This window comes from Rhincodon typus, chromosome 24 (genome assembly GCF_021869965.1).
Source record: "Rhincodon typus isolate 14 chromosome 24, sRhiTyp1.1, whole genome shotgun sequence".
Classification (NCBI taxonomy): Eukaryota; Metazoa; Chordata; class Chondrichthyes; order Orectolobiformes; family Rhincodontidae; genus Rhincodon; species Rhincodon typus.
The window spans coordinates 16106942-16179030 of NC_063355.1; positions in this window are offsets into that span (position 1 = coordinate 16106942).

A 72089-nucleotide genomic window follows, 5' to 3' on the forward strand; every position below is an offset into this window, starting at 1 on the left:
ACTCATGAAAAAACAAAATCATTGAACGGCATTGTATCAAGTACCATAGTCAATTTAGAAGGGACCTCAAAGAGACAATAAGCAGGCTTCCCATGAGAGTTTGCTGCCTTGTAATGGAAATCAAAAAAATCTATGGAGCCAACATTCCCTAGATATTTTAGATGCTAAAGAGACCTTGAGGAGCCCAAGTGGGGGACTTAAATTGAGACACTGATTAAGCTCTCATTTGGTACATCTTGGTAAAGGACTCTAAGCTTATGCTTGGAATGACTGCCACTCAAGTTGTCCGAAGCTGCTCATTAAGGGGGCTGACCAGCACTTTAGGAGATTGTCTTTGATCCATTATCAGAAGCAAACAAGTAGCAGCTCTACAACATCACTTTTTACTGTTCACCTGCTGCTGGAGGCTCAAAGATGTCAAAACTTCATCATACTCTGTCAGCATTTATTCAGAAAATGGAAATCATCTGAGTACCTCACTGTAGTGATTGGGATGAGGTTGGCCAGGTGGATCTCATTGACTATGAGTTCCCTGATTGGGGCTCTTAACCGGGGCCAATCAGGGAGCCCGGGCTGGCAGATATAGACAGAAGTCTCAGGGATTCTCCTCACTTTAGGGACTGGCTCTGAACTAGCTGGTCAGTACTGTGCCCGAGTAAGTAAAGGGTGACTTGGCGATGGAATACTGGCCTTTGTGGACATATTTCACTCCCCTTCTTTTGCTCAAACTTAATCAACCCTGCATAGGGATCAGTCCTAAGGAACGAGAAAGCACTTGATGATCATCATTGCCAGTGGTGCTGCCTGTTCTGCGGGAGGGATGGGAGGTGGACATGAGGCTAGTTGGAGCAGCATGAGGTTCTCCAGGAGCAAGGGACAGGAGGGCCAAAGAAATGAGAGCCTCTCTATCTCCTGGAAGTGCAGGCCATGCCTCTTCCTCTGGACTTCGTCCATCATGATGTCCACATCCAGGGACCTGTATCCTCTCGCTCAGCCCATGAGCCATGTCGAAACAAACTACTGTGTGCCAATCAGCATCCTCCACAACTTGTGTATAAGTGGCTGCATGTAAAGTAATTTAAAATGTGAACGAAACAAAACAAAAATTGGTACTTATTCCTCAGGGAATAGAGTTTAAAAGTAAAGAATTTCTGCTTTTTTTTATAGGACTGTGCACAGGTATAATTAGAGTAGCGTGAAGTTCTGGGCTGAAATTTCTCCTTGGAGTATCTGGGGAACAGGACTGAAACCTAATTTTGACTCAGAGATTCATCCCTGATTAAAAAGTGTTTGGAGTTCAGATTTTTCATGGAGCTGAGCCTTTCATTGATATGGGGGTGGGTTTTGTGTGCATCTAGAGCCAATGGATTGGCAATGGAGGAGTTTTGGATTAAGTGTGTGCAGCCATGTCTGTTCCAAGAAGGTGTTGGTGGGTATCACCCAGACACTAGCTTCAGAAGCTCAATGGCCTGTCTAACAGTGCCCAGTGGAGCAAGTGACATTGGCTGTTTTGTCTCTACATCTTTCTTTGCGACTCTAGCTTGGTGCATTCTGACAAATAATTATCGAGTTACAGAGTCATACAGCACAGAAACAGACTCCTCAGTCCAATTTGCCCGTGCGAATTAAATTTCCCAATTAAACTAAACCCATTAGGCTGCGGTTGGCCCTTATGCCTCTGAACCTTTCCTGTTCATGTACCTGCCCAAATGCCTTTTAAATGTTGTAACTGTACCTGCATCCACCACTTCCTCTGGCAGTTCATTCTGCATACAGACTGTCCTCTGGGTGAAAAAGTTGCCCCTCAGGTGCCTGTGTGCTAGGTACCCCGGCAGATGCCACTACTCCTACATCCTGCAGCACTCTCCTGTCCCTGCTAGGTTTGAGGATGCAGGGACCTTACAAAGCTGGTTACTGGGTCCACGGTCTACCCACTGTGACCATGGCTCACGACCCCGGGTGGTGTCGAGTATAGATACTATGCTGCCTGTGCTTCCACCAGGGCTATGGTGGAGTAGACGATGAAGATGAGGTTCTACTGCTTGGGCTTGTCTTGGGGGTAACCCTCCATCTAGTCTGGACAGAGTCTGCTCCATCACCCTGGTGTGGTGAGCTCTGCAGAATTGCAGTGTGTGTGAGTGGGTGAGGTGGGGACACTGGTTAAGAGATGACCTAGTGACATTTTCGCTAGACTTAATCCAGAGACCCAGGTAATGTTCTGGGGATATGAGTTCAAATCCGATGGTGGAGTTTGAATTCAACAATCATCTGGAAGTAAAGAATTTAATGATGACCATGAAATCATTGCTCGGAAAAACTTATGTGGCTCACTAATGTCCTTTCGGTAACAATATCTGCCACCCTTACCTGGTCTGGTCTACATGTGACTCCAGACCCACAGCAGAGTGGCTGACTCTTAACTGCCTTCTGGACAATTAAGGATGAGCAATAAATGCTGGTTCGGTCAATGATGCCCATATCCCATGAATGAATTTAAAAAAACAATGAACTGAATGCTGAGGTACTGTGGGAATGGGAGTGACATTCTGTGCAGGAAGAGGGGGAAGAGGAGGACATTGAGGAGAGGAGGTAGCTAATGTTGTTCATGACACTCCTGACTCACACTCAGTGCACTGGTGTGGTTAGGCTTTGAATGATGGATCTGGACTGCGAAGGTCATTTGGCCAATGCTAGTTCACTTATTTCGGGGAAGCGTCCAATTCCTTCCCAGTATAACATTCGGAAATGATTCAAGAATATTTGGCGCCCATTAAGCTAAAGGAAATCCATTCTCTGCGTCTTTTGATAGTTGCATTAACAATAGCTTTGTAGCATTAGGCCTTGGGTGGGCAGAATGGTGCCAGAATTCCAGGGTTGTTTCAGAGGAAAGTTGGAGAAACCCCAGAGGAGATCCAGAAATCTGGGAGAACTGAAGGCTGTGGACAGTGACGCGGTTTTGGAGGTGAGAACAATAAAAATGCAGTCTAAGTACCTTTAGCAAGCAAGCCGGGTTCTGAGATCACCAGGGTTGAGTGCTAAGATTTAGCAAGGCCAGGGAAGAAATTTTACAGCGTTGGAAAGGATGAGTGGGCAGGAGAAGAGAAAAGTCCCATACCGTCAGAATTTGCTGGGCTCTACCAGTATTGAAGGGAAGATAGGCACAATCTGCTAGCTGTTCCTTTCAAACCATCAGTTCCCAGTATCCCAGCCTCCTCTGCTGTGTCTACAACCCGTCATGGCCTCAGGTCGCAACTTCCTTCATCACCATTGCTTCCTTACACAACCACAGCAACCATGTGAGGAGAATTGGCCACTCAGTCAGGTTAGTCCTTTTATTTAATGAGGTGTATCTACATACAACAATACCGGGGGGACTGGTTAACATGCCTGGTCTCTAGGTCAGCTCCTATCTTCTGCCTGTTGATGACTTGGGTATATGTTATATGTATAAATCCCATCCTGTCTATTGCGCAGCAGTTTGCATTGCATGTGTCCCATAAATATGTACTTCAAAAAGCAACCTGTCCCACTAAATTTATAATCCAACCTGGAAGTAGTTCATGAAAATTAAAATTAACTGATGCAAAGCTATGGGTTGAGAATGTCCTGTTTCTTGATATCCACTCTGGAAATGCAGAAGTAGAAGTCCCTGGTCCACACCGAACTGTCCTCAACAAAACTCAGGCCAAGTTTATACAGGCCCCCACTGCTGGGTTTCCATCTTCAGACAGACCCCGTAAAATCCTCTGGGAGACCTTTCCACCACCTACCCCGACGATGCCTGACCAGTGAGAAAGTTAATGGGTTTTGGGCGAAACCTATGGTGGTGGCTTTCCTGCTTTCTCCTCAGTTGTGACCTTTAAATGACCACTGAAGGCCGATTGCCATCCAAATATAACTTTTAATCCAGGGAGGAGAGTCTGGCAACAGTTTGAACACGAAAGGAGATTGCTCCCAAAAATGGCCCCTTTTTTGCAATTGGAGACCTCCCCAAAGTCTACCCTTTCTAACATGACATCCAACACACCTCCCTTCCTACTCCCTCTGCTCATGCCCTGGGCTCCTAGCATTCAGAGCCTGTGGACTACCTGATTTCCCAGCAATGGCCACCACTCCCTGTGGTACTGCAGGGTTGCTGGTCTTGATATGGGACTTCCTCTTAAATAAGAGATTGTGTCCAGCCAATTGAGGCTCTGCAGAGCATAAAATGGCTGCAGGGCTGCTGACATTGGCAGGGATCCTTTCCTCAGCGACTTGGTGGTGGGGCTCAGGAAATCCCGTCATCCTAAAATCTAGCCCTTAGTCGTGGAAGTACGGGAGCAGTTCCAAAGAGATATAGTTTCTGACAAATTTAAATAAAAGCCAGACTCTCCTGAAGTCAAATTCAATCTCTTGGTTTTATCCAGGCTTTTGGAGAAACATAAGCGTCTCTCAAAAACAATAAGGACATACCTAACAGCCATCATTAAAGCACAGGTTGCGAGTTTAGAAATTTTACAACATGCTCAACATGTACAGATATTGTAATAAGCTCATTTGAAATATTTTTGATATGAGCTGAGAGCTTGTAGTTTGCAAGTTTTGTGAAAATAGCAAAAGATAAAAAGTCAATTCAGTAGATCAATGTTAGTATTGTTTCAATATTTAATATTTTACCAGGTCTTGTTCATGAGGAAATACATGACAAATGGAAATTTTTAAAGCAGTTTGAATAACTTACTTAGCTCATTGACAAACTCTGATTGTGAAAGACTAACAAATAATGGGAATGCAGGAAATCTGAAACTGAATAATAAAGTATGTTAAAAGCAAAATCTCAGCAGGTCCAGCAGCATCTATAGAGAGTGAATCAGTTAATATTTGAGTTGAATGTGTTCTCCATTTTGAAGAAGAAGCATATTGGCATTATAAATAATTCAAAATATATTCAAAAAGCTACATGTTAAGGGACTGACAATGAAGATGGCTTTGAGGCTCACCTAGATGTGGGTTGCAGATTAAGCAGTTTACCTCAAGAGGAAACAAAGGAGCACTTTATAGATTGGCATTGACCCTTCGCTCTTCCTGAAATTATTTCAGAAGTAATATTCAGAGATGAAAGACTCTACAAAACTCAATGCTTTTTTGGGGATATGTAAATGAAATTCAGTGGTGTTTCGTTATTCTGGATAGCTTTCCTTCAAACACAAAGACAATAGCTGTTGCAAATTTTAAGGTGTACTAATCCGCAGCAACAGGATATGTAATGACTATCTTATTTGGAAAATGAGTTGGCACTTGTTACAAGGCCATGTGGGTAAAGGAGTCATCTTTGCTCCTTACGAAGGGATAAAGCAGAAATTAAAACTGTCTTTTCAGCTTTAAACTGAATTCTATGAGATAATGAGAGAGATAGATAGACAGAAAGTGCAGTGGACCACTAGTCAGTTTAGCGACCAAATAAGTACTTGCAATAACTTGAAATAGAAAGAAACATTCCCTTCTCCAACCTGTTCAACCTTCAAGTTCACCTGAGAAATGCACAAATAGGCAATTTAACTACAAGGACCATCGCAGATTTTGACAAACTTCTGCATTTCAAGACCCTCATTCCAGCTAAAGTATCAACTCAACTAAGAGACCTCAGTACATCAGATCTGCACTGAAATAGACAAGGAGTTGGATTCAATTTTTTTAAGTGTTGTTTTGTCTCCATCTGTATCTAATTTTGTGTGTGAGTGATAGTATGGTTGAGCCAAGTGAGTGAGACCTCAGATTTTTGTTAACCTCTAGGGCAAGTGAGTAAGAAATAAAATAATTTTCATTTGAAGTCGAGAGCTTGCTGCTGGCTTATTAAAAATGGGTCAGTCACTCAGAGGGTAGATTGGTGAATGGTGGTGAACAATTAAACGACTCACTGAAGAAGGAGATTCCTTAAAGATCCCTATCCTGACCAATTGGGAATCCTAGCACTTCGGGGAAAAAGGTAAGGTCGAAACATTTGCAACGATATTCAGCCAATTGGATGATCCATCTTAACCTCCTCCTGAGGCTGCCAACATTACAGGCATCAGCCTTCAACCAATTTGATTCACTCCATACGACTTCAATGGTGCTCGAAGAAAGCTGGTCCAGATAAACTGAGAGCAGGAGAAACTACAGCTGAACCATTGGCTACATTCAAAAAGGAAATGGTTCAGGCACACCTAAGGTATATTCCCACAAAAGGGAAAGGTGGGGCAAACAAATCCGGCGCTCCCTGGATTATGAAGGAGTTTTAAATTAGATAATAAGTATCATATAAAGTAGAATATAAATTAAAGAAAAGCTATGTTTATGACAGGTATTGGATAGTAAGTACGATTTAGAACCAATCTGAATACAATAGGTTCAGAATAGAGGTGAAAACAGCAAATACAGGAGTAAAAAAAATTGGCAGCTAACATAAAGAGAAATTCAAAAGTCTTCCTCAAGCCCATCAGTAGTGAAAGAGTGACAAAAGGAAGAGCGGTGCTGATTAGGAACTTAAAGGGGGATTTTGCACAGAGGCAAGAAATATGGCTGAGGTTTTAAATGAATACTTTGCATCTTTCTTTTCCTTTGAGGTAGGTGCTGCCCAGACCATGGTGAGAGAAAAGGAAAGTCAGCCACCATTAATAAGGAGGGGGTATTAGATAAGCTTAAGTTACTTGAAGATGACAAGCTGCCATAATTGGCTGAAACGCATCCAAGGATATTAAAGGAAGTGACAGTGGAAATTGCAGAGGCACTGACGACAAATCTTTCAACATTCCCTGTATTCTGGGGTGGTACTGGAGGAGTGGAGAATTGCAAATATTACACCCTTGTTCACAAAATGATGTAATGATTGGAGTAGCAATTATAGAGCAGTCAATTCTGATTTTACACCGGTTGCTTTCGGTACAAACTACCCATTCACTCCTACTGTCAGCTCTCATTACCACTTTTTCAGCTTCTCTTCTTACCTGGCCTGTTATCAATAATCTCCTCATTTGCCTACTCTTTCATATCTCTCTCATTCTCTCTCTTTCTCCCTCTCTTTCTTTCTCTCTCTCCTCTCTGGTCTCTGTCTCCACCCACTTGCTCACCTCCCCACTCCCTGACCCTTGCCTTCAGCATAAATACCACTTTTTCCCAGCTGCTATCAGTTCTGATGAAGAGTCACTAAACTCAAAATATTACCTCTGCCACAGAAGCTGCTTGACCTGCTGTGTTTCACCAGCAATTTTCGCATTTATTCTAAAAACAGTTACTAAACAGATCTAATAGAATTAGTAGCCATATGGAAAAATGTAGGTTGATTTGGAAGACAGCACTGATTCTTTAAGAGAAAACCATGTCGGACCAACTTGCTGGAGTTTTTTTGAAGAGGTAAAGGAGTTTTGATGATACCAGGAAATGGCTGAAAGCACTGGATGCCACCAAGGCTATGAGCACCGAAAACATTCCAGCATTAGTACTGAAGAAACAAAAGCAGAAATTGCTGGAAAAACTCAGCAAGTCTGGCAGTATCTGTGCAGAGAAATCAGAGTTTATGTTTGGGGTCCAGTGGCCCTTCCTCAGAATTAGTACTGAAGACTTGTGCTGAAGAATTGAAATATCGTAACATTCAAGGCTATGGACCAATTATTGGAAAATGTGACCATATTGATGTAAAGTAGCTTTTGTCAGGGCAGACTTTGTTGAAGGGCTGAAGGGCCTCTTCTATACTGTATGAATTCTCTGATTCTATACATAAGCTTTCCTTGAGCCAAGCTGTTCCAATATAGCAGTAACAATGCCATCTATCCAGCAATGTGGAGATTTACCCATACATCCCGTACGCAAAATTCAGGAAAGATCCATCCTGGCAATTTACCAAACTATCAGTCTACTCCTGACGATCAGGACTAAGATGATGGAAGGTGCCATCAATAGCACAGTTAAGTGCCACTTACTCAACAGTAATCTGCTCACAGATGTTCAGTTTGGGTTTGGCCAGGGCCACTCAGCTCGAGTCTTCATTACGGCTTTGATCCAAATACGGACAAAAGAGCTGAATTCCAGAAGAAAGGTCAAAGTGTCTTCCCTTGACTTCAAGACAGTATTTGACCAAGTGTGGCATCAAGGATTCCCAGCAAAACTGGAATCAGTGAGATTCAGATGAAACACTCTGCTGATTGAAGTCCTATGTAGCTCAAAGGAATGGAAGTTATGGTGTTTGGAGGTCAATCATCTTAGCCCCTGGAAATCACTGCATGAGTTCATCAGGGTTATGTCCCCGGCTCAGCTATTTGCAGCTTCATCAATGACCTTCCTTCTATCATTGGATCAGCAGCAGAATGTTCACCAATGATTGCATAATATTCAGCACCAATCACGACTCCTCATATACTGCAGTGCACAGGTCCACTTGCAGCAAGACTTGGAGAACATTCAGGCTTGAGCTGATGAATAGCATACACGTGTGCCATGAAATGATCATCTCAGAGAATCCAATCATCACCCTTTGACTTGGGATAATTACAATCTCCACTATCAACATTGCAAAGGTTACCAATGAACAAAACTAAACTGGACCTGCCATATATATATTACAGTTATAAGGGCAGGTCAGAAGCTGGTTATTCTGCACTGAGTAACTAACCTCATAAATCCCCAGTACCCATGCACTTTCCAGTAACAAGTCAGAAGTGTCATGAAATATTCTCTGCTTGCCTCAAATCCTACAGCTCCAGCAATACTCAAGAAGCTTGACCCATTCAGGATGAAGCAGAAGGGTGCCAGCTGGTTAGAGGCACAGGTTGCAAGGTAAGTAGGGTACAATTTGGGTAGGTACCACCTGGTTAGCGTGCCAGCTGGGTAGGGATTGGGTGCCAGGCTGCAAGGTAGTAAGGGGAACAGGTAAGAGATGCAGTGTTAAGGGTATATCAGTGTCAGTGAAACAAATCAAATTCATTGGGGCTGGAGAAGGTGGATGTTGAGTCAGGGGCTGGGGACTGGGTGTGGGATGAGATCGAATGACAGCAGCACTGGTGGGAGTCGGGGAGGATCAAACAGGTCTGGCAGCAAAGGGAGCAAGAGTCATGTGCATAAAGCAGGAAAGTGAAGTTGAGGATTATGAAGATACGTATCATATTTTTCCCTCACTGCAACCGTGCTTTTCTCCTTGTACCACCTCAAACTTGGCCAGCTGGACAGGAAGGCCAACTAGTGGATCAACAAGGAGGAAGGAACACTGTCACTTGATTTTTCATAGGCAGCCACCAGCTCAGACACTGGCATGGCTCACAATTTACAGAATGGCTTAGAAGCGGCATGTGTAAATGTTGAGACTTTGGGTTCATATCTATCACCCACAGGGCAGGGTGAGATGGTGGGTGGGGGTGGGGGGTGGTTGGCGGGAGGTGGTAGTAGACAAAGTTAAGGTACCAGTATCCTAGAAGGCCAAGGTTGCACATGAGTTCTGCAGGAGTTAGCTGAGCACTTTAACAGGGCAGGCCATCGAAGTAAACTAATGGATCTCCATCATAAAATACTTAGTGCACTGGCAAGCTTCAGAAAGTCTGTGCAATGGGATAGAGCATAGAGCAAACTTTGAACAAGGCTTTGCCTAGAACTTGGTGCAGAAGTTCGAATGAAATATCTATGATTAGTTTTTGAACAGCTCTCTCCTTTCTTCTCCATCTTAATCTCACCTATGTCATTAAAAAGAATTATATTCTACAAAAATGTGTACTATTGAATGAAAAGAAAATGCTGCTCAGATCCTTTCTATTTGTTGAGAAGCTTCCTAAATTAAATTTTCTCATTTTTTCACTTTGGTGAAAGATAAAATACTTTGAATTAGAATAAGGAAGGACGTTATCAGGCTGTTGATTTCTTTCTGTTTTCCTCCCTCTGTAACAGTACCTTTCACACGTTACTCTCTCAGAGGTAAAATATGATGTTTTATTTAAACATTTTATTAAAGCCAATTTAAACCCGTCATTGGTTTGTATTCAAATAATTGTCAAGAACATGCAAACTGAACAAATATTATCAATGGAGGCACAACTTGACATTCACAGAGGTGAGAAAAAACTAAAGAAAGTAATTTTAACTCAACACACTTGCCAAGGACAATGGAATAAAACTCAGATGGGTTCTATCACCTCCACCTTTGGGCTGTAGATGGCTAATTTCCCCTCACTTCCTTCACGTATGTGCTATCACCATAGTTTCAAAATAAAATATTCAATATCAATAGTGTATTACCAAAAAAAAAGTTTTGTTTACATTTACCTTCATGTTTCTCGAGATTATTTGAAGAAAAGTTATCAAATAATAAGTGTTAAAGGCTAAAGAATGATTGCAACTGACTAAATAACACTACATAGCCAGATAAATTAGGTAGAGAACAATATGGATTTATGTAATACTGTTAAAATGGGAACAAACACAAGATAGTTTACATCTATGTAATAAGCCAGAATTGACATTGAGCTAGAGGGGGAGTTGTTAGGCCAAGTGACTAGGTGTTAAAAGAGACAAGCTTTGAGAACAGTTTTAGATGAGGAGTGATGGGCAGGTTTATAGATGGTACAGCAGATCTCAGGTGTCAGACGATTGGAGACCAGCCTCACAGTGTTGGGATGGACAAAGTGAGGGATGATGGACAAGAATCCAACACTGGAGGAACACAGAAGTATAAGGCTGGGAAAGGTAACAGAAATAGAGAGGGGCAAAGCCATAAAGAGATTTAGACAGAAGGATGGGCAATTTGAAATAGAAGAGCCTGTGATCCTGGAGTCAATGTGGGTTAGAAGAGACAGGAGTGATAGATAGCTCAGACTTGCTGTAGGTTAGCACCCAGGCAGCAATGTTTGAATGAGCTCAAGTTTACAGAGGGTGGACATTGAAGACCAGCAGGGAGAGCATTGAAAAAGTGCAGTTTGGATGTAACAATAGCATAGATAAGGTTATCAGAAACAGATGAGCTATCTTCAATATCATCTATTTCAATTAATGTCTACCTAATTAGACATTGTAACAAAGCAGTGCTGAATCAGCCCATGTGACAAAATCGATGTGGTTTGGTGGATTATGAAATATATTGAAACAAATTAATACGTGGAATACGGAGAGAACTAACCATTTGGATACAACATTGGCTTGAAGGTAAGAGACAGAGGGTGGTGGTGGAGAGTTGCTTTTCAGACTGGAGGCCTGCAACCAATGGTGTGCTGCAAGGATCGGTGCTGGGTCCACTATGTTTTGTGACTTAAATAAATGATTTGGATGTGAATATAGGAGAAGTGGTTAGTAAGTTTGCAGATGACATCAAAATTGGTGGTATAGTGGACAGCGAAGAAGGTTACCTCATAGTGAATCAGGACATTGATTTATGGGCCGATGGGCTGAGGAGTGGCAGATGAAGTTTAATCTGGAAAAAGTGAGATGTTACATTTTGGAAAGGCAAATCAGGTTAGGACTTATACACTTAATGGTAAGGTCCTGTGGAGTGTTGCTGAACAACTGAACACTGACCCAGCATACTGTACGTCTACCATCCTTGACCCTTCATCTACACAGCACAGCATCAACTCACCATCAGCCTCCCTGCTGGATTCATTTAGAGTTGACAAAGACACATGCATGATATGGCTTTTACCATGCTTTCTTAGTGGTCAGTCACTTAAGCACTTATTTGGAGACTGCCAGGCCGTGTCTGCTTCACTGCTTTCTTAGAGCACACTGACGTTAATGTGGAGTTACAGGCTGTTAGTCAGTGTGTGAGTCGCAATACTTTCTCAGTGCAGTAGGTCTTAAGCATTCCATTGCAGACTGCCAACTTCTGTGGCTTGCATTCTCTTCTTAGAGCACAAGGTCTTCAGGGTTTTCTCACAGGTTATCAGTCTGTAAGAATACATCACTGACTAGGTATCCCAAAATGAATCAGTGTCCTTGGCACCCGCTCCATCTTTAAACTGTCCAAATGTTGGCACTCTGGAATTGCCCTTCAATGTCAATGTACTGGCACAGCAGACCCAAACACAAAACAAGAGAAAAACAAAGGACTATAGTTGCTGAAAATCTGAAACAAAAACAGAAATGGCTGGAGAAACTCAGCTTGTCTGGTAGCACCTGTGAAGAGAAAGCACAGTTGACGCTTTGAGTCAAAACATCAATGGTGCTTTCTCTCTACAGATGCTACCAGACGAGCTGAGTTTCTGCAGCCATTTCTGTTTTTGTTGCAGCCCCAAAGATAAAGTCGTTTGTGACAAATAGCTGACCCTTCCTCACACATGGACATCCACTTCCATACCCCAGTTGGTATCTAACAACCAGGCCTCACAGTTTGCCATCTTTAGCAACATCCCATCCAAGCCCCTCCTATGTCACTGCTACCCAATGCCCACTGCCCATGTCCTGGAGCCGCACCATTACCTCTGGAACCGTGTCACCACTCTTTGGTGCCATCTTGCCTCCAGCAACCCCATCGCTGCCATCAGTCTGTGCTGGGCCAATCTCAGCAATGCAGCCGGTGCTGAAGTTGTCGGATCCCGAACTGGGCTGAAACCCGCTGCTGGGCCCACTGAGCCAAAGCAGCTGGTGCCTTGTCCTGGCTTACTTTGCTGCCATTGCTGCTTCCTGGGACCGCCATTTTAGCAAAGAAACCCGCCGTTGCTGATTCCCAGGAAAGAACCGCTCTCCCTGCTCCTGACCCCTAGGAAGGAACCTCTCCCACCCCTGCCGACATTCCGGGATGGAACCTCTCCCACCGCTGCCGACATTCTGGGAAGGAACTTCTCCCACTGCTGCCGACATTCCGGGAAGGAACCTCTCCCACCGCTGCCGACATTCCGGGATGGAACCTCTCCCACCACTGCCGACGTTCCGGGATGGAACCTCTCCCACTGCTGCCGACATTCCGGGATGGAACCTCTCCCACCCGTTCTGACACTCCGGAAAGGAATTGCTCCCACTGCTGCTGACATTCCAGGAAGGAACCTCTCCCACCCCTCCCGACATTCTGAGAAGGAACCTCTCCCACCACTGCCGACACTCCGGGAAAGAGCTGCTCCCACTGCAGCCAACATTCCGGGAAGGAATTGCTCTCACCGCTGCCGACACTCCGGGAAGGAACCTTTCCCATTGATCCCAACTGTCCCAGAATGAACTGCTCCCATCACTCTGGGAAGGAAGCTCTCCCACCGCTGCCAATACTCTGGGAAGGAACCACTCCTGTCACTGCTGACACTCTGGCAAGGTGACAGCTCCTGCTCTAAAAGGGGGTGGGGGAAAAGAAGGAGAGGGCGAAAGCAAAAGAAAGGAAGAGAAAATACAAAGGCAGGTGGAAGCAGACAAGCTCCGGGCTTGGCACGGCTCGAGCGCTGCTACTCCACTGCGTGTACTCGAGTAATTCGGGAAGCACATTCATCTCGTGGATGGAGAAACATACTAAGAGGAGGACGAGGCAAACGTGGCTGACAAGGGAAGTCAAGGGCAGCATAAAAGCAAAAGAGAAAGCATACAATGTGATGAAGATTAGGAGGAAACCAGAGTATTGGGAAGCCTTTAAAAACTAGCGGAAGGTAACTAAAAAGGCAATAAATGGGTAAAAGATGAAATATGAGAGTCAGCTAGCTAGTAATTTGACAGAAGATTGCTGAAGTTGTTTTTAGATATTTAAAAGGTAACAGAGAGGCAAAAGTGGACATTGGACTGTTGGAAAACTAGGTTGCAGAAGTAGTAATGGGGAACGAAAAATGATGGAGGAACTGAATACGTACTTTGCATCTGTTTTCACGTTGGATGACACCAGCAGCATACCAGACCTTCAAGACTTTCAGGGGGCAGAGTTGAGTGTATTGGCCATCACTGAGAAGATGCTGAGGAAACTGAAATGCCTGGAGGTGGATAAATCACGCAGACCAGATGGACTAAACCCCAGAGTTCTCAAGGAGTTTGTGGAGGATATTGTAGAGGCATTGGTGGTGATTTTTCAGGAATCACTGGAATCAGGGAAGGGCCCAGAAGGCTGGAAAGTGGCAAATGTAACACCCCTGCTTACGAAGGGAGGAAGACAGAAGACAAGAAACTATAGGCCAGTTAGTCAGTCATTGGTGAGATTTTAGAGACCATTATTAAGGATGATATTGCAGAGTACTTGGAAGTGCATGATAAGATAGGTTTGAGTCAGCACAGCTTTATCAAGGGGAGATCACGAACAAGTTAGACAAAGGAGAGCCAGTGGACATAGAGTCATACTGTAATACAGCATGGAAACAGGCCCTTTGGCCCAAACTGGTACGTGCTGACCATGGTGCCACTCAGCTAGTTCCTATTGCCCGCTTTTGTTCCATATTTCCTCTAAACCCTTCTCATCCATGTACCTATCCAAATGTTTTTTAAATGTTGCTATTGTAGCTGCCTCAGCCACCTTCTCTGGCAGCCACCACTCTCTGCGTGAAAGTTTGCCCCTCAGGTCGTTCTTAAATCTATCCATTCTCACCTTAAACCTATGCCCTCTAATTTTCAATTCCCCATCCGTAGGAAAAAGACTATATGCATTCATCCTATCTATGCCCCCAATGACTTTCTATGCCTCAATAAGGTCACCCCTCACTCTCCTACATTCCAAGGAATAACGTCCTATCCTGGCCAATCTCTCCCTATAACCCAGGCCTACTAGTCCTGGCAACATCCTCATAAATCTTCTTTGCACACTTTCCAGTTTAGCTATGTCTTCCCTATAATAGGGTGACCAAAACTGTACACAATACTCCAAGTGCGGCCTCACCAACGACTTATACAACTGTAACATAATGTCTCAACTCCTATACTCAATGTCTCGCCAATGAAGGCCAGCATGCTAAATGCCTTCTTCACCACCCTGTCCACCTGTGACGCCACTTTCAATGAACTATATGCTTGTACTCCAAGGGCCGTCTGTTCCACAACACTCCTCAGGACCTCAAATATAGTAAGAACTGCCGATGCTGGAGTCTGAGATAACAAGGTGTAGAGCTGGATGAACACAGCAGGCCAGGCAGCATCAGAGGAGCTGGAAAGTTGACGTTTCAGGTCAGGACTCTTTTTCAGAAATGACCATTTACTGTATAAGTCCTACTTTGGTTTGACTTTCCAAAATGCAACACCTCACACCTATTTGTATTGAATTGCATTTGCCTCTCTTCAGCCAACTTCCCCATCTGATCCCTGTGTAATTTTTGATATCCTTCTTCACTATTAACAATACGTGCTAATTTTGTATCATCCACAAACTTACTAATCATGCCTTGTACATTTACACCCTGATCATTTATGTAAATAACAAATAACAAAGGTCCCAGCACTGACCCCTGTGGCACACCATAGTCACAGTCCTCCAGTCCGAGAAACAACCTTCAGCCATCACCGTCTGCTGCCTACCACAGAGTCAATTTTGAATCCAATTAGCTAGCTTTCCCTGGATCCCATTCAACCTAACTTTCATGACTAACCTGCCGTGCAGGACCTTGTCAAAAGCCTTACTAAAGTCCACATAGACAACACCCACTGCCCTACCCTCATCTATCCTCTTGGTTACCTCTTCGAAAATCTCTAATAGATTTGTCAGACATGACTTCCCGCGCACAAATCCATGCTGACTATCCCTAATCAGACCTTGACTATCCAAATGTTGGTTGATCCTGTCCCTCAGTATCCTTTCCAATAACTTGTATACCACTGATGTCAGGCTCACTGACCTGTAGTTCTCTGGCTTGTCTTTGTCACCTTTCTTAAACAACGGAAAACATCAGCCACCTTCCAGTCTTCCAGAACCTCACTAGTGGCTAAAGATGAAGCAAAAATCTCTGCAAGGGCCTCTGCAATTTCTTTCCTAGCCTCCCACAATATTCAAGGACAGAACTGATCAGGCTCAGGGGATTTATCCACCTTAATGTACTTTAAGGCTGCAAACACCTCTTCTCTGGTAATGTGTACGTGGTCCAAAACATCCCCACTTATTTCCCTTATTTCCTTAGCATCCATGATTCTCTCCTCAGTAAACATGAGGGGAAATATTCAATAAAAATCTCCCCCATCTCCTGTGGCTCCACACATAGACGACCATGCTGATCTTTAAGGGGATCTATTCTCTCCCTAGCCACACTTTTACGCTTAATATAGCTATAAAACCTCTTGGGATTATCTTTAATCTTATCTGCCAGATCAATCTCATATCTTCTTTTTGCTCTTCTGATTTCCCTCTTAAGTCTGCCCCTACGCTTTTCATAGTCATCTAGGAATTCACTTGAGCCTGATAGCTTAAACCCAGGGTATGCTGCCTTCTTTTTCCTGATCAGAGCCTCAAAATCCCTCGTAAGCCAGGGATTCCTAAACCTGCCATCTTTTTCCTTCACCCTAACAGGGACATACTGTCCCTGGACTCTTGGTATCACACTTTTAAAAGCCTCCCACTTGCCATGCATTCCTTTTCCTTCAAACAGACTCACCCAATTGACTTCTGCTAGATCTAGCCTAATGGCTCCAAAATTGGCCCTGCTCCAGTTTAGCACCTTAACCTGTGGGCCTATCCTATCTATTTCCATAATCATATTAAAACTAACAGAGTTATGGTCACTGGACCCAAAGTGCCCTCCGACTGACACTTAGTCACTTGCCCGACCTCGTTTCCTAAGAGGTCCAGTGTTGCACCTTCCCAAGTAGGGCTCTCTCCATATTGATTTAGGAAACTTTCTTGGACACATTTGACAAATTCCACCTAGTCGATACAGGGGAAATTAAAATCTTCAACCAATGCTACTCTATTATTCTTAGAGGTATCTGCAATCTCTCGACACACCTGTTCCTCTAGTACCCACTGACTATTTGGGGGTCTATAATACAGTCCCAATGGAGTGACCATCCCCTTCTTGTTTCTAGGTTCTAAACAAATGGCCTCATTTGATGACCCCTTAAGAATATCCTCTCTAGGCACTGTTATGACCTCCCTTATCAAAACGGCAACTCCCCCTCTTCACTTACTTGTACTTCTGTCACGCCTGTAGCCTCTGTATCCTGGAACATTGAGCTGCCAGTCCTGCCCTCCTCTCAGCCATGTTTCTGTTCTGACTATAATATCCCAATTCTCAGGGCCTTTCCATGCTCTGGTCTCATCTGCCTCACCAGTCAGGCCTCATGCTTTAAAATAAATGCAGTTTAAACCAGAAGTTTTTTCCCTCCCTTTACTGTGCCTCTGGCTATCCTGAACAGTAAACTTGCTCTCGATGGCTAATGTATTTTCCCCTGACTTCTCGATGGCCCCTCTCTTATTCGGAATCCCCCTGCCGAGGTTAAACACTCCCGGGTAACACTAACAAATCTCCCCCGAGGATATTGGGCCCCCTCCAGTTCAAGGGCAACCCATTCCTCTTGTACAGGTTACCTCTACCCCAGAAGAGATCCCACTAATCCAAGAACCGAAAAACCTGCCCTCTATACCAGCTCCTCAGCCATGCATTCATCTGGCCTAGCTTTCTATTTCTATCGTCACTGGCGCGTGGCACTGGGAGTAAACTGGAGATCACTACCCAGCTTGCAATTTTAACTCTCTGGTCTTTCACATGAGTTCTCACCAACTCAGGAAGTGAAGTTTTGAAATCCTCCAAAATAATCGTCTCTCTAAGAGTGTCATATGTTCGATCTATTCCTAATGTCCTTATCCACTTATCAAACTTACTTTGTTTGATCCTTTCAAACTCAATGTAAGGTTGACCAGGGGTCCCCTCCTTGAAACATTGTCTGTAGGCTCCTGGCAATGGCTCATATGCACTTAAGATGCACTTTCTTTACCTCCTCATACTCTCCAGATACCTCCTCTGATAGTGATGCAAATATCTTACTAGCTCCACCCACCAACTTTGTTTGAATCAACAACACCCACATGGTCACCGGCCACTTCATTTGTTTAGCCACTTTCTCAAATGAGATGAAAAAGACTTCTACATCCTTCTCGTCAAATCTAAACAATACTTGGGTATATTTAAACAAATCCCCTAAAAGGCCTTTGGCTGCAATGGGTTTGCTCATCATCACTAGCCTCCTCACTCAGCCTACCTTATATCTTCACTTCCATCCATTTAAGTTGACTTTCCTGTCCAATTGCCAACTTCTGAAGCTCAGACTCTCTCTCTTTCTGTTTTTCTTCTCTCTCTTTTTCCCTTTCTTCGGCTATAGCTTTCCTCTCCTTTTAGTTTTGTTCTGCCAGGGCTATTCTGTCCTTTTCTTTTTGTTCTGCTGGGGCTATTTTTTTCCTTTTCTTTTTGTTCTGCTAGGGCTATTCTTTTCCTTTTCTCTTTCCTCCGCTTTTAATCAGAATTCAAACCGTTTCAGTCCCTTTTCACATTAAAGCTGCTTCATCTCCAAATGAATTGTAGCCAATTCCAAATATTCCGAAGGCATTTCCAGCAAATTTAAATCTTGAGCTATTGCTGTAATTGCTTCTCCTTTTCTCACAGACAATAGCAATCCCAACTCCAGCTTGTCTGCCAATTTTAACAGCTTTGCCTTGCTCACTTTTTGTTAAGCCCCTGAAGTCACTTCTTCCACCCCCAGAAAACTCTTAGTGACCGAAAACGCCATTACTATGCAAAGCACTGTTTAAACCAAACAAATTCAACATCCGAAACAAAACACACTAACACCTACTATTCACTGTCTTTGAGTCCAATAACCCTAAACCCAAATTACAATTATAGAATGATTCTGACAAGAGCCCCCAGTCTGTTATGGACCAGGCCAGACCCCCTCAAAATATTTTAAGAAGGTAGCTAAGTCCCTAATTTTTTTCTTATTTTAAAGGTAGATATGAGATGGCTGTTCCAGGTGTGATGCAACTGGTTAAATTACTCAGCTGTAAGCAAAACAGAATTTATTGAAACGCGATAGTTAAAACACAAGAAAAGGACAGCGGAATTTAAAATAACATAATTATTGGAAAACTTAACTGACCCGATACAGCAACTCAACTAAGTAACTGTTCCAGTACAGTAACATCCCATAAACATACCCATTGGCAAAAAGGTAAATTCAAATACAGCTTCTTACAGGCAGGAGGGAACAACATCCAGAGAGATTTCAGAGAAAGTCCTTTAGGAAACATTTACTGAAGGTTGCAACCCATCTGGTACTCAAAACATCTTGTGACTGCTACAGCTAAAAAACTAGAACATGAACTGGGAGAAGTGGCCACTTCCCTTCAGTTGTTAAAATGCGCTTTTAAAAAAATCACTATTGATTCAGGCTGCCTCCATAGCTACTATGGTACCTCCGCCTTTACAACCTCTCTTCAAGAAAACCCAAGACAAAATAACCTTTTCAAAGTGACAGCATTGTCATAACATTGAGAAGATGTTTCCAATAGTAGGAGAGACTAGAACCCATGGGCACAGCCTCAGAATGAAAGAACGATCCTTTTAAACCATACAATCCCTACAGTGTGGAAACAGGCCATTCCGCCCAACAAATCCACACTGCCACACTACCCCTCCGAAGAGCATCCCACCCTGAATTTCCCTTTATCTAACCCACCTAACCTAAACATCCCTGGGCACTATGGGCAATTTACCATGGCCAATCCATCTACCCTGCACACCTCTGGACTGTGGGAGGAAACTGGAGCACCCAGAGGAAACCCAAGCAGACACGGGGAGAATGTGCAAACTCCACACAGACAGTTGCCCGAGGCTGGGATTGAACGCAGGTCCCTGGTGCTGTGAGGCAACAGTGCTAACCACTGAGCCAGCGTGCCGTCCAAACTGAGGTAAGAAGGAATTTCTTCAGCCAGAAGATGACAAATCTGTGGACATTATTGTTTCAGATGGCTGTGGAGTCATTGGGTGCATTTAAGACAGACGTAGCTAGATTCTTGATTGGTAAGGAGAAGGCAGGAGAATTGGGTTGAGAAACATATCAGCCATGAGCAAAGGACAGGGCAGACTCACTGGGCCAAATGATCTAATTCTGCTCCTATGTTGTAAAGTCGTATGGTCTTAACTGCCTACAGGAAAATTCAGCCCATGAGCAACAACAAGAGTTTTTGATCACAGCAACAAAAATGTTAATCAATGAGTTATCCCCTTCAGGATAAGAGATTAAAATTGCCACAAATCTTCTGAATATCTTCATGAATAACTTACAGCATATGCTCAAATGGGTTCCAAATATGGTAATAAAACTACTGGATGGAGGACCTCGGGAAGGAAAAGAACAGAAGTTAGGGAAGAAGGGTCTAGGCCCGAAACATCAGCTTTCCTGCTCCTCTGATGCTGCTTGGCCTGCTGTGTTCATCCAGCTCTACACCTTGTTATCTCAGATTCTCCAGCATCTGCAGTTCCTACTATCTCAGAAGTTAGGGAAATTACAGTTATTAAGAGCATATAAAAACACGAGCCAGGTGCTGGAATAAGCTGTTTTTACCCCTTGAGCATTTTCTGCAAATTAACAAGAACCTATGTGATCTGATTGTAATCTCAACTCCAGATTCCTGCCACCACCACCCCCGATGATCTTTCACCTACCTCCTTGCTTACCAAACATCTATCCCCCTCCGTCTTGAAAATATTCAAAGGCTCCACCCCCACCGCCATTTGAGGGAGCGAGATCATGCCTCTGAGAGAGAAAAAAAAAAGCACTGCAAATCAGGCTTAAAAAGATGACCCCTTAATTTTCCTCCAAACTTTGGCAACCAGAATAATTTATATACTGCAACAACTCTGAAATAAAAGCAGCAAGTGCTGAAGAAGCTCAGCAGGTCTGGCAATATCTGTGAAGAGAGAAAAACATTTCGTGGCCTATCTGATTTCTTCTGTGGAACTGAAGAAAGGCGGAGAAGTGATGGGTTTTATACTGTAGAGTAAGGTGAGGAGGAGGGAGGAGAAGATCAGCGATAGAGGGTGCACACAAGTGTCACTGAACAAAGGCAAAGGGAATGGCATTGACTGTAGACCAGGGACAAAGTATACATTCAGAGTAGGTGTTAGTAGCAGAATCTGGGTCATTTCTGACTATAACCGACATCATGAAAACAAGACTACTGTGGGGGAGAGGGAAATATCAAAACCGAAGGCAATGTTCAAAGTCTGAATGTGTGAAACTCAATGTTGAGTCCTGAAGGCTGTAAAGTAGAAATTAGGCACTGTTGGTCCAGCTTATTATAGGCTTCGCTGGAAGACGACAGCAGGCTCAAGACCAGAATGTGAATATACCAGCATTGGGCTAAGTTGAAATGGCAGGCAACTGGAAGGTCTGGGTCACGCTTGTGGGCCAATTGGGAGCTTACTGAGACCTCTGAGCTGCCAACCCTCTGACAGGAATTGCAGAAGCAGGAGACTATCCATTGTCCTGAGTTTGATAGCAAACTTGGAAGAAGGAGCCAATTCAGAGGTAGCCTGTGGCAAACAGGCCGAACTGGTGACAAACGTAGACTTGGGACACGCTTTTTAGCCTAAATTTGGCTCCTGAACACTTCAGTAATATTCAGTCCTAAAAATCTTTTGGCATGGTAGTAATGCCCCTACCTCTGATGCAGGAGGCTCAGGTTCAAGACCCCACCTCCTCCAAAAGTTATAACATCTCTGGGTAGGGTGATTATGAAATATCTGAAAGGAGAATAATCTCTGACTCTATTTGAATTTAGTGTCATCCTGCTCTTCCTTCACTTTTGTTATTGTTTCCTGCTTATTAACTGTAGTTTGCATAATTTACTAACTGGATCATATGGTGATCAATGTACAAAAACAAAAGGAGAATAAAACACGCTGCCATCATCCCATGTATTGCAGTACAATGTAGGAAGGTAATATACATGGTGGAACCTGTGCTTTCAATTTCTTCTCTTACCCACACAGCTGGGAAGAGGGAGAAATGGACAATTGGAGGATAATTTATCCTGACCGACTTCTGCTTATCTCTTCTCAGTTAGTTAGAAAATAATATTGACATGCTTGAAAGCAAATTATTTTTCTCTTTATTAGATAAGGTATGATGCCTTTAAACAGAAATGTCAAATCAGAAGAAGTGAAAATAATTTCTCAAAAATATAAAACTAGAATTCGGGGGTTTGGTGACAGAGCTCTGGGAAAATCATTTATCCTAGAGATCATACAGATGACTAGGGTCTGACAAATATAATTCTAATTTTAGTCAGAGTCAGAGGAAATTGTGACCTGATAGTTTGACATTTATAGAGGGTTTTTGTTAGAGCTTATTGCAAAGAAAGAAACTGAGAGCAGATGCAGCGAGAAATAAAGCAACAAATCCAAGCCAACACAAGTGCATGAACGTCAGATTGCACCAAACATTTGCTGAATCCTTTGAGATAAATTATACATCCAATTAAAGCCATTGCAGGTTGATTTCTCCTGATTTTATTTCAATTGACATCAGCATTGTGGTGTAATATAGAATGCCAACTCACTAGCTTCTGTTTTACAGTGTACCAAAAAGTTGAGCTCTACCAATCTCAACATATTTAATAAAAAAAACACTTGAAGAAGATCAATGAAAGGTGACAGTAAGGACATGTAACTTTCAATTACTAAGTTATAACAGAAGAAAAGGGAGCTAAATCAATCTTATTAAGGGAAAATGAAAACCAAAGGGATATAATCGTATAAGTTTCACATGACATTTTTATGAGGACTTAATTTTATTATTTTTATTGTTTGAAAGTCCCTTGAAGATAATGCCATTCAATTGACAATAATTACTGTACACCACTATTCTTCATTGTTTGACGACTGTAAAACAAAATGTGAAAGACAATTTCACCTTTACCCCTTTGTGTGCCATTTGTCTTCTTTGGTAATGAAGCAACCCATTTTGCACCACTTTTAGCTGTGAATCAAATCCCCTTTATGAAAAAAAGTCAAGATGGCAATTAACATGTTTTTGCTTGGGTACCCTGAAGGATCATGAAAATAAAAGGCAGTCAAACAGAAAAACATTTTGAAATTTAGCCATGATTTCAATCGTCAGTTTTATTCCTGCGAGTTACATGCTGAATGATTAAACACAGGAATTGATAAATTACTGCCACTGTTCAATTTCTGAACTATTTTCTCTTCACTATACATCAGAGTCATTTCTTAACAAACTAGACAAACAGCCAATTAGTGTTCGGGGTAGAGATCAGTCCAGGATAACTTTCTCGCCTTCAGCCAAGAGATCCAATAAAAATTAGTTGTTTGGTCTTGCCAGAATATTTGAGGTGAGCTGCTTGTGTCGATGGAGCATCTATACAATTACAAATTACTTGCCACTGACAACGATCCTCAGGTAAGTTCTGCAAGGGCTGACAGAGCAGCTGCAGGGCTGACTGTAATATTTGTGGAATCAGTGGGACTCCTCCCTTTGTTCCTCCTGACTCCACAGGAAAGTTCTTTTTAATTAAAAAAGTCTCAAATTTACAGTTCATCAGTACTTACAATCCAAAGCTGTGCAGATTAGGTGGATTGGCCATGCTAAATAGCCCATAATATCCAGGGATGTGCAGGCTAGGTGGGTTCGCCGTAGGAAGTGTCAAGTTACAGGAATAGGGTGGGGGGTGGGACAGGATGAGATGTTCTTTGAAGGGTTGGTGTGAACTCGATGGACTGAATGGCCTACTTCCACACTTGTAGGGATTCTATGATCCCCCGAAGAATACTGAGAGCAATGCCTGCCCTGCTCATGGGAAACTAATTTCGAATATGTTCCTTCAACAGATATTAGGCCTCTCATAAAACACTTTCAAGTTTACCTCTGGCATCTGTCCAGGATGCTTACAAAAGAAACCCAGAAATTTAGCAATTGGGACAATGTGAAGCCTGAACACTGGCTGACTCATAGCTACATTGGCATGGATTATACTCCCATCATGGGTTTCGAGTGGGTGTAACACATGTTTATTTATGCCACCCATGCAGTCCACCCACCCATACCCATGAGCAATAGCACAACTCTGACTGAATAACTTAGATTTTCTTTTCAATCCTCATGCTTCTTCCCAAGTCCCTCTTCTGCTCCAGGTAGCACTCGTGATGATAAAAGAAAGATGAATGTCTGTCTCCTTGTGATCACTGGACTCCTAAGGAAATTGCATTCTCAGAAATCATATGTTCCAGAAGCCACATGTTTCTTTGATTTTGTCAATGAATTGTGGAACAAAACCATTGAGTTTTCTTGAAACTAAAAATGTTTCTCCTTGAAAGAACCACAGTGCTAAATCTGCACTGTCCAGCCCAGACCAATGTACTTCATTGTCAAACAGCCAATTGTACTGCCATTGTAAATAGTTATGAATTAAAATGCTAGCTATAACAATAATTTTACCCTTCATTATCTTGCTGCTCCAATTCTGGTCACTTACCTATCCTCACTTCCCTTAATTCCACTTGAGATGACTGCCTTTAACAATTTGGACATTCAGCTCTGGTGTTCTATTCCTACACCTTTTAGCCTTTTATCTAACTTTCTTATCTCTTATATGTCACTGCTTGAAAAGTGAAAAGCTAGAAACAATTCTACAGAAACTTGAGGCTCTTTCACACATAGATTGTAAAAATGTTATGAAGTGTTGCAGAAACTAATTGAAAAGGTGAATTAAATGATAGCCAGAGGACCAGATTACAAAGAGTCTCAAGTACCTAGCCCATGGTTAGACTACACTTGGACCATTGTGAATAGATCTGGACATCAGATCTTAGGAAAGATGCATTGCTCTTTGAAGGACTGCAGTAGTGATTTAACAGAATTATGCTTGGGCTCCAATGGTTATATTGAAAGGAAAGGTTATAGAAACTAAGTGCTTTCTTGGAAAATAGATGTTAAGCAGCAATTTGATTTAACATTTTCAAAATGTTTTAAGGGAACAGGCAAATTGAGAGAAGATATTCCCATTTGCTGAGGACAATAGGATGAATAGTCTAAAAATTAGACTCGATCTTTCAGGAATGAAAATAGGAAATAGGAAACACACAAAGGATGATAGAATTTTGGAATGCTCATCCACAAATAACAATCGATGCTATCAATTAAAAAAATCTAGATTTAAGAGTCTAATGATGACTACAAATCCATTGTTGATTGTTGGAAAAACCCATCTGGCTCACTCATGTCCTTTAGAGAAGGAAACTTTCTTCCTTACTTTGTCTGGATTACATGTGACTCCAGACCCACAGCAATGTGGTTGACTCTGAACTGCCCTCTGATCATTTTAGGGATGGGCTATAATTGTGGGTCTAGCCAGTAGCTCCATCATCCCATGACTGAATAAAAAAAAGTTCAATTTAAATCTGTGTTCAATATATTTTTAAGAACCATCGGTATGAAGGGGTTTGTAGGAAAAAGATAATAATGTGGAATTAAGTGACCAATCAGTAATGTTGATATTGGATGGTGGAAGAGGTTGGACAGATGGCCATAAGGGCCAACTTCTGTTCCTATTGTTTACTTGGATCAAGCTTTTGGTCATGTGTTTTACTGTATGCCTCAGTGTCAAATTTTGCCTGATAATTCTCCTACAACGTGCTTTGGGATGTTTTAATTTGTTAAAGGTACTGTTAAATCCAAATTGTTGAGTAGAATTTGAATTTGAAAATTTGAAACTAGTCCTCTGAGGTGTGCATGATGTCAAGGGAGAGTGCAACACCCAGCTGCCATATTGGACTGATAGGATACGGAAGTGATCTTCTGCAGGATGTCTCCCTCAGTCTCAGCTGTACAGCCTTGGACACTTCGGACTTTGCCTGTGGCTGACAGCCTTGAACAAATGTCTGCCTCTCATCTGGCATGCTGTGTGCTAAGGATAGACAAGAAAGGAATGAGGAAAAAGACAACGAAAACCAAATTGAAGACAGATTAATTATGCAGCTATCATGATTTGAGATTTCCATTTCCTTTAGTTTGTTGACATAGGTCAAACCTGCAACATAACACACGCCATCTTGACAAGGGATCAATGTGTAGAGGAATTGCACATCCACGGTAAAGAGGAAGTAGCTAGGGCCAGAAAACTGGAAATTGTGGAACCGTCAGATGTATCATGAATGTAAGTGGGAAGAGACTGAACAAGTTGGGGTCAAGATAGAAAGAAATAAGTTCAATGGAGCAGGAACAAGCCGAAATGAATGGTCTGTCAGGGCAGACCCACATGCGAATTTTGGAAAGGAAGTGGACTACATGGGTTTGGGGGACTATGAGGTGGGAAGCTCCGGAGGGGAGATCTCCAGAGAGGATGGGGGCAGTGAGAGTCCTGTAAGTGACAGTCTGATGTTCAGTGGTCAAGTCCAGGGGAAGATGGGAAGAAATATCTCAGAGTTGGTGCTCAGCCTCTGCAAGGTAGTGGTCAGCCTGCCAGATAACAACAGTGCCACCTTTATCGGCAGGTCAGGGTTAGACCTGAGAGAACAGAGTGCAGCAAGTTCAGAGAGAGTGAGGTTAGAGTGAGCAAAGAAATTAAGGCAGCCAATGTCACATCAGGAGTTCCTGATGAGGAGATCAAGTGCAGGTAAAAGGCCAGAGGGAGATCTCCAGGTGGAGACAGATGCTGAAGGCGGGTGAAAGGGTCTATGTGGTGGGGAGGCGACTCCTGGCCAAAGAAGTGAGCATGGAGGCAAGGGTGATGAAAGAAGAGTTCAACATTATGTCATGCCTGAAATTCATTGGCGCAGGTGTGTAAAAGTATAAAACAAAGTACTTTGTTGAGCACAGATTGTTCAGCAGCAGAGAGGGAATGGTCAAAGGTTATAGTGAAACAGAGTGAGAGAGGAAATTGGAAGAAGGGATGAATTCAGAGGGAAAGAGAGGGGAGGAAGAATCTAGAAGGGCATTATGTGTTTTTGGAGTTTAGGTTCCTGAAAGGAAGGGAAAAAGTTTCCTGATAAAGTGTCAAATGAGATGAAGAATGAAATGGAACTGGGGACTGGGGCAGCTTTGTGATAATGTGAGTTAGAGCTGATGGAGAGAGAGGTCGAGAGTGTGGATGGGGTGGTGTATGGCACTCAGTGTGGATTTCCTGAAATAGTGGAGCAACTGTCTGTCTGCCAAATGTGTGTCATGGTGGTACCTGTAATCCAGGGTGGATTTGAAAGAAGAAGGATGCAAATTTAGTTGGAATCTGTGAAGGTTAAGACAGGGTGAAGACAGTCACTGAGCGAGCATAGATGGCTGTGGAAGTGAGTTTTGGTAAATATTTAATCAAACACTAGGAGGTAGAAGATTTCCAGCCAAAGAGTCATATTGAACTCAAAACATTAATTTGGTTTCTTTCTCCACAAGTGTTGCCAGACCTGCTGAGTTTCTCAAGTACTTTCTGTCTTTATGTCAGATTTCCAACATCTGCAAAATTCCACTCTTATTTACAGTAGCATAGCAACTTGAATTAATTGAAAAATATGTCAGTGGATTTTCTGTTTAAATTAGCAGGCTGATGTTAACTCCCCTTTAAACTTTTTTTTATAAACACTAAGGAGATGACAAAATCTTTCTGAAACTGCTTTGGCAAAAGCAAGTGTAAATACGCCTATGTGCTTATTTAAATATTGATAATCAAGAACTGGATTTATCCCAAGCAATGATATTTGAATCAGTTATTATTGAAATTTACACGCCAGAAGAATGATATAAAAAGTGCAAATCCCTCTTGGTACAATCGCTCGACTTTTATTTTCACGTTCCTCCAGAGCACCCAAGCACAAATACTATAATTGCTTTTGCTTAATATTTATTTTTATTAGATTTATAGCTGAACGTGGTGCAAACCAGGCTGCTTTGTTAAACACCAGACAAATTGCATTCAAAGGGTAGAGGTGAAGCTATCCTCAGTGTTTTATTTTAAGTTTTTTTTACAGTTTCAACAAGCTACAAAATGTATTAACCCCTGAATCTCCTTTCAATGTTCACGTTATGTGCATACTGCATCAATGTAAATGTAAGATAATGGTTAATATGGACTATCGACATTCAACTTCCATCATCTGAGTTTAATACCTGAGACTTTCATGGATTAAAGTGATTTTTAAAGAGGTCAAGTACTGACCTAAAATGGCTGCTTTTATCAACTGTATAAGGCCAATCCAAGGAACTCATACAGGATACATGAAAGTGGCTGCAGTGAAATTTCACCTAAACATAGTGAAAACGGAGAATTTTGTGTCAAGAAATTCACATTATTTTGGGAGATGAAAGATTGCCTGCAGAGTATTCAGCTTATGGGAAAGAAAATGGAACTACATTTGGGAACAAATTAATGAGCTATTTTTCAGCATCAACATGCTCCTAAAATCAATGTAAAAACACATAGTAAGTAAAAGAAAAATAATGCAGGTGGTTTCCATTTGACTGTTATATTTATGTCAGCATAAATACTCAGACATCATGGTAGATAGCAGTATTTGAGGTATATAATTTATGCTGGTTTATCAAGAATGCCACTTGATAAGGTGCCAGTTAAAACAAATTATGCTGTAATATATCATTTAAGCTCATTAACTGGTCAGATTTCTCATCCATGGGCTAACTTAACTGATATCATTTTTCTGACAATGATCCCACGGCACTATTTTAAACAGAGAAGTTCTCTGAATATTTGTCTGTTAACCAACACCACCAAATCAGATTGTCTGGTCATTTATCTCATTATTGTTGATGGGAGCTCACCATGTGGGCAAATTGTCTGTCTTGTTCCTTACATTAGAACAATCACTGTGCTTTGAAAGTTCATCCAAGTGCTTTGGATCTCTGGAGGGAATCAAAGGCACTATATAAATGCAAAATATTTCTTTAAATATTTTTCCAATCTTGATAGCTCACTTTTCGCCAGAATAGTGCTAAGAAGAAATTTAAATAATCCATAGAAAGCCCAGTGAACTATCTGTGAACTCTCTGAAGTTTATCTCATACCTGGTGCAGTTATACTTTCCAAATCCCACTCTAGCTGACTTTGTTCCTGAACTACGTGGCACGTTTGGCACAGATGAGTGGCTGTTCATGCTGGCTGTATAACTGACCTGTCACTTTGTAGATCAAATATAGAGAGCTGGCAATGGCAGCCTTGAGAAAAAACATTTCAGGAACATTTCCAATTAATGTTTACTACTTTCAAAGACTTTCTCACTTGTTGTTTGATTTATTGTTTGTTTTATTTATTGTTGTCACATGCACCAAGATGCAGTGAAAAGTGTTGTTTTGCATACTATGCAGGCAGATCATACCATACAGAGTGTATCAAGGTAGCAGAACAGAGTGCAGGATACAGTGTTACAGGTGCAGAGAAGGTGCAGAAAGGGAGAGATCAATATTAACATTTGAGTGGTCTGTTCAAAAGTCTGATTAAGACAGGGAAGAAACTGTCCTGAATCTGTTCGTATGTGTTTGCAAACTTTTATATCTTCTGCCTGGCAGAAGAGGGTGAAAAAGAGAATAACTGAGCTGGGAGGGGTCTTTGATTATGCTGGTTTCTTTCCCATGGTTAGCGAATAAGTCCCTGTTAACAACTAAGTTAAAAACATTCATAAAAACCTTCCTGTTTCACTTGGTTTCTGCTTCCATTTCAGTTATTAATTAAATAGCCCCGTTATGGCTTGTCTTTTCCTCACATCTTCTACTATTCTCTGCTATGCATCATCTGATCTGTAGCACTCTTATATCTTTATGGTTCTCTCTTACTGTGCAGTCTCCCCTTTGATTATTCAATTTTTAAAAATGTTGTTTCATCTGTTTTATTCCCATACACACCTCCACTCAAACCCCTCTTTTATAATAACTTAAACTCATTGCCCAGGGAACATCAAACAGGTATTGTAAAAGTGATTATGTTAATTAGAATATCTAACCAAAAGAATACTCTGAAGAAAAGCTCTTCACCAGTCTTAGCCCAAAGCATTCAGGAGAGAAATATTTTGCTGAAGATAAAGCAATAACAGGTCCTCCCATTACATCTCGAAAGGAAATTTGCTGGGTTTGGTGTAAAGGATTAGATATGTGTTGCTGCATGGTGCAGAGACTCAATGCCAGTTCTAACTTGATGGTGAGCTACATCAGTTTGGATTCGCACAATTGAACGGTAACAATTTGAAGGTTAACATATTCACTTTTCCTATCTTGACATTCATCCCTTGGATGAATAGTGGAAATTTGTGAAATAGTTCACAACTGATTAACATTTTGATAATGGCTGTGATGCTCATGTCAGTCCCATGGCTGTAACCATCTTCAGGCCAGCCAGTATCAGGCTTAGGTTGTAAGAGGGTCATTTGGACTGTCACAACTTCTTCACTGTTGGGAACGGGCAGTCAGTGAGGGTAGGAAGACAAGGAAACTGAATTGTGCTCACTCTCACTGGACATATGCATGTTGTATCTTCTGACTGGGAGGCAGAGATGCTGCTATTAAGTCAACACTCAGTTGTAGAAATGGTTGTAAGGGGGAGCAATTTATTGCTGGAATCTGTACTGAAAACAAAAAAAGTGCTGAAAATCACAGTGGATCAGGCAGCATCCATGGAGAAAGAGCAAGCTAACATTTCGAGTCTAGATGACTTTTCATCAGAGCTGATGTGAAGTGCGGAGGGACAGCATTTATGCAATGGTGGGGGGGGGGGGGGGGGGGGGGGGGGTGGGGTGCTGGGGGAGAAAAGGTATTGATAGTGGGGACTAAGAGATCAGAATGTGAGAGTGGCAGAACAATGGTGTGTCTAACTGCCAGTCTGGAAAGAACAGACAGTCCCATTGGGGTGGGAGGAGGGGAGAGAGGACATGGTGACAGAAAATGAAACAAGTAAGGCTAAAAGAAAGGGAAGGAATGGGGAGTGGGTTCACAATCTGAAGGTGTTGAACTCAACATTAAATCCAGAATGTTGTGAAGTGCCTAGTCTGAAGATGAGATTTTGTTCCTCCAGTTTGAGCTGTGATTCGCTGGAGAATTGCAGCATGCCTAGGACAGTCATGTGGGCATGTGAGCAGGACAATTGGCTACAGGAAGGTCAGGTCATGCTAGTGCACAGACCGGAGGTGTTCTGCAAAGTGGTCACCCAGTCTGCGTTTGGTTTTCCCAATGTAGAGTAGGTTGTAAGGGGGAATTTGAAAGCCATTGTGAGGATAATATCTTGTCTATTATAAGAGAAATTACTCTGAAATAAAGAAACCATTTGAACAGAAGTGGAAATAAGAGAAACCCATGGTTATTAAAAATAATTCTTTCAACTTTAGGGTATGATCCCTATGTTGCTGACCCTGGTTTAACATGGGATCATATTGATGGGGGACAGGTGGTACCAGGCATGAGTTTTGAATAATTTTGTCCTCTTCAGTCAAAGTGATGGTGGTGGATATTTTCCTTGACCTGCTACTATGTGCTTCCAGTACCTTGCAAAGAAAGCTGATAGAAAAAGGAAACTATCATTTGCATAACTTCTTATCAAATCATTCAGAAGAACATAAAATGAGTTACTTTGAGTTGCAGTTAATATTGTTAGGCGAACAAATAGAGCAGCCAAAATGCACACAGTAAGATAATGCAAAACTTAATTGGCTAAATATATATTCTTGGTGGTGCTGGTTGAATGAGTACTTTCTGATCTTGAGAAAACACCACGAGAGCGTTAACATTCAGGTGGAAAGGGAGATGGATGTCACATCTGCACATTGGCTGTTCTGACAGTGCAGTGCAGCACTGCCTTAGTGATGTTCTGGACTGTCCACTTGCATTATGCATTTGGACTTAAACCCATTGAATAATCTGTTGGCAGTCTAGTTGAACAAACAGTCTGGGGGAATAATACTAATCTTTCTCAACCAGCGAGAATGTGACAGGATCAGGTCATTTGCCTATTTTGTGTTTTGTTTGATACTTTATGTAAAATTCTGTGACCCAACTCCTGACATTTGTATTTATAAGTCAAACTTCTTTTTCCCAAATTCTTGTGCACTCATTGAACTGGATGTCCACCACTTATTTTTCTTTGTTCCTAGGATGCAAGGGACATTGACCGAGTGCACTTGAGCTGCCTTCTTGAATGGCTACTATCCATGTGGGCAGGTACACCCACACTGAGGTTAAGGATGAAATTCTAGGATCTTGATCCAGCCACATTGACAAGTCTGGAATATAGTTCCAAATCTGGATAGCAAGCGGCTTGGAGGGAACTTGTAGGTGGTGGTGTCTGCTGCCCTTGTCCTTCTAGATGGTAGAGGTTACAGGTTTGGTAGGTGCTGTTGAAGGAACTTTGGTGAGGTGCTACAGCACATCTTGTAGATGGCTCATACTGCTCCTAAAAATTATTAAATTGGAAACTGTAAAGATACAATAAAGAATTACAAATAATAACTTTGTAAAATAGCTAATGAAAACAACTATTTTCTATTTAAATAAAAGCAAAATATTGCTGGAAGATGTTGAAATTTTGAAACACAAACAGAAATTGCTAGAGAAACTCAGCAAGTCTGGTAGCATCTCTTGGAGAAAGCATGGTCAAATTTCCGATCTAGTGACTTCTTCAAAGCTCTTGTGAATATCTGATCTATTTTGTATTCTGAAGAAGGGTCACTGGGCCCAAAAAAACTGCTTTCTCTCCACAGCAATGCTACAAGACCTGCTGAGTTTCTCCAGCAATTTCTGTTTTTGTTTCCAACTTCCAGCATCTATAGTACTTTGTTTTTTGTTTAATGTCTCCAGCCCAGTAAGACCCTTCTTCAGAACTACTTTGTGTTTAATCCTGAAAGTTTCTGCTGTTCTGGAATCTGTTTTTGAAAATAGTCCTCTTAAATTATTTTCAAATTCCAAACTATTTTCAAAGTGCAGACTTTTCAGTTACAATTTTCTTGTAGTAGTATTGGTTTGAGAGAGCACATAATTACTTCAAACATGAGGATGTTTATTCTTTGATACTTAATTACTCCAAACTTGGAATGCTGAGTATTTTCCACATTTTGCTTCCAATCCTACATTCGTATTCCTTTGTCATCCTATTAATTTTCAGCCACCTCTTCACCAGCAAAAGTTATCCTTGGGCATTGCATTCAAGTAACTATTCTTCATGTGTAGTTTCTTGTAGATTCCTGATCTATTGCCTCCTCATTTTTGCCAATCCTGCCTGTGGTTGTCTAAGTCAATGACTTCCCTCCCTGAATCTCTTGTCTGATTACTTCAATGAAAAATCTACCTCTTTCACCAACTTTTGGTCACCTGTCCTCATGTTACTTGATGGTCTGATAACATTTCATTATATTAAAAGAGCCAAACAATTAATGCCAGTAAGCATTAATAATTTCTCAAAATGACCAGAGAGGGTATTACAGCACATTCTTAAATTTGCATTGCTCATTTCAACATGACCAGGGCTCAGAACCACAAAGTGCTATGGCCACTTTTACCTTAGAATTGTAGCAATTTTTTTTAAAGTGGGCTGATACAGTCCAAAATTATGATGGATGTAAATCAAGTAGCTGTCTGTAGAGAGACAGACCCATGGAATGTCCTACCTACAGGTGCAAAAGGAACATCAAATAACAAAGGAGCAAGTTGCAAGTCAAAACAGACTGGACAGTGATCCCTTGTGACTACAAAGATAATAAAGGGCTGACAACTCCTGCTCAACACCAAGCCGTCCCTGTAAACACATTTTGTACTTTTCGCTTTGAAGAATACTCAAGGACAGGGGTGAAAATATCAGTTTCAGATTTACTGGAGTGTGCTATTGGGTCTGAGGTTCTTGTGTGTGGCAATGGGCAAAGGTACTTCTGTGCGCTAGCCTAGGTTCAAGCATTAGCATGCTCTGAATATTACCGTAAGCAAACTATTCCCTGATCACCCCAGCATTGCAGGCAAAAGGATTCTCTCACTCTGATGCTAGGAGCCAGCTAGCTGGCAAGCCAGACAGAAGGAAACCGGACAATAAAAGGACCCTGCTTCTGGTAACCTCCACCGCAATAGCTGCAATGTTCAACTCTTTCCTCTTCACAAATAATCCAGAGACTGACTTGTATGTCTGTTTTATTTAACTTCTATTTTTTTGAACTAACATTTTATTTCTCATCTCTGTGTATGTGTGCTACATCACTAATTCTTCTCGCATTTAGTGATTAATAAACTCAATCATTGTTAACTCAAGAAAGTTCAGTTAAATTGGCTGCTTTTCAAACAAAAAATAATTTGGGTCTGGGAAGGAGGTATCTACAAGTGGAGAGGGTCATTCTTAAAGTAACCTTTTTGCAACCAACAAAGGGGACAAGGGAATCAGTTGATCCTCCTCACCGAGAAGCTTAAAGATTTGGGATATTCTATCGAGAACTGTAAAACCCGGGGAACCTCAGCCAGGATTCTTGGTGCAACAAATGGAAAGGGGATCCTAAGCTGAACTGTTCAGACTCCTCACCCAGGGATTATCGACCTGTTGTAGCACTCCTCTAGCTACCCCAACTGAGTCAAATGTCAACCCTTTGTCCATTCTGAGTATACTGTGCAAATCGATACCAATTATTGTGACTTAAGACTCCCTGAATATTTAGGCTTATTCACACTAGAAACCTTGTTTCCGCACAAAGCTGTTACTAGTTCCATTTGGGACTGAAATTTGTAAGTTTACCTAAGTATGAAAACTCCCTCTCCAGCTGCCAGCTTCACAGCAGGACACCCTCTGGGAGTTGCTGTCAGGCCCAAAATAATTCCAGACTCTCTTTTTGCTCTGAGAAGCCTATTATCTTCTACCTCGAGTGCCTGATGTGCTGTATTCCTTGGTTGAAACGCTCGGGCTGTATAAGTGCTGCAAACTTAGAGGCCAGCCTCTGCATTGAGAAACCGATGCCAATCCAATCTCACTGCCATTCACATCTGCAATTTACCTGCTTATTACCATGACAGCAATTTAACTGATTTAGGCTGAAGCTATCACACTGGTAGAGGTTATTTATTACATAGAATCGTGGTGCTAGCAGCTATGTTTTTTCTGCAGAGAAGTGAGTGACAAACCAGTTTTAAAAACAGGGATTTTGGTGCTAAAGCCTTTGAAGTGACTGTTACATAACGTGAGAATATACCCCTCGATCATTCAACAGGCACCATGTTGTTAGTGAAGTGATTTCGCCTGCATATAAACTGACATTTCCCCAGCTACCATCAGTTCTGAGGAAGGGTCACCGGATCCGAAACGCTACCTCTCATTTTTTCTTCACAGATGCTGCCAGACCTGCTGAGCTTTTCCAGCTGCTTCTGTTTTTGTTCCTGATTTTGCCTCCCATTGGATGTTTTTACTTGATGTAGCAATGCTAATGTTATCCCTCAAAATAAATCTTGATATGGATATCAATGTGTTAACAAGTCCGACAGACATTTATTACAACTAGTTATTATACACAAATATTTCATTCCTTGGGTATATAGCTTCAGGGCTAGTATTAAGCTCGAAAGCTCCACAGATTATCAAGCTTCTGATAATGTGTCATGCTTCAAATGATTTTAGGGTAAAGTGGAGGATGAGACCTTTATGCTCTTAGATCATATGTTATGACAAAGTGGTGATATCATGTGTGTGTTTCAGAAATGTTATCTTAACATACTGGCCGTGAGACATGACACAATAATTCATCATGTCTTCCTCAGCAGTGTTGGGTGAAAAGAACGCAGCTACTACAGGTGGAAACTTGTAGAAGTCTGAGGGATGTGAGCTTTGGTGAGGTTTGTGCCAGAATTGGATAAGAATTCTGCTGGGACCCATCAAGAAATCAAGACCATTTTAAAGTCAGAGTTATAGAGTCAAACAGCATAGAAACAGACCCTTCGGTCTAACTTGTTCGTGCCGACTAGATATCCCAATCTGACCTGGTCCCATTTGCCAGCATTTGGCCCATATCCCTGTAAACACTTCCTGTTCAAGTACCCAACTAGATGCCTTTTAAAAGTTTAGCAGTACCCACCGCACCATCTCCTCTGGCAGCTCATTCCATACACGCATCAGACTCTGTGTGAAAAAGTTGCCCCTGAGGTTCTTTCTATACCTTTCTCCTCTCACCTTAAACCTATGCCCTCTAGTTTTGGACTCCCCTATCCTGGGGAAAAAACCTTGACTATTCACCCTATCCATGCCCCTCGTGATTTTATAAACCCCTATAAGGTTACTCCTCAGCCTCTGATGCTCCAGGGAAAAAAAACCCAGACTATTCAGCCTCTCACTATATCTCAAACCCTCCAAGCCTGGCAACATCCTTGTAAATCTGTTACAAAGGATCGACTAGGCAATGCAGAGGCTATGCAAGGTTTGAATTACGTTGGGAATTAGATAGGAAAGAGTGAGTGAGGGAAAACATTGCATGCAATAGTGAGAGTGGAAGTCCATGAGCCTTGGTGGGAGGTGGTGCAGTTGCAGTAACAGAGTGACTGTGGAGTAACAGAGAGAAGATGGTGGTACTTATGCTGGTAGAGCAGAAAAGATCCTTCCTACACTGCTTGGTGTTGGTCCCCATGGATGAAATCACACTGACCTGGGTGGCAACCTTGAACCAGGCTAGCATAGTCTAGTATTGTGACCTCCTCTGTACAACTCCAGATCTCCATCTGCAAAGTGGAGTGTCAATTCCCCCTCCTCTGTCAAGTCAGTGGCAAATATCAGGAACTGTGTGGGGCTACTTTGGACTGGCAGTGCTTGTCTGGGTGGCTCAGAGGCCTTCTGAAGATGGCACCTCTAAAGACCTTCTGAAGAAGTGAAATCCTCTGTGAAACACAGCAGCCAAAATATCTTTTATATTTTTTTTTCTGAAGAAGGGTCTCGACCCGAAACATCAGCTTTCCTGCTCCTCTGATGCTGCTTGGCCTGCTGTGTTCATCCAGCTCCATACCTTGTTATCTCAGATTCTCCAACATCGGCAGTTCCTACGATCTCTCCACAGCCAAAATATCGCAAGATTCATCCTGAGGATGTAAAGATGTTTCAGGGAAATTTAGACAGGTTGAGAGAACTTATTCATGACATACATTATGGCAAGCATAAATGTGAAGTTGTCCACTTCAGTTGGGAAAGGACAGTGGCTCAGCAGTATTTAAGTGGGGCTAGATTGGGAAAGGTTAATATACAAACAAACCTGGGTTTTCTTGTACACTGGTCATGGAGAGCAAACATTCAGATGCAGAAAGCAGTTAGGAAGGCAAAGGGAATGTTAGCCTTCATTGGGAGAGTGTTTGAGTATGAGGAGGAAGGAAGCTGTACAGGATCCTGGTGAGACCACACCTGGAGCGTTGTGTGCAGATTTGATGTCCCTACCGAAGAAAGGACACGCTTACAAATGAGAGAATATGACAAAGGGTATTTACCGGACTGAGCCCTGGGGTGGTAGGTTTGTTGTATGAGCAGAGATTAGGTTGACTTCCTGTATTCACTGGAATGTAAAAGAATGAGATGAGCTTGTATTGAAATTGTATAAAATTCTTACAGGGCTGGACAAACTGGATCAGGAATGATGTTTCATGGCTAGAACAAGGGGTCACAGTCTCAGGATATGCAGTAGGCCACATTAGACCGAGAGGAAAAGACATTTCTTTACTCAGTGGATGTGGATGCAAAGTCACTGATAGATTTAAGAGAGAAATGGATAGATTTCTAGAAGCTAATGGTGTCAAACGGTATGGCGGTGAGATAGCAAATCCGTCATGTTTATGTTGAATGTTGGAATGTGCTCGATGAGTTGAATGGCTCTGTTTTCTTTAATAGGTTTCTGTTATATTGGACTGAGTTAGATCATTTGATTTCCCTGTAGGGGCTGCTGGTAATTAGTGAGATGATAGCTGTCCCTTTGACTGAACTCACACTTTGCATTTCTTTGCAAATCAAGGTGACACATCAAAAGTTCACAGGTTATGTGTGGAGAAGCCCTTCTAACAAACTGTCCATCAAACAAGCTCCATCCTGCCACAGACTGGAATGGAATGCTTCACTGCCTGACTACCTTGTGACTAATTATGTGGATATGCAAACAGTCAGGAGAGCAGTTACATTGTAGCATTTCATGAATAGAATAAGTGTTTGATCAGTATCAGAGCCTTCAGTCTTTTACATCACTTTTGCTAATGTTCATTTATATATTAAGACAAGTAGCGCAGCACACTGGATTTACTTCCTGTATAATTCTGCATCACCTACATTGTGTCGTTGAAGCCTGAAGTGTAAATGTATAGATTATCTCAATAATAAAACTGTTTAAAGCTACCAGACATTTCAAAAACAGGAAAGAAGATCTAAGTTAGTCTTTGCATTTAATATTTTCTGCTGAGCTTTCATATTTTAGATGAGCAACAGGCAAGGCTTATTTTAATTTTTTGAAAGATTTTTTTCTACAGTATAGGTCCTTTACCTTTCATCTGCGTTGTCAGTGAGTTTTCTGCATTCTTGGTTGTAATGCTGAGGACTCTGGCCATATCAAGTTTGATGATACGGTGAAAACAGGGTTTAGTGAAACGTACCATACAACTGAATGGAATGACCTTCTCCGTGTCATAGACTGACTACCCTCTTATAGTTATGATTAGTGCATTAAACTTTCCATTATGTTACAGTGATTATTAAATAGTGCACCAACAGAATAAATCAAGTTTTTCTTGGAAGTTCTATGTCATGACTTTGATAACTTGTGACAACCTGGTTTGACTGTAACGCAAACGTTAACGCAGAAGAAAACACAGATTGAGTTTGTGCTGTGAGAGCAGTGGGGACAATATGGGCAAGCTGCACTTGAAGTTGACCTGTTGTCCAAAGTGAAGTTATGGTTTGAGTTTCAGTCTACATTTCAATAAATAATCAATAAATTTGCATATTTAATGAGAAGGTCTGATCCTCCACCTTTGACTAACTTGACTTTTTTATTCACTCATGGAACGTTGATGTGGACATGGATGGGACGTTCTCTGGGCCAGCATTTATTGCCAATCTGTAGTTGCCCTTGGATACAATTGAATGGCTTGCCCAGCCATTTCAGATAGCAATTAAGAGTCATCTGCATTTCCTGTGGGTCTGGAGTCTCAAGTAGGCCACACCTTCCCTAAAGGACATTAGTGAACCAGATGGGTGGTTCACTAATTGTATTAATTGTTGAATGAAATCTCATGCCACACAGCATGAAATCTCATGGCACACAGTATGAAATCTCATGCCACACAGTATGAAATCTCACGGCAAACAGTATGAAATCTCATGCCACACAGTATGAAATCTCATGCCACACAGTATGAAATCTCACGGCACACAGTATATATTAGGGAAATTCAGTTTTTGAGGAACCCCAATTTCCAACATTCTTCCACATTTTGAAGACATGTTTAATACTAGATTGGTAATCCAGAGATCCAGTTAATATTCTGGGGATCGGAGTTTGAATCCCACCATGGCAGCTGATGGAATTTGAATTCAACATATGAAAAACAAAACTGGAATTCAAAAGTCTAATGATGACCATGAACCTGTTGTTGATAGTCATAAACAGAAAAGAAAATTTAAGTTAACAGTTAACCTTTGTATTTAATTTTTTCTGCTAAATGTTTCAAATTTAAGACAAGCAATAGGCAAGACTTGTTTTAATTTTTTGCAAGCTTTTTTTCTACAATATAGGTCCATCTACCTTACACCTGAGTTCCCAGTGAGTTTTGTGCCTTCTTGGTTGTAATGCTGAGGACACTGGCCATAGCAAATTTGATGAAATGGTGAAAACGTGGTTTAGTGAAATGTACAATGTAACTGAAGACAGTCACCTTCTCCATGTCATGAACTGATTACTTCACAGATTTTGAATTACTACAAATAAATTTACTAGTCTCTTTGGTGTAACAGTTTATTAGTGAATTAAATATTTCTTAATATTTGAAAACTTTTAAACTGTGCCCAAGTGTCAAAGGAAAGAGTTTAACTTGAATTACAAATGTGTGCAATTGGCATGCTTGTCACTTTGAGGTGGCAGGGTTTGCCAAGTTTGCAGACATGACCACCTCCCAGTTCAATGTTTTCTAAACAATTCTTCAAAAATATGGAAATGTGTCAGAAATTGGGGTCGTTCAGAAACAGAATTTCCCTAATACTGTGTTATGAGACTTCATTTAACAGCTAATACAATTACAACATTTGGACAAGTACGTGAAAAGGAAAGGTTTGGAGGGATATGGGCCAAATGCAGGCAAGTGGTTCTAGTTCAGTTTAGAAAACCTGGTCAGCATGGACGAGTTGGACTGAAAGGTCTGTTTCCATGCTGAATGACTCAATGACACAGTGTTTAACTTTCCAGAATTCGAGCATAAGGAAACAAAAGGGAAGAATTATGAAAAATACTGAGGTTACAATGTCCATTGATCTGCTTATCTATTGCCAAATGTACCCTATTATCAGCACATTATTTGTGAAATAAGTATTTGTTCTTTGAAAGAATGTTAAACTAGCTCCCTGATAAAGGTGGGCAACAGGACAATGGTCATCAAAATCGTGAGGAGCTATCCCATGGCCATTGACCAAAATAGTTCAGACAATTGATTAACATAGAGTAAATGACCTGTCTGTAGAAATATGACAAAACAATTAATACACAAGGGAGTCCTCAGCACGGAGTTTTCATCAGCTGATGCTCAAAGAGTTGTTTTTCTAGTTGGAAGATGGACCAGAGGAAGAGGAAGAAGATCCATGGGGGAGTTCCCTAAACCCTCAGTTGGAGAGCAAGATGCTGCCTTCACAACATTAACGTAGCCAATGCATTCTGTGTCAACCACCTGTTTGTCCTCAGGTATCCGTGAGCAATCCTCAATTATAAAGGTTTTATACATTCTTTATCTCATCAACTAATGTATCATATCTAAATTGCTGATTCTTAAATAAAACTGAATAAACTATGACAAGTTGCTACAAATGGTTGACTGTTTACATTAGTAACAGTGATCACAAACCCCATCATGAACATGACTGTGTAGAAGTTGCATGTAATATTTGTGCTGGTTTGGCTGATTTCATTCAGATTGCACAGATAAAACCATGGCAAACTCATGGAACAGATTTGTTCACTTAGAGAATGAGAAGTCATTGAACTCCCTCCGATCTAAATAATATTAGACATTGTTTAGTGAATTAACTGAAGGGCTTTAACTTAGAGATAAATTTCCCACAGTCTTCTCTCACATTCTAATATTGAAATCACTTAAACATTTTGTGTAGGTTGTCTTGCAACTAGTAATTAACCATCCACTATTCTTTATTTTATTTCTAAGGTACAATCAATTGTTGTGTGCATTGCATTTAATTATACAGATGATAGGGCCCAATCTGGAGAAATTTGGAATTACTATTTTATGACCAAGGAAATAATCTGTTGTGTGAGGACTCCTATCTCTCAAGTCCATTGCTCATCTGTAGAAAATGCTTTCTATCTTTAAATTTTGTAATCTAGCTCATAGAATCCGGGCCTCAGAAAATGTAGGCCATCAGAAATGTCTTTGAGTGGAAGAAACATTGAAGCAAAATTTGGATACATATAAAACCAAACATATTGGCTGGTATGATAAAATGTTACACAAGAGGGATTCAGTTTGCTTTTTATCAGTACACATGAACTGAATTCAGTTGGTTGCGTAGCGAAGATTTTTGTGGTTTTGATTGGAAGCTACACCATATGTAAATATTTATTTTGATTTTATATAAGGTTGATATCTATTTACTTAATGTTGTTGGACTACAAAATGTATGACTGTTGTAGAAATGATTTAAATTGAGTTCAGTACACTTGCTAAAGCATTGTTTGTGCTGGAAACAAATAACAGTTGGAGTCTTTTATAACTAGAGTTTCCAATTTTCTGTCTTTTAATACTATTGTCTGATACAACATTTTGCTCCAGCAACATGAAGCAACATGGCTGTATTCGGTGTCCTCTAAAATTCCAAAGATTCATGATTTCTTCTACATTGCATACGCCATTGGGTAAGGTATTGAGTTATACGTCATTGTATATACTGCTAAATTATGGTAACTGAAGGTAAGACACTGAAAGCCATTTATTAGTCAAAAAGAAGGAAACTGAAGACAGACAAACCCTTCAAATAATACAAAGAAAGCAGGAAAGAACTCAAACCAGGAAATAGGAAGGCTAAAAGGGGTGATGAAATGTTTTTGGCAAACATGATTAAGGAAAATCCCAAGGCATTTTATACATATATGTAAGGAGCAAGAGGGTAGCTAGGGAAAGGGTAAGTCCACTCAAGGACAAAGGCAGGAATTTATGAGTGGAGCTGGAGGAAGTGGGTGAGGTCCTTAATGAATACCTTGCATTTGTAGTCTCAAAGGACATGGTGGATGGTGAGTCTTGGGAGGGATATGTTGATATTCTGGGGCCTGTCAATATAAAAAAGGAGGAGGTGTTGAGTGTTTTAAAAAACATTAAATTAGACAAGACCCCAGGACTTGATGAGATTTTTCCCAGAATTCTGGGTGACGCAGGCGAGGAAATTGTTGGGGGCCTCCTCTTTAGTCACTGAAGAGTTCCCAGAGGATTGGAGAATAGCTAACATCGTTCCTTTGTTTAAGAAGGGCAACACGGATAATTCAGGAAATTACAGGCCAATGACCCTGAGGTCAGTGGATAGAAAGTTATTGGAGAAGATTCTCAGAGACAGGATTTACTCACATTTCAAGAAATATGGACTTATTAGGGATAGGCAGCATGGCTTAGTGCAGGGAAGGTAGTGTCTCACAAATTGGATTGAGTTTTTTTGAGGAAGTGACAAAGATGATTGATGAGGGTAGGGAGTAAATGTTGTCTATATGGACTTTAACAAGGCCTTTGACAAGATCTATCATGCCATGCTGATAAAAAGGTGCAGTCACATGGGATCCACAGTGAGCTGGTAAGATGGATGCAGAACTGGCTTAGTCATAGAAAACAGAGAGTAACGGTAGAAGAGAGACAACAAGGTGCAGGGCTGGATGAACACAGCAGGCCAAGCAGCATCATAGGAGCAGAGAGGCTGACGTTTCGGGCCTCGACCCTTCATCAGAAGGGGGGGGGGGGAAGGGGGTTTTGAAATAAATAGGGAGAGAGTGGGAGGCGGATAGAAGAGGGATAGAGGAGAGGATAGGTGGAGAGGAAACAAACAGGTCGAAGAGGCGGGGATGGAGCCAGTAAAGGTGAGTGTAGGTAGGGAGTTAGGAAGGGGATAGGTCAGTCCAGGGAGGACGGACAGGTCAAGGGGGCGGGATGAGGTTGGTCGGTAGGAGATGGAGGTGCGGCTTGAGGTGGGAGGAGGGGATAGGTGGGAGGAAGAACAGGTTAAGGTGTTTTTCTGATTGGAGATCTGCAATTAATGGTGTTCCACCTGGATCAGTGCTGGGACCCCTGTTGTTTGTCATATACGTAAATAATATTGAGGAGAATGTAGATTGCCTGATCAGTAAGTTTGTGTATGATACAAAGATTGGGGGAGCTGTAGATAGCGAGGAAGATTACAGCAGGATATAGATAGGCTGGAGATGTGGGGGGTGGGTGGAGGGTGGCGTGGAAATGGCAGATGGAGTTTAACCAGGACATATATGAGGTGATGCTTTTTTGGAAGATCTAATGCAGGAGGGACAGTAAATGGGAGAACCCATAGAAGCATTAAGATATGGAGGGATCTCGGCATTCAGGTCCACAGTCCCCCGAACGTGACAACGCATGTAGATCGGTGGTCAGGAAGGCACATGGCTTGTTTCCTTCAATGGTCAGGGCATAGAGTATAAAAATTGGTGAGTTATTTTGCAGCTGTATGGAACTTTATTTATTGTGTACAGTTCTGAACACCACATGACTGGAAGGATGTGGAGGATTTGGAAAGGGTACAGAAATGGTTTACCAGGCTGTTGCCTAGTTTCAAGGGTATTACTTATGAGGAGAGATTCGGCAAACTTGGTTTGTTTTCACTTGAATATTGAAGGATGAGAAGTGACCTCATAGAAGTTTACAAAATTATGAGAGGCATGGACAGGTTGGATAGTTGGAGTTTTTTTCCCAGAGTAGAAACGTCAATTGTTAAGGCACATAGGTTTAAGGTAAAAGGAGATAAGATTAAAGGAGATATGAGAGGCAATTTTTTTTACACAGTGGGTGGTAAGTGCCTGGAATGCACTGCTATAGGAGGTGGTGGAAGTGGATACAATAACAACATTTAAGAGGCATCTTGACATATGTATGAATAGGTCAGGAATAGAGGGATATGGACCAGGTAGAGGTAAAAGGTTTTTGGTTTCGAAAGGCATCATGTGTCAGAGCAGTATTGTTGGGCCGAAGGGTCTATTCCTGTGCTGTCCTGTTCTTTGTTCTATTAGATCACAGTTAATATGCAGATCATTGAAACCACAAGATATGATTTCTAATGAAGATATCAGGACTATTCATACAAATACCAACTTTCAGCGCCTTTGATCTGGTTCCTGTTTTATGCAATGCATAATGACCTGAATCATACAAATGATGGGCACTACTTAGCTCATTGACCCCATAGATTCTGAGAGTTAAGAAAATATTGATAACCTTTTCATGTCAAGTTTCTGTGTAATCATTAGTGGCCCCTGTGTTTTTAGGAGGAAAGGAGCTGTTTTCTAGGGAAGACACAAAGAAGGTTGCACAGTAGATAATTATTTGATAAGTCCTTGGGGGTCAGGGTCTATGTAAGTGAGCTGGATAGGATAAATCATACATGGTAAATGACAAGAATGGACTTGGCTTTTATTGGTCCATTTATTTGCTCGGAACATTTGATAATAACAAAGCATGCAACTATCTACAGCATTTTATGGTGAATGCATAAATGATTACTGGCCACCATTAAGGCTACTGACTGACTAGAAAGAGATCTGTTGTCATTAATGGAATGATAACAATGATCTCGTACGGAAGCCTTCCAAAATTCCTTACAGTTTAGCCCTTAGCTCTCTGAGGATCACAGAGGATGCTGAGGACATAATTTTTGTCTGGGTTATCTTCCGTAAACGTGCACAGGACCGAAGTCTGAAATCTGACATCTCTGGGACCATGACAGTGCTGAATTTCAAATCTTTTGGACTCCTGCTTGTGTCTAAACTTCATTCTGCCTTAATCCAGTCTATTTCATGATTTCCCTCAAGTTGCCCTTTTCCTCAAGTTTTAAAAGTCTCATCTTTATGTTTACATATTATTTTCCGGTGCGACAGACAGTTTTGTATCTGCAGCATTAAGAAGACCAAAGGAAGGTCCTCAGCAATGGACTTGGGTCTGAGCCTCCATGCTAGAATGACAGATAATCCCACAGTGGAAAGATACAACTTCGATGTACGTGTGATCAGCATTTATCTGAAGTAATTGTATAAATGTGGTAAATGTTGAGTGTCGGAGGCAGAGGAAAATGCTGGGTTTTCAGACTGCTTGAATTGGGGTACTGTACTTGTACAATGACTTCTCTTTATCATTTTTCTTATTTTACTGTTGAAATTAGCAAGGACAGAAGTTTTGCAGGAGAACTTCATTTGTTGTGTTCTTCAATGATATTATTGAAGATCCTGTATGGGTTGCCTGCCGCAGGGAGTTAAAGTCAGTTTGCATAGCACCACTTCTCCCTGAATTAATCTCTCTCCCTTTTACTCTTGTCACCATATTTAAGAAGAATAAAAGAATGGCTATGAAGAAATGAGTGATTAACCCCACTGTTATTTATAAATTCACAGAGGATTGAACTAATTGACTAAACATAAATTTACAAATAATCATGTCTACAGTACATTTCAATGACAAATTTTGGAAGAAAAATACTGCTTCAAAACTTGCGCAGGCGTCAGTGTTCATGGCTGGCTTCCTTTTCAATTATTAAATGAATCATTGATTTCCTTCTTGTACCAACACAATGTTTTCTTCCAGAATGTATTCATGAGATGCATTTGCATGAAATAGCCTGCAAATGTACTGACTTCACTGATACAAATCAGTGTACTACAATAAAATGGTGACATTGGAGATAGGATCAAGGGCAAAACCCCATATTTGCACTAATCATAATTTTTGATCTTTGCTGTAATGCATTACGTGAATAGTTTCTAGCACTTAGATAGTAACAGACTCAATTAATAGATTTGATTAGAATGGCCTGTGTTGAGTTGTTCCTTGGATATTAAAAAATGGATACAACTTGGGATATAAACATATGTCGATAATGAATTTGAACACAGTGGAGCTTCATATTTTGCCAAATATTGCCTATTAAGTGATGGTTATGAAGGGGATGCAGCTGAGATAACATCCTGTTACATGTTTAAAAATCAAGTCATAGCATTGAGACAAAATCACATTAAAGAATGCCCATAGGACAAACTAAGTTCAAACAATGTACTTATTCTCAGGATCATTTTCCTATGATTTAGTTTGTAGGAAAAAATATTGTTTTGTTTTTGGGCATACTCATATTTGAAAGCTTTGTTTAATTCTACTTCTTCCTGTTACAACTCACTCGGGTAGCGCACTGGAAAACAAGCCCAACTATTCCCGCGGTCACACAAAAGTTAAAAGTTTAGTCAAAGTCCCTAACTTACCTGTCTGATTGACCCAGGTTAACAGAAAACACAAACCTGGTTTCTCTACTTAACAAGAACTATGAACCCACACAGAATCTTCAATCATTTCATTGAGGAATACAGCAAATGAAGTTCTCCTGCTAAATGTCTGTCCTTGCTAATTTCAACAGTAAAATAAGAATGATGAGAAATAAATAAATAATAATTACAGGTAAAAGACTGTGAACTTTCAACATATGACTGTATTAGTTAACCCCCATCTAAAGCCCCCGCTACACACATTTACGAGCAGAGTAACAACATTAGTGCCTACACATTAGGGGAAACTGAAGAAGCAATTCAAACTCCCCAGTCCACATGGTTTTGCTGAGATGGCTCTTTTGCTTGCCAGGCCTTGCAGTTCTTCAGTTTCTCTTCCCCGGTCTTTTTCCACTTCGCAATGTGTACAGATGATTTGGTACCTTAACTATAAAGTCTGTGTGCAATGGTATTCCATTGCTGAATCACTCATTATCGACTCCTCTGGGAATTACCATTGATCAGAAACCGAACTGGACTAACTATACACAAACTGTAGCATCGTTAATTGGTCAGAGAGTAGGAGTTCTGTGACAAATGACTCACCTCCTGTCTCCCTATTTCCTGACCATCATCTAAGTCTCTTAGATACTGCTTAAAGCCAGGTCTCACAGGTGAGGGAAAATAAGTTACCCTTCTTCAGACTTTAGGTATTTTAATGAAGAGGATGACACCAAGCCACTTCTTCTGGAGTTCTGAAGGCTTCTGCCAGTATCATGCACAGCTACAAGCTGCTCAGTTACCTAGGAAGCTAATTGTTGTCAGTTGATGATCCTTGTCAACTCGACAAATCAATCAGCTACATGTTTCCAGCTGGATCTTACTTTGTAGACAAAGTCTGGTGCTGGCCTGTCTGCAAATAGTCAACCTCAACACTTGACCAAAGCATTAGGTGTAGACATAACTTTGCAATGAGTTTCAGCGGCTTAATTTTAAAGAGTGCAACAATTCCTTCCGTAATTCTCAGTTTTAAACAGTCGTCTTCCCATTTCAGTACCGAGAAATGTAAACATACTTTCTTAACATCCTGTAATTAGGAACTGATAGTTGACTGATAATCATAGAATATTCCAAAGAGGTTCTTAACTACCTTAGAAGTAAAATGACAGAGGTATGTTATTGCTCTAGAATCATAATAGACTGAGTTGTAGAATCAAAGGTTGCAAAACTGGCTCCTGCGGCACTCATAGCCTGCATGCCATCAGTGCCACTTTGACCCTGTGACACATGCCATCTTGCCAGGAAGGTTAGAGTGAGCATGGGATGCTTGTACCAACAGTATACAGAGTAGGAGGATGAGAAGGAAACAACGCAGAGGGAGTAAAGCAGAGGGAAAGCTACTTATAGCAGGACAGAAAAGACTGGTAGAAGAGACGGGTTCTTAACAGAAGACCTTGGATCTTCTGGGAGCGTTTCACTCAAGATGTAGCAGATTGTTTTATCTAAGACCTTCTAGTTCACTGACCATAGGTTCATCGGAAACGTGACAAATTCTCTTCATGCTCGTAGAGGAGACTTCATTTTGTTCTCTCTGAATAGAGAGAGGCAGGCTGAAGGTGCACATGGCTTTTTAAGGATAGTAACCTACCCCCACAATGCAATGTACTATTGGCTGTCCACATTTGCCTTTGCATCCATTGCATCTAAGTGGTAAGTAATAATTGCAATACACAAGTGCCAGGCAATGACCATCTCCAATAAGAGTAAATCTAATCACCATTCTGTAAAGTTCAATGGCAGTCCCATTGCTAAATCCCCCATTATCAATACTTCTGGGAGTTACCATTGACCAGAAACTGAACTGGACTAGTCATAAATAAACTGTAGCTACATTAGTTGGTCAGAGAGTAGGAGTCCTGTGACAAATGACTTACCTCCTGTCTTTCCATTTCCCGACCGTCATCAACAAAGCCCAAGTCTGGAGCGTGATGTTAAGTTCTCCATTTGGCTGGATAAGTACAGCTGCAACATCACCTAAGAAGCTTGACATCACCTAGGGCAAAGAAGCTTGCTTAACTGGGACAAAATCCACCACTTTCAACATTGACTCCTTTCACAACCAATACACAGTGGCAGCAGTGTGTGCCATTAACAAAATGGACTACAAAAATAAAATCACCAAGCCTTGCTAGTCAGCACCTTCCACATTGACAACTCATACCATCTAGTAGGATAGTGGTACACAGAGGGAACACCACCACCTGCAGGTTTAAGCCACTCACCATCCAGAGTTGGAAATATATCACTGTTCCTTCACTGTCGCTGGGTCAAAATCCTGGAACTACTTTCCTAGCACCAATGTAGTTTCCTTACACTCTGAAGGCCAAAGTGTTTCAAATAGGCAGCTCACCACCACCTTCTCTTCGGCAATTAAGGATGAACAGTAAATACTGGCCTTGCTGGTGATGCCCACATCCAATGAACAAAATTTTTAAAAATCCCCAACATATCTGTTAGACCTTGTGACCCACTCTATGAAACCTTTGAAAATCCACGTTAGACAGGACCTAACCATTTATCAAATAAAATTCCTACATCTGCCACACCACCATGGATTCTAAAGTTCTCTCTGCCAATTTGTGGTGCGCAAGTGATTGACTCACAAGACCTACATGTTGACACCTGACTCTGCCCTTTGATGCTCTTATTTAGTTTATCTTCACTGAATGCACCGCCCCCACCCCCCCCACCCCCTTACCACACCCAGACCACCAAATCCTGCCTATTGTTCACTTCTAAGCCCTGACCTTACAGTCTGAACTACCTCGGGGCTCTCTTCCATTCCTCCATGCCACATACATGCTGTTCCCTCACACTTCCTTCACACCTGACTTGCCCTTGCCAGTCTCAAAATTCCACCCTGTGTTTCTGCGATAACATTTAAGGCTGGTCTGAAATTTGTCAAACCCCTCCTTAGTGCAGTTCTCCCCTGCTGCCTAACAGAGCATGACCTGAATGACACCCTTAATCCTGGCCCTGTATGTGAATTGCCTCAGGAGTTTGACTGTTATGTACTTTAAAGTAACATCTGATTCATGTTTAACTTCAAAGTCTTTGAATTTATCTGACTTTGCCTCAGTTGTTCACAGCCCAAGATGAGAGATTGGGGCCAGTTTTGAGCAGCATTGAAATAAAAACTCAGCGTGGGAAAAATTTCAGATTCTGACAGGGTTGTCAGAGAAATGCCAACTGCTCCCATCTTCAAGTGCCATCTTCCACCATCCCCTGTCCCATCAGCCCCATCTCTGCATCACATTTTTGAATTGGTGTAAGAGTGATTCTTAAGACGTTTTTTCTGCCTTTGACAAAGAAACAGGTAATTGTTTCCTTGTATATCATGTTACTTTAAGCAGGTAGAAAACCTTGATTGGAAATTCTCCTGCAGGAACTAACTAAGAGAGGTAAGTGGTAAATAGCTACTCAAGGACAGAGGGATGCACTCTGCTTGTCGCACTGAATAAAAGGGTGAATTAATAACAATTTTCCTCAGAACTAATTTAGATTTCAGACTCAAACTGAACATTGGATCAAAAAAGTGGGAAATTTTGCAAACAAATCCAGTGTGGTATTATCAATCTGGAAAACAGGGAAGAAATGTTGACCTGGATGCACCCTCTTCACAAAAATCCGGTCAGAGATATTCCGTAATACAGTGTTGGGCAGACTATAAAGCCTTAGTGCAAACTGAATGAGCTTTTTTGCTCTGAATCTTGAAACTTCAAAATACCATTCAAGGAATAATGATTTTACGTTTATCTTTTAGGTCGTACATTTTGATATACCACAATAACTGATTGAAGCTTTCATCTCCTATGCTCTCACTCACAATTAGATACTTATTGATGATTTCACCTCACTGATACAAGGCTGAAATTATAAGTTAAATTCCTCCACCCCTTATGACTTCTAAATTAATTATATTCTGCTTGGGGGGCTTATGGTTTTCAAAGTGAGAATATCTCTGGAATTTTCAGGTCAAGTACCACATTTTACAATGCATTATAAAAACTGAGTAGAACATTCATTTTGCAGCATATTTTTAACTCTGAGATGTGTAATGAAAAGTGTACATTGCTAATTAATGCATAGGTATGAAAACAGAAACTCTTTTCTACATGTTTTACCCTTGCCTTTCTGTTGTCGTAATGGCAAATTCTAATATGGGCAATCATTCTGAGCAATAAATATAAAGGTGAGTCAAGTGGAGAAAATAGCTATTTCTGAAAATGATTCTCATCTTCAGGCGGACAAGATCTATGCATAAACACTTGGAAAATGATTATTTCCCATTTTAATTCTGAAACAACACAGGACGTCCATTTTTTTCTAATGAAAGGCAAACATTTTAGTTGCCTATTTTGGCAGTTGTGTTTTTCTTTCTCGAATCTCAGCTATACTTTTGTCTGTTTATTAAGGATCAACATTAAGTCATTGCTGCCACCTCTAGCTCCAACTTCTCTGTTGTCTGTCTGTCATCAAGTCGTGGGAAAGGCAAAAATGTCTTTACCTTAACATTAATGGTCAAAATGGTGAACTTTAAGCACCAATGAAAACTTGAATTTATATAGTGCCCTTTCGGTTGTAAAGCATCCCAAGGCTTCACCCAACAAATTTGCACCAGGTCACGTGAGGAACTGCTTTGAGACAACTGAAAGCTTGGTCAAAGATTAAGTTTTCAGCAACAACTTAAATGAGAAGAAGGCAACTAGCTGAGTGGGATCTGAGGTCACTGGGCTGAAGTTGTAGGGTCAAGAGGGAACAAAGCTGCACAGTGGTTACTGATAGTGGTGGGAGGAGGTGACAGAGATTTTGACATGTAGGTGGTCATTTCTGCTGAGGATACCTCCATAAGAAACAAACGCCCAATGAAGAGGACCGCCCAAGCCTGCAAGGAGGCCACCATGATTTACGAGGCAAACTTCCTACTGGGTGAACCCACCTCTGTTAAAATGCCAGCAGCGATATGAAAAAGCCTTTTGACACAACCAGGAGAAAGTAGCTTTTCACCAGAAGTTTGTATGGGACAAGGACACCATGATAACACATGGTCTCAGGATGAACATGTCACATGTATCTTAGGCACATGTATTAGGTGAAGCTGTTTTTCTTCATTCATAGGATGAAGGTGTCACTGGCTCAGACAACATTTATTGCCCAACCCTAATTACCCAGAGTCAAACACATTGCTGTAGGTCAGGAGTGACATGTCAGTCAGACCAGGTAAGGATGGCAGTCCCATTCCTAAAGGATATTTGTGAACCAGACACTTTTCCTGACAATTGACAATGGATTCATGGTCATCATTGGACTCTTAATTCCAGACATTTTTAAAACTGAATTCAAATTTCATTCTGACATTGTGGGATTCAAACCCAGGTCTCCAGAACATTACCTGGCTCTCTGGATTAACAGTCTAGTGATAATACCACAAGGCTATCGCCTCCCCTTTGAGTGATTTGCGTCAAGCATAGCCCTCTGATGACACTGAAGCACTTTTCAATAAGGTTCCTTTAACAGCTAATTGCCCCCATACCACATTGTTCTGACTAGTAACGAAATGGACCATCACAGCCCTGGGGATTGATACCTCTCTATGTATCTATCAATGCAGGCAGAATGCCAATATGCCTGTGCTAATGTCTCTTAATGCTCCTCTCCCTGTGCAAGAGAAAAGTGAGCACAATGAGTGCAAGTGCGTGAAGATGTGACTAGTGGTGTTCCACAGGGATCAGTGCTGGAACCTCTGCTGTTTGTGGTCAACGTAAATGATTTGGAGGAAAATGTGGCTAGTCTAATTAATAAGTGTGCAGGCAATCCAAAGATTGGTGGAGTTGCGGATAGTGAGGAGGATTGTCAGAAGTGATGCATTTTGGAAGGTCAAGTACAAGTGGAAATTATACAATGAATAACAGAACCCTTAGGAACATTGATATGCAGAGGGATCTGGGTGTGCAGGTCCACAGATCATTGAAGGTGGCAGCACAGTTGGATAAGGTAGTAAAAAAGGCTTATGACATGCTTGTCTTCATTGGAAAGGGGCATTGAGAATAAGGATAGACAAGGTATGCTGCAGCTTTATAGAACTTTAGTTAGGCCGCGTGTGTACAGTTCTGGTCAACACACTATGAGAAGGATGTGGATGTTTTGGAGAGGGTACAGAAAATGTTTACCAGGATGTTGCCTGGTATGGGGGATTTTGGCAATGCAGAAAGATTGAAAAGACTGGGTTTGTTTTCACTGGAATGCAGGAGGTTGAGGGGCGATCTGATAGAAGTTTATAAGGTTGTGAATGGCATGGATAGAGTGAAAACAATGAGGTTTTTTCCCAGGCTGGGGGAATCAATTACTGGGGGACACAGGTTCAAGCTGTGAGGGAGGAAGATGTGCAAGGCACGTTTCTCACACAAAGGGTGATGAGTGCCTGGAATGTGCTGCCAGAGGAGGAGTTGGAAACAGACACAATAGCAGCATTAAAGAAACACCTGGATGAATACATGAAAAGGAAGAGAATAGAGGGATACAGATCCGTAAATGAAAACAGTTTTAGTCTGGAAGGACAAAATGTGTTGGCGCAGGCTTGGAGGGCTGAAGGGCCTCTTCCTGTACTGTGTTGTTCTTTGTTCTTTGTAAGATGAGGCAGGTGAAATGCTTGACATTTAGGTCCTTACCCCCTTCAAGAAGCAGGTTGCTGAGCTGCTGGGAGAGCAAGGGGAATGTGCCTGTGCTGAAAGGGAAATTGGACATCTGTAGGCATCTCGTGATAAAGCCTATAAGCAGCTACTCCCAGCTGGGCATTAAACAACAACACAAACATAACTTGGAAAATGCTGATGGCTTGAAACAGCAACACATGTTTATGCTTTAACTGTGCAGCCTCTGAACTCCAATCCTGAGCCAGGACCAAAATAAAAGAGCCCCCTGCTTCCAAACCCATCTCTCCTGGTCCTTTGCAGCACACCTGTAAGTGGGGGTAGTGGAATTGGAGGGGGGGGGAGTGGTGGTGTCGGGGAAGGACAGTTACAACCCTCAGAATCTGTGCTGTACTTCCCACCTGTTACCAACGTGAACACATTGACCTGAGTAGGTCAGGTGTCTAGAATCTGTTCATAGTCACGTTCTGGTGAGCACAGCACTGGCACAGGCTGTAGCTGGAGGAGGAATAAATGGCCAAGGTCTATAATACATAGAGGTTCAAGATTCTATGATAATATGACTTCTGGAGACCATGCGCCTGTGTCCAGAATAGATAATGAACCTTTGGACATCAATAAGAACGAGTTTACAGAGATACAGAGGCAAGCAGTGGATCTTCCTATAGAGGTGCCACAGATCATATGCAGACTAGAGTGAAGGGCAAAGGAACATACCCAAGTTCTGAATAATGCTGTGCTCTAAAATACAAGCACATATCTGCCTCCATGGAATGGGTAGCCATGACGTGGAGGTGCCGGTGTTGGACTGGGGTGGACAAGGTCAGAAATCACGTGATACCAACATTTATATATATAGTTATAGTCCAACAGGTTTATTTGACTGCCATATGGCTACCAAATGCACCCAGGTCCTGCAAGAACAATCACCACCTGCCAGATGTAAATCTCTGATGTTTTACTCAAGTGCACATGCCCTGGGCAGCAGAGAGAAGACTGAGGTCCTCTGACCTCCTTCCAGGTGCCCCAACCCCTCAAAGGGTGAGGGAGATATTGTTACATGACAAAAAGGAGGAGGTGCATGAGCCAGGACCCTCCAGAAGTTTCCTACTGTGTCCATTCCCCATCGCCAGGGAACCTAAAACCGCTAACAAGTTGAGTGAGTTGAACGTGCTGAGCAAGCTTCGTGCCCCTGGACCACCCAGAGTTTTGAGGCAAGGTGACGATGCAGTTAGCATTCCTCTTTAATATCAGCTACAGCTGCTAATGACATAGTGATAGGTAAAGAAAGATTAAATAACTTTGAAGTCACTTTGGATGCATAGTAATCTATCTTCAGTATAACCTGGCAGTTGATGCAAATGCAGCTCTCTGTGCAACAGCCTTGTGGTCTCTTTAAATCAGCCAACAGTGTCAATAGTGTCTGATTATGTTGAGGGGCACTGACAGATACTGATGTGCATGTCATGGGGAGCACTGCAAAGAGCACTGAGACTGCCATTTTCAGAATTTGGGAGGTTAAGCTCGATGTTTGGGTTTTGTGAATCAATCAGCATAGTTTAGTCCCTCTACATCTCTGCAACAAATGAATTCCCCTTGTAAACAAAGGTTTAAGTTGTATAAATGTACCTCCCATGTATTCTTACTCAGCTTCATAATGATGATTTGGCTAAAATAATGAATAGAAGGCTATTGGTGAGAAGGAAACATATTGGCTTGCAATTTATGCCAGAGAAAGTAGTTTGATGTTTGAAATGTGTAATCCAAACATTTCTTTCAGGGCAGAGACACCTCTGCACCATAATTGGCTCATATTTCGGATTGTCCACAATATCGATATAAAGTCATTCGCCTTCAAATCTATCTGCCACCAGGTTGTCTTGGGCCACTCTGCCTCACCTTACTACAGCTCTAGTTTCTTTATCATCAACATTGGCTTCCTCAGCATCTTGGTCAGTCTCTCTTTCTTCCTCGCATAAGGATGGAGGTGACTGGTCCATTTCTTGTGTTTATTAGGAGTGCGTTAACTTTGCACGGTTAAGAAGTTGGAAAGGGAGGAATCATCCTACCATCCGATCCCCATGTCTAACAAAGGAAAAACACTGGAGTTGACTACACATAAAGCATCTGCAGCCAGTTTAAGAATACAAAACTGTGATTATTCAAAAACACTAAGCAGTTTGTTGAAGCTATTGTTAATGCTACCTAAAACTATGTGTGAAAATTGAGAACTTGTGCTGTTCAAGTTGGATTATATCTACACTGCACTTTTGAAGTATTTGCTTGCTCCATATTTCTGCACGAGATGTGAGTTGCTGCCTTTATCAGTCAGTGCTCCCTATCAGTGCAAAATGCCTTGGCATGAGAATTATAGCAATACTTCAGCAACAAATTGTGTGTGTGTGTGTGTGTCTTTGTGTGTGTGTGTGTGTGTCTTTGTGTGTGTGTGTGTGTGTGTCTTTGTGTGTGTGTGTGTGTGTGTGTGTGTGTGTGTGGGTGTGTGTGCGGGCGTGTGTGGGTGTGTGTGTGTGTCTGTGTGGGTGTGTGTATGTGTGCGTGTGAAACTCTCTCCTTAAAGCTGTTGTCACTTTGAGCTCCATCCTGTTGTGTGAACAATGGAAAATTCTGTGTTAAATGTCACTTGTTTAGTTACAGCCCATGAAGTATCTATTAGGCAATGGTAAATCTCAGAATCTCAATGCATTTCTCTTTTTCTTTAACCAGAGTTACCTGGGTCAAATTTATGTCACGTCTCTCCTAGTTATAGCCATCCTTGACCATAATCTAGTCACAGCTCTCTTAGAAGCAAGATCTATTTCTGAAAAAAAAATTCTATTTTACATAGTTTTACCAAATGGTAGCTGCCATAATTGCTTTAACGTTTGTTCCTAACATGATGGCTAATTGAAGGATAGTCACAATAAAGAAGTTGAATGTAAAATTATTGTAAATTTTCATTCAATAGAATTCCTACTTCACCAGATTATCACAGTTAACTGATAACCCTTGCCTCAGAATTTAGACAATAAATCTGTTCCTTAGCCTACCCAGCTCACGTTTCCTTAGGAAATCAATTTTTCCAAAAACAATTTGGATTTTAAGAAGAAATCTCTTGGTCCTCCATCCACAATGCATCAGGACAGTGACCAATGCCATTTGAGTAAGATCACACTGATTCATTTTGTTTCCCATTGTTGAGGTTAATGCTGTAGCCTAGGCAGTAGGAATCAGAAACTTAGATGGATTCCTTCAGGTACAGGGTGCTATTGACTGCGCATACATGGTACTGAGATGGCTGTATCACACTGCTGCAGAATTCATCAACAGGAAAGGTTTCCATTCCATTAATGTTCAGGTGATCCGTGATCACCATTACCATTTCCTGAAGCTGTGTGCCCACCACCCTGGCAGCTGCCATGACTCCAACATCTTGGAGCACACTCGTGTGTCTGGTGTGTTTGAGGGTTGTAGTACCCGAGCAGCCTGGTTTCTGCAGGGCAGGGGTTACCGCTTACCCAAGTGAGCACAGATACAGTGCTGCCCATGCTTTGACCTGGAGAAGACAATAGAGCTGGTGAAGATGTGATTCTGCTGCTTGAACAGTTTGTTGGTGTGTCCTCCACTATAGTCTGGACAGAGTGCGCTGCATCGTCCTGGTGTGTTGTGTTGCATATAATTGGAGCACGCATTAAGGCAATGTGCTGAATGCTGAGAAACTGGGGGATTGGGAGAGGTCTTCTGAGGAGATGGAAACAGATACTAAGGATTAGGAAGTTTTCTTTGTGAATTACAGAGTTCATCTGTATCTGTCAAGCACTACCATGCTAGACAGAACCTGATTGACACCTGGTTACAATAGAGGGGAGCTGGGTTCAGCAGACCATAGTGGACTGTAAAGTATTCATTGGTGATGAAGCCAAAATCTGGTTTGCATTTTTCGGGTGAACTTTAGTCTCTTTTTGTTTGTTTGTGCTCCTCTTTGCTGCCTGTAAATATAAGCTCATCCTTGGAATTATCTGATTGTTTGCCTGTAGGAAAATGACAAAATGTAAGTTTGCAGTGGGCAGTGGGGACAAAGTAGTGGTGACTTGGCGAACTGTTCATATGGGATGTAGCTAAGGTACAGGTAAACCGTGTGACTTGGTGGTTAAACAGTGATGAGGGTGAGAGATTGGGGTTGTCTGTGCAAGGAACTGTCAGCCATGATGGCGATGTGAATGTTGTGCCATTAAATTTCTGGTGACAGGGAATGCCAGATTGCCAACACTTATCAGAGTGCATAGCAGCCTCTTATAGATGGCACAGGTGCCAAGGTTACTGGTGTTTTAACAAATGCTAAGGGGTGGGTTGTTCCAGAAATGGTGTATGGTAGAATGGTACTAGTAGTAGGTGACTGGAGTGTTATGAGGGCAGAGTAAGTGATTAAGGAGGCAAAGTTTGGTAAGATATAGCGAGAAATCATGCTCAGCCTTACAGAGAGAAAAGCTTTGTGAAGCTCAATGAAACTGACACTTTGCCAAAAAAAAGTAAGATTCAGCCGAGCACTATGAACATTGGGCTTTCTTTAGCATTGGTATTTTTAGGAGCTAATTCTTTTTTTGTCTCAGAATTAAAATTAGCTTTTAATGGTATCAGTTTGTCATAACTGCAAAATGTTTTGAATATCTTGCTCACCAAGCTGATTGGCAGATGGCTCTGAGTAACGTGCAAGCAGATCACAAAACCACATGGACGACTGAGAGAGTGTTAATGTGCCTTCACTAATACTCTGTCCACTTGACTGATTTTTCAGCCAGTCTGCGTGACCTGGTTCAACAGACAGTTAAGGTGACGAGCACTTGATGACTAACAATTTTTATTATTAATTTTAAAACTTGAAAACTCAGTAGCCTCATGGAGCTAATTGAAATCAACATTAGGATTTTAAAAATAGCTGATACATATATGGATTTTGCACATTGAATAGACATATGGAACATTAAAAAGAAGCGTTGCGATAAGCATTTCTGGAGCAAAAAGGCTGCTCTAAGGCTAGAAGCAAGACAGATGGTAGGAAAGGCAGCTTTCTCTGTAACCCAATACATTAGAATTTCCAGAATTTTTCCTCCCTTCAGCTGTTTTTCCAGTGTCACTGTTGGTCAGTAGCTATTTCCTTCCTATCTAGTAGATTCTCAGGTGCATTCCAGATGCTTGTTTTTCATGCCAAATGCAAAAGATCAGTTCCACTGCAAGAATAGTTTTTCTGTGAATCAAAAGGTGAGCTCATGTGTGTTGTAATCTGCAATATCAGACAGCAGGGAAACTGATGAGGTACACATGGGAAAGATTTTGCTTACTGTCATAAACTCCTGATCTTTTGAGCTGATGGGAAAATTTTATGCTGTGTACAGTAGATCAGGTTAACAGCTTAGTGGGTTTATTAAAAAGTACAATTAAGATAGTTTTCTTTCACCAGAATACGTGACATGCATTTCACAGTCTTAAATGTCTGAGGGCTGTAGTAATTTCCATAACTTGGAACATGTATACAAAGAAAAGTCTTTTATACACATCAGAGCCTCTAGGTTCCTTTTTTAACTCCTGTATTTCTACAACAACTGCATTTCCGATAATTCAAGAAAATGTCTCAAGGTATTTCTCAATCACGTAATCTGATAAAAACTGCTGCTGGTCCGAAGGAGATAAGAAGAGAGGTGACCATAAGCTGTGTCAAAGATGTAGGTTTACAGAAAGGGAGGACGGAGGGCTCAAGAGGCTTATGGAGGGACACAAAGAAAGCAACTGCCAAACTTGTCAAAGATCCAATTTAGTTACCTTGAAATCAGGCTTTGAGCATGAATCTGTCAATCAACATGAACATCAAACAACCTGGGCGAGGTATTCGGTCTACACTGGCACCAGAAGTGGAGGCAAATGGTACCCCCCACCAAAAAATTCAGTACCAACTGGCCTGCTGGTTTCACATCCCTCTTCCTAGTGTTTGACATGTTTATTGCTGGTATTTTGGGATTGCTAAATTAGCTCATCAGGCTGCATAAGAGCCTTGATAACTTGGATTAAATGCGTTTTTCCAGTTAGCTTTCAGTTCCAAACTATTGGCTGTTGACAAACTTGAGGAGGAACATCGAATGGCAGGTTGAAGGGTTGGGGACATCTTGAACACAGAAATCCAGGCTAACACTGCAGCACACTATTGAGGGTGTTCACGACATTCATTCTAGAGATGAGGGATTTGTCTTATGAAGAGGCATTGAACAGTTTAGGCCTGTACTCTTTGGAGTTTAGAAGAATGAGAGATCTAGTTAAGGTAAATAAGATGCTAAAAGGGATTGACAATGTTGATCTAGAGAGGATGTTTCCTCATGTGGTACAATCTAGAATGAGAAGTCACAGTTTTAGGATCAGGGATAATTGATTTAAAACTGAGATGAGATGAAATTACTTCTCCCAGAGGGATGTGAATCTGTGGAATCACTACCCCAGAGTTGGTGGATGTTGGAACATTGAGTAAATATAAGGAGGAGATAGACAGATTTTTAACTGAAGGGTTATAGAGAGCGGGCAGGAAAGTGGAGTTAAGATCAAGATGAGATCAGCCATGATCGCATCAAATGGAGGAGCAGGCTTGAGGGTCTGAATTACCTACTCCTGTTCCTAGTACTTATGAGCTATGATATTTTCGTTGAGATATCAAGTGGAAGTCCTTTCTCTCCTTGGAGATGGATGTCACAGATTTCTTGGCATTACTTTAAAGATTAGAGAAATCCTTGATGTCTTGGCCAATATTTATCCCTCAATCATCGACACTCAAAACATAATTATCTGATAATTATTGCATTGTTTTATTTGTGGAAGCTGCTGTGTGTAAATTGGTTCCTGTGTTTCCTACATCACAACTGTCTTGGGGTTTGGCAAGTGGGCAAGATTTTAAATAACAAGGCCTATATCTCGACAGAGTGACTAGATTTCCGGAGCTAAAATGTTTTCTTCCTCAATGTTTTTTTTTTAATTTCATAAATATACTTTATTCATAAAAAGTATCTTTCTATATATTTATAGTTGCAAACACAGTTCGGTTCTGTACAGTAGCATATCAAGGAAACAAACAAACATTGGAGTTTGACTTTATCAAAACAAACCAAAGACATCTCTTATACAAAATAAAAAATGAAAGAACTGCGGATGCTGTAAATCAGAGACAAAAATAGAAATTGCTGGAAAAGCTCAGCAGGTCTGGCAGCATCTGTGGAGAGACATCAGAGTTAATGTTTTAGGTCAAGTGACCCTTCCTCATAACTCTGTTCAACCAGTTCCATGCTTTGATACAACTCTTCCTTTTAACAAGGACTTAAGGCCTTTTTGATGCAATTAATGTTGAGGCAGAAAACAATATGTCTAAGAGATGTTAACGTATCGGGTTAAGTGACCTTTCCTCAAACAGAAGAGTTGTATCAAAGTATGGAACTAGTTGAATAAGGTACTTTTTGTATTGTGTTGACTATCAAAGAATAATGACACTATTCAAAATTTCACTGTTACCATTTGCAGTTTCAGATAATAGTTTAATAAACAATTCAACAGGTTGATGTTCACACCTTATCTGCTTAGTTGGCATAATTAATTGATTAATAACATGATTGCCTGCCAAAAGGGAAGGCATGGCTTTGATCCAGTAAGTCGCAGCACACCTTCAGAATCAGTGTAGGTGCTGTTGATATGTACCTGAATCAGTAATTTTCCGCTGTGTCTTTGCTTAACTCCCATTGTTCAGATTATGGTAATGGGTTGGACTCCTGTGAATTGGCTGCATATGTTAGACTCATGAAAGTCTCAGCTGAAAGCTTCTGGTGAGGACAGAATCACACAGCATGGAAGCAGTCTATTTGGTTCATTGAGTCTACACCAACCGCGCCCCCCGAAGAGAATCCCCCCCTCCACCCCCAACCCTATAGCCCTGCATTTCTCATGCCTAATCCACCTAATATGCACATCTTTGGACTGTGGGAGGAAACTGGAGCATCCAAATGCAGACATGGGGAGAAAGTGCAAACTCTACACAGACAGTCACCCAAGGCTGGAAATTGAACCTGGGTCCCTGGCACATTCCTAACCACTGAGCCACTGTGCCAGTTCTGGAGCCGATTGAGTTGTTGTGGAATAGTTTAATCATTGTAAGGCTAACTTTATTTTGTTGACTGCTAGCAGTCCTGGATTTGGCAATATAATTAAGACAACAGCATGGAGAATTGTCGAATCAAGCCAAGTCTGGATGCCTTTAAAAACTGTGGGTGGGCCCTGATTCCAGATTCCTTCCTCCCCTTTTCCAGTGCTGGCAATTTTTACGAGTGTGGAACAAAAGTGCAGGCAGCAAGTTCACACCTTAGCCTGCAGACTTGGCAGGTTCCATTGTGTGGATAGGCATCTCATACTCAGTCTCTGCCTCTCACGCTGCACAACCTGGGGAGGATGGCCAGTCTTCGAAGACAATTCTTGAAATGCTTTTGAAATTCAAAAATCTGCTTTGAAAAATCTGCTGTGCTTACAACCTTAAAAAAGTGTTGACCAAACCCTGCCATCTGTAGCTTTAGTTTCAGAAGCTTTACACAACTTACACCTTTTAATCCTATCCAAATAATCTTATATACATTGAGATAAAACAAGAAAGAATTTTTTTTTTAATCTGTGAAAGATGTCAGTCAAAGCTAACAGCACTTACCTGTGCATAGACAGATGGTGGCTGACTTAATCCATTAGTGACTCTTGGATAACAAGGTGCAGAGCTGGATGAACACAGCAGGCCAAGCAGCATCATAGGAGCAGGAAGGCTGACGTTTCGGGCCTAGACCCTTCTTCAGACTCTGTTACAACTCAGAATGAGGCCAGCTGAAGAAACATATTTTTATAAAATAGCTCCTCTTTTGTATAAACTGTGGACACTGTGTGAGTTGGCATAGAAAGGATAGAGGTCACATGGGTGTATGAAAGGAACATGGAATTTGTTTGGGGAGGAGAGGAGAGGAGGTGTAGGGGGTGGGAAGGGTGAGGGAAAAGGGATCTATAACAGAACTTTCATACCACTGGGATGAAGCCCCAGAAAACTGATGCCTACCCCAACACCTGCTGCCTTGATGGCCTCATTTGAACTCCATCCAGGATTAGCAGCCTGACCTGCTACCCCCTGCTTCCCCAGAGCATGAACATTATGTGCAGGTGTCACTTATATGAAAACCGATGTGCCAGGACTGCTTGTTTGAGGTTTTCTTTTTCAAAGGAAATAGTCAACAGAGCCGGTGACTATCTGATTTCACTGTCCATAAGATCATTATTTGAATGAAGAGTCAGGGAATACATCATCACCTTTCTTGAAGCCAGAGTTCCCCTGACCATTGATGACCCCCTTCCCCCCTCCAGTTGCAGTCTCACATTGCCCACTTGCTGATATTGTTGACTGCTTCACAGTTCTCATAGTGGCTCAGTGGTTAGCACTGCTGCCTCACAGCGCCAGGGACCTGGGTTCAATTCCACCCACGGGCAACTGTCTGTGTAGAGTTTGCACATTCTCCACGTGTCTGCATCGGTTTCCTCTGGGTGCTCAAGTTTCCTCCCACAGTCCAAAGATTAGGTGGATTGACCATGCTAAATTGTCCAGGGATGTGCATGCTCGGTGGGTTAGCCATGGGGGATGCAGGGTTACATGGATTGGGGTCTGGGTGGGATGCTATTTGGTGGGTTGGTGTGGACTCTATGGGCTGAATGTCCTGCTTCCACACTGTAGGGAACTCTGTGTTTAGATCATGTGATGGAATTTGAAACTAGAATCTACTACTTCAGAGATAAGAATGCAAATGATTGAGCCAAAGGGATGAGAAACACGATTCTTATACTAAGCAATTTATGATGCTGCTTTAATTTTTTCCTTCAAATATAAAGTATTGCAATGTCATAAATACCATATAACATGTGTTTGTAGAACTTTTTTTGTTGGGATGGATTTTATGGTTTTATGACCCATCCCTGAGTTAAATTTGTGTTGGAATATTGCTGTCCAGGAATCCAGATGGCCATCAACAGTAATGTGCTGGGTGTGGGTTTAATGGGGTGAGAGTGGAATTATTGCCCCTCAGGGAGAATAATCCCTGTCCAAGAGACAAATCACGTTGACTGGAGGTTTGGTGGTCCCAGCAGAGCAAGAAGATAGGAGGCAGCTCTTAAAAGGAAGAGAAGCTGGATGCCAGGTATAGGTCAATCAGCGTCTTGGGGGTCCTGGCTGGTAAACGCTAACAGGTGGGGAAGAGTCTGTGGGCCAACTTTGAGAATGTGAAGATAAGAATTGAAGATGGGTGAGTGATTTCCATCTTTGTGGATTGTCCCTGATGGGATCCTGAGGACTCTGAGAGGATTTAATCCACCTTCCTGCCTGTCTAGCTGCTCACCTTTCTCCAGCAGCTTGAACAATTACAGAGGAGATGGGGACAGAGCGTTGTGGGTCTTCTTGGCTGCCTGATGCCTTACCCACCCTCAGAATTTGGTGGCCAGGTCAGGGATGGGAGGGGAGGCAATGGGCTGTTCACCCATTTTGTACAATGAGCCCTGTTGCCTTCAAATGCACCACATGGGAGCAGGTAACTTCACTCTGTTGCCTTTGATGGAATTGGTTTTGAGACTTTCCCCTTCACTGGTGGGTTTCATTTAACTCCTTTAAAGAACCAGAACAGATGAAACAGACCGAGTGGCCTGTCTGTGCTGCAACCAGCCTCTCATTCTAAGATTTGCTTGCGTTTGCACAGCCACAGCATTTGAAATGATTTGTTTCTCATAGCCGCCTTTCTTATCCCATTGAAATAGTTTGGGAATTGCCCCTTCAGCTTCTTGGTGCTGAAGTGTTAAGATATCTCCTGTTGTTTGGAGTTTGCAAAGAGCACTGAGCACACTTCTAGCCTCACCAAGTGAAGTTCATCTTCTTGTTATTAAATGCGTGATGGTTTCTGCTAAATGGCAAGTCTGCTCCAGTTTCTGCATTGCATCCAGTCACAGTCTTTGTGTCTCATTGTGAACAGCAGTTTTTCTCACTTCATGCTGTTGTGTGGTAGATGCCTTGAATTTCATTTCATGAAGTTTACCCAGTCTGGCATTGAAAACAGCTGTAAAATGCCTGTCAGTTTCACAACCTTGCCTCAACATAAAACAATTCTAATGCATCTGATTTTAGGATTTTCTTTTAGTAAAAAGAGGGCAGTGAAAAGTAGGCAACAGCTTGGTGATGTTATTGATGGATTGTTAATCCAGACACCCAGCTAATGTATTGGGGAGAGATAGTAGGAACTGGAGATGCTGGAAAATCTGAGATAACAAGGTGTAGAGCTGGATGAACACAGCAGGCCAAGCAGCATCATAGGAGCAGGAAGGCTGACGTTTCGGGCCTAGACCCTTCATCAGAAAATTGTATTGGGGACCTGGGTTCGAATCCTGCCACAGCAGGTGATGAAATTTAAATTTAATAAAAATCTGGAATTAAGAATCAAGCAATAACCACAAACCCATTGATGATTGTTGGAAAACCCCATCTGGCTCACTAATGTCCTTGAGGGAAGGAAACTGCTATCCTTTCTTGTTCTGGTCTCCATGTGACTCCAGCCCCACAGCAATGTGGTTGACTCTTAACTGTCATCTGGCCAGTTGGAGGTGGGCAATAAATGCTGGACTAGCCACATCCTGCGAATGAAGCAAAAAAAAAACATAGGGTAGAGGTTTTGGCTCTGGCTCAACACTTAGCGTCATTGTTGTTTACTGCTATGGATGGTTTGTCTGTGCGGGCCCAAGTGAGATTTCTTGCACCGTCTTCCCAGACTTGCCACATTAACAATGTTCCATACTTCTATGGTGTCCCACTTGGTGCATTCTCCCAGTCACCAGCATTGCATGTACTGGCTGCTGATAGGACCTCCTGGACTACAGGTGCCATCACTAAAGGCTAGTTGTGCACCTGGGGGTGATTGGTGGCAGTCTGCATCTGTCCTTCACAGTTGATTTTATTTGCCTTGGATGTGCCAAACAGAGAGTAATTGGCATCCTGATTTGCTGATAGGGGGCTGGAGGGTCTAGTGGAGAGGGGATGCATGTAGCCATTGCCCGTGGAAAGTACCCTGAAAAATTGGACTTTACCATGTCAACTTTCATGTTGAGAATTGTCACCGTATTGTTTCCATCCAACAGGTGGGAAAATGGGAAACTGTCTGTCAGTTAGGGAAAGTAATGGAATGCTGAGAATGCTAACATTTGTAAATAGACCTCTTGCCACTCTCTCGTGAGAATCTTTCATCTCCATTTACCACTTGTTTGGAAAATGGGATTTTTTGCTTTCAATGGCAGGGAGGTCCTCATTGTTAATCTCATGAAATTCTCAGAACTTTCTCCCCAATATCCATGTCATTTAGAGGCTGGGAATTTAGGCTTAACTGTTCCATTTGGGAAGGGCAAAGCCAAAGGTGGATGTGCTTCAATATTTCTTCTCTTTAAGGTGTTTCCTTATAAGGATGGAATAGTCAAGGTTAGCTCTGGTTCTGGTATTTCAAAATGCCCTTTTGTAGAATGGAGTTGACAAAGATCCAATTTGAAACTAACTGTTGAGTTTCTCAGCAAGATAACATTGTGCTGCACCTGATGGGTATTAATAGTTAGTAAACCCCACACCAGCAATTGCACAGAAATGATAGGGACTGAGACGGATGAGTAGATTTGTTCAAACAGTCTGCCCAGTATGATTCTTCAGGAAGTACCAGTTAGCTGGCACTCTACCAAGCACTCATGTAGATGTAAAGAATGAGTATAATAGTGGTGCGGTCTGGAAGCAGGCCATATGGCCCATCGAGTCTGCACCACCCCTCCAAAGAGCTTCCCACCCAGACCTACCCACCTATTCCGCCACTGTAACTCTGCATTTACCAAGGTCAATCCACCCAACCTACACATCTTTGGATTGGGGGTGGAGTTGGAGCACCCAGAGGAAAGCCATGCAGACGCAGAGAGAAAATGCAAGCTCCGTAAAGACAGTTGCCGAGGGTGGAAATGAACCTGAGCCCCTGACACTGTGAGGCAGCAGTGCTGACCACCATGCTGCTCTATAGTAGTGGCAGGCAATGTGACCCTGGGAAGCATCATAGCTGACGCTCCTACCCACAGTTTTCTGGATAACATGTGAGAGCAGAATCTCTGTTTTGGTTTTGTTATTTTCCATAGCCCAAGGATACTGAGGAAAATTACAATGCACCCTTTTGAAAGAACTTGATGAAGCACAGCAGGTGAACCTGAAACCTTGCTGATATAACTGATTCAAGACAGCACTATACTGCATATTTATCTGAGGAACTTTTGTTTTTCAGATCAGAACTTCACTTCTGTTGATCTATCATGAGAAATAGTTTGCAGGTGACTGTATGCCCCCGTTCACATGCAACCTAGGATTAACGCGTAGCCACTTGGGCACAGTGACTGTTAGATGTCATGGTAGTCTCATTGTCTCAGTTCAACTGACCTTCAGACAATGACAATAAACGGGACTAACTGGATTAGTTAGTGGAATTAATTTACTTTGCCATTTCAATGTAACAGATTAAACAAAGTTGAATCCACCTGAGGATAGATCACCATTAAAATACAAACAAGGCTCGCGGTTCTTTTTTAAGTGCAGAAAATGATGGTCGCTGTTTGTGACTGTGAGTTCCCTCTTCTGCTCACTGAATGAATTTAGCCAGTGGGCACCTGAGCAATCCAAGGCTTGGGATCCAATATTCAATGTGAGAGTCACCTGGTCTTAGTTGGGGTGGCAGTGCCATCAGATGGCAAGCTTTCAGGGATTCTGCTCCCGATTGCTATCTTCCTGGAAGCGGATATGTGGATACTGCCTGAGGGGTGGTCATTTGCAATGCCACTGATACTGATAACACTCACTAAGACTTCACACGAGTCATATCTGCTTAGGAGGGGACACCAATGGTGTAATGTCCCAATAAGGCATCAATGCCTTCATCAAAGATGGACGATATTACGGCATTAATTTTGGGAGAAAGAGAACAGTGAGGTGTGGAATTTCCATTGTGCCCAAGAAGGGATCTCTGGTAAATAAATGGGAAATGCCCCCAAGCTTTGACCTTGCATTTCTAATCCAGTAATCCTCAAGGTTTATAGGTCATGGCATGAGGGCATGGAGCTGATTTCCTCTCACCTTGAACTGCAAATATTTACCCCACATGCTGTTATGCAATGCAGCTTTTCATAGATGATGTGAGTTGTTGGGAGACAAGGTATGTTAACACAATATCCTGATATATCTGTGTGATCTGAGTTTGTGCCACATTCCTCATGTTGAATGTCCATGTAAAGGCATTCCATGGCCCTGCTTGTCCAAGTCTTCCTTGCCTGCTAAATAAAAACCGAAAGAACTTCAGATGCTGTAAATCAGGAACAAGAACAAATGTTGCTGGAAAAGCTCAGCAGGTCTGGCAGCATGTGTGAAGAAAAGATCAGAGTTAACATGACGGGTCCGGTGACCCTTTCTCAGAGCTGCTCAGAACTAAAACTTGCAGTTGGGTCATGTGAATGTTGACTGTTCACATTACTAAGGATCTGTGCTGTTTCCTTTATTGCCCACACAAGTTCATTGGAACTGTGACCAATGGATCCAGCCAGAACTAGGGTCAATGCCGTTGTTGTTGTGTTGCAATGAACAGCAAGGAATGAGGAGGAACTGGTACAGCTGAAAGCCCAGGATAGCAGCAGCCGTGGTGTTCCAAAGTGGGAGAATAAATTTATCGATAATTTTATCTTGTCGATCATTATAATATTTTTAATTTCTTTTGAAAGGTTTGGGCTGTATTTTCCTAAGCCCTTTGGGGATGAGTCATAACAAAAGAAGGTGGAGAAAATGACACAGGAAGCCATTAAAATGGTTTCTTGTCACCATATACTATTGGTGGCAGTGGGAGAGGCAGCTGGTGGACTGGCACCCAGAGTTGGATTCCTGTCTCTGTACATGTTCCTGACATCAGGAAGGCTTGCTGATTCATGGGGAGACTGTCAGCATAACCCTGGTGGGAAACACTGGCCTCGGCTGGGAGGACCTGCCTTTCTGAGCACCCTTGATCCAAGGAGGAGTGTCATACTGGCAGTGGCCACCCGTATGGCATTGATGCTGCTTATTTGCTTGGACTTCCCCCTCACCGGGGTCTACCTGACTGGCCGCAGGGTCCCAATTACCTTTAATTGAGGGCATGTGGCCATTGCTGCACCCACATCCCGAAGTTGCTGTACCAGCTGGGGCCACTGCTAGAGGCGGGTCTAATGAAAGCTCTGAGCTGCTGGACTCGTAGCCGTGGGGGCTGGACCCAGTTGTAGCCAATTTATTATTTTTCTGCAGCTAAAACCATAGTCCCAGATCCTGCAGCTCGCAAAGTGGAGTCACCTCCTATTTTTAGCACCATTGATGTAACTTCTGCCATCTCAAAAATCCAGTCTATTCTTCATGCTAAATCAAGAGAAATTAGCCAAGAGATGAATTATTACATTTTTATCAAGAGTGTCAGATGAGGCTTGAAGTCCTTTACTGTGTGTTTAATGATTATAGTCCAGTTATCTTGTGGATTGACTGTAATGTGTCATTCGTGATGTAGAAGAGTGTGTGCGGAGTTGATCATTACTGTCAATTGTAAAATGTTTTTAAAATCCAATTCTGGGGTGATTCATTGATTGATTTATTGTTGTCACATGTACTGAGATACAGTGAAAAGTGTTGTTTTCTGTGCTATACAGGCAGATTGTACCACACAAAGTGAATCAGGATAGCAGAACAGAGTGCAGAATACAGTGTTATAGCTGCAGAGAAGGTGCAGAGACAGAGAGAGATCAGAATTAACATTCGAGATGTCCATTCAAAAATCTGATAATAGCAGGGAAGAACCTATTCTTGAATCTATTCGTATGTGTACACAAACTTTTATATCTTCTGCCCGACAGAAAAGGATGGAAGAGAGTATAACCAGGGTGGGAGGGATCTTTGATCATGTTGGTTGCTTTCCCGAGGCAGTGGGAAGTACAGGTGGAGTCAATGGATGGGAGGCTGATTTGCGTGATGGACTGGAGTGTGTTCACAACTCTCTGTAGTTTCTTGTGGTCTTGGGAAGCTCAGTTGCCATAACAACCTGTGATGTATCCAGACAGGATGCTTTTTATGGTGCATTTATAAAAATTGGTAAGACTTGTTGTGGACATGTGAATTTCTTTAGCCTCCTGAGGAAGTAGAGATGTTGAGGTGCTTTCTTGACTGTTGGTCAACACGGGTGGACCAGGACAGAGCGTTGCTGATCATCACTCCCAGGAGCTTGACACTGTCAACCATCACCAACCCAGCACCATTGATGCAGTCAATGATGGGCCCTCTATCCGCTTCCTGAAATCAATAACCAGCTCCTTCATTTTGTTGACGTTGATGGAAAGATTGTTGTCTTTATACCATGCCGAAAGCACTCAATTTCTTTCCAATACTGTATCTCCTTGTTGTTCGAGATCCGACCTGCAATGGTGGCATGATCAGCAAATGCAGTTGGGGCTGAATTTGGCTACACAGTCGTGAGTGTATGAGGAGTACAGTGAGGGGCTGAGTACGCAGCTTTGTGGGGCACAAATGTTGAAGATTATGGTGAGGAGGTGTTGTCGCCTATTCTTACTGGTTGTGGTCAATGGGTCAGGAACTCAAGGATCTAGTTACAGAGACGGGAGCTGAAACCTAGGTCTTGGAGTTTGAAGATGAGTTTGTTTGGAATTATGCTGTTGAGGGTGGAGCTGTAGTCAATAAGTAGGAGCCTAACATAGGTGCCCTTGTTATGCAGATGTCTGGGGATGAGTGTGGGGCCAGTGATATGGCATCTGCTGTGGACTTGTTGAGCTGTTTTCATCACACTCCTGACTTGTACCTTGTAGATGATGGACCAGGTTCAGAGTGTCAGGAGGTGAGTTACCCACTGCAGAATTCCTAGCCTCTAACATGCTCTTGCAGCCATAGTACTATCAGTTGAATTTCTAATCAAGTGTAACTCCCAGGTATTTGATAGTGCTGGGGAGTCAGCCATTGACTGTTCAGGAGAGATAGTTAGATTCACTTTTGTTGCTGCATTCAATGTATCTTGCAGAAAAGTTTGCCTGCAATCATGTATAAAAGCGATCGGTTAGAATGGAAAGCTACTTAGCAGGTCTTGTATCCAGTTAAGCCTTGCATCCTGCTTTTTTCTATTCACACCTGAGAACCTTGTTTCTGTTAGAAGGTCAGCACCTCCAGGGGATGTTTTTGAAATCTATGACATGAGTTTGCTTCATAGATGCATCCTGTCAGAACTATCTTTCTCACCTCATGGTAATTAGTGGAGGAAAATTTATGTTTCAGTCACCTTGTTACAACACATTCTTCTTTATTGAGATGTCAATTTGTCAGAGAAACTGACACGAGCTTTCAGTTTTCCTATTCCAGCTGTTCATGTCCCAACTCGAATTAAAGCACCTCTGGTTCCCTCTCCAGAAAGGTGTGAAAATAAAGAAGATTCTTACACTAAACTATGCCATATATATGACAGAATATCCCTGCTCTACATGTAACATTTTTGAAAGAAGAATCTTGTTTGTAGTGCTTTCTCTCCATCTGCCGTTTCCAAACTTTCTGCATTAACTGGGTGATGTGTATAAAAGTTGCAGCTGCATTTATTTCAGATCATGGACTGCAATCATATTCCATTTAGGATGCTGATTGAGTGAATGAAGGCAAAAATTAAGGTAGGTGTCTGTTATGCTCAGTCACACCCATAATGGTCCCTTGATTTCTGATGGATAAAGAATACACTCAATCTCATTTAATTTTAGGGAAAACATGTTTAAATAAAGTGTTGCTGGTGTAGTGGTCAGCGATTCAGAACACTGCCAGTGAGCAACTCCCTTCCTGACTCGCCATGGCCTATCCACCATCTACAAGGATTTAGTCAGGAGTATACTTGGCTGAATAAGTGCAGTTTTAACAACACTTGAAACCTAATACCACCTGGAACCAAACAGCTCACTTGGTCCATAACCCATTCATTACCTTAAACATACATTCCCTCTACTACTGCCAGCGGCAGACAGTGTAACATCGATAAGATGCACTACAGCAACTCAACAAAAATTCAACAGCTTCCAAATCTATGATTTCCAGCATAGAAGAAGGAGGCTAACAGATATATGGAAACATCATCATCTTGCAAGTTCCCTTTGCAGCCTCATATCAACTTGACTTGGGACACTATTGCCCATTTATTTTTTTTTTCACTGTCACTGGATCAAAATCCTGGAACTCAGACTTCAGTGGTTAAAGATGGGGGGGCTAACCATCATCTTCTGCAGAGTTATTCTCCAGAGAGAAAGGACAACAGCTGCTGGTGATGCTCAATTCTATGAAAGGATTTAAAGTGGTACCATGCATCTCATTAAGTCTAATTGCTACCTGTTCTATGCTGTATCTTAAGAATGTTAGATTAATACTGCGATACCCTGCAGCCATTTTAAAAGATAAGCTTATTCATTAACTGCTGCTGTTAAACTTTTATTATTCCATTAATGGGTTTTGTTGACTCTTGCCACTTACATTATAAATCAATCTTGCTGCCTCCCTTTCCAGATATGAAGTCTTTCTCATTGGTGAACTTACAGCTTGGAGGCAGAGGAGAAGGGGCAACAATGGTGCATAGCCAGGTCAGTTAGGCATCATCATAGAATCCTGGAGACCAGTTGCGAGTATTCCACATTAAAGTTTGATCAGATATCTTCAACTGAGGAGCAA